The following is a 72089-nucleotide window of genomic DNA, read 5'->3' on the forward strand; positions in this document are numbered from 1 at the left end:
TGGCACCATGGGTGTAAAAGCACCTTTGATCGTATTTTTATTCCAGTGAAGGCAGTAAAAGCTATTGGAGTAAGATTACCAGGCATGGCGAGATCTGGATAGCAACCAGAGTTGCCAGTCTTCCAAATCTGACAAAGCCCAGAACAGGTTAACTATGCCTCTGTGTGTCCCCTGCCCTAAGATGATGTGAGCAGGAAGTTTCTTGGCTGAGACAGTAGATACCTCTGCATTAGGGACACCTTCTTCCTGCTTCACCATACAGGGCATATGGCAAGATCTTCCAGCAAAAAGACAATAATGTAGACACACCTAATATCATTGGTGTCTCAATCCTCAAGAGGAGGCATTTTTGGAAGAATGGAGGCAATTAGGCACTTTTTTAAAAAAATTGAAGTATAGTTGATTTACAATATTTTATTAGTCTCAGATGTAGAGCAGAGTGATTCATATATATATATATATATTCTTTTTCAGATTCTTTTCCATTATAGGTTATTACAAGATATTGAATGTAGTTCCCTGTGCTCTACAGTTGGTCCTTGTTGTTTGTCTATTTTATATATAGTAGTGTGTATCTGTTATTCCCACACTCTTAAGTTATCTCTCCCTCCACCCCAGGTTTCCCTTCTGGCAACCATAAGTTTGTTTTCTATGTCTGTGAGTCTATTTCTGTTTTGTAAATAAGTTCATTTGCATGCTTTTTTATATTCCACATGTAAGTGATATCATATATTTGTCTTTCTCTGTCTGACTTACTTCACTTAGTATGATAATCTCCAGGTCCACTCATGTTGCTACCAATGGCATTATTCCATTGTTTTTATAGTTGAGTAATATTCTATTTTATCTATCTATCTATCTATCTATCTATCTATCTATCTATCTATCTATCTATCTATCTATCTATATCTCTATCTATCTATCTATCTATCTATCTATCTATCTATCTATATATATACCACAACTTCTTTATCCATTCATCTGCTGATGGACATTTAGATTTCTTCCATATCCTGGCTATTGTAAATAGTGCTGCAGTGAATACTGGGGTGCATGTATCGTTTTGAAGTATGGTTTTTTCCAGATATATGCCCTGGAGTGGGATTGCTGGATCATATGGTAGCTCTAGTTTTAGTTTTCAGAGGAACCTCCATGCTGTTTTCCACAGTGGCTGCACCAATTTACATGTCCCACCAACAGTGCAAGAGGGTTCCCTTTTCTCCACACCCTCTCCAACATTTGTTGTTTGTAGATTTTCTGACGATGCCCATTCTAACTGGTGTGAGGTGATACCTCATTGTAGTTTTGATTTGCATTTCTCTAATAATTAGTGATGTTGAGCATCTTTTCATGTGCCTCTTGGCCATCTGTATATCTTCTTTGGAGAAATGTCTATTTAGGTCTTCTGCCCAAGGCACCTTTTCTCATAACTAGTGGTTAAGGAGATGGGAAGACCAAAGGCCCATCGTGTGCATGCCATGCTGCCATGCCCAGTGCCTCTGAGCAGTTACCTTCATAGTCAAAGCAGATTGAGTGTGGACTTAGGCCGGACATGCCAGGATCAAAGTTAGCACCATGGGATTTTTATTCACTCACTCACTAATTAATTAATTGATTCATGCATTCAAAATATTTATGTCACCAGGTTATAGGCCAGGTACCATTCAAGCACTGGGTATGAAATATTAAAGAAACCAGCAAGATCTCATCTCCTGTGGAACTTAGATTAGGGCAAATAGGCAACAAAGCAAGCCGACAACTGGATAAAAAAGTATATTTCATATATGGATAAGTGCTGTGCTGAAAATAAAACAGAAAAATGTCATAATCTCAGTTTCACTATCCATCAAAGGGAACTCACGATATCAAATCTGCAGGAGTCTTGGCAGGAATGTACCAAGCACGATGACTGGTGCACAATGGGTGCTTAATCAATATCTGTTCCTTTAAACATTCTTTTTGATATGAATTCTCTTTTTTCCCTCATTTTTATAATATGAATGAAAGCAATATATAATAAAATTTGAAAGAGAAAAGATCTCAGAAGACTGGTATATAGTCTGAAAGACACCAAACAAAGGAAAAAGAGTGGTCGTATACATTTGACTTGCTGTTTGGAAGGAGGGAGGTGATATAGGTGGTCACCTGTTCATGAGTGTTAAGAACAAGCTTAAGTGTAAGCCGGCAAAATTACCTTCCTTTTCCTCATTGGGAGTTTCCCTGAGTCCTCCTTACTTTCCAGTAATGAAAGTCAAACCCCCAGTTTTATCTCACAACTCTCCCCAAATCAAGTCCCATTGCTACGTATCTAAAAATCACCTTTATCAATTGTGATGAGGACGGTGGTGCCACCATTTACTGAGCACTTATTATGTGCTAGGTCTTGTGTTTTACACAAACCATTTCATTAACTCTCAAAATAGCACTAAGAGAGGTATATATTCACCCCTTTTTTTATAGATGAAGAACTTGAGATAGAAAGAGTTTAGGATACTTGACCTATCAAGGGAATAGCAAAGGCACTATGTGAAATTGTCTAAGAAATACCACGATAATCTTATTTCAAGTTATCACCTTGTTCTAGACTGATGCAGCTACAGACCCCAATGCTTGCTCTCAAGCTTGGTTTCCACCCTTAACTCCTAGCAGCTCCTGTCTCTGCCAAGTTTGTATCTCAGTTTTGTCTCAGTATCCACTTTCCTCCTACCTCCCTCATGTGGGCAAGTTTAAACAAGGTTAAATTCACTCTATCCTTCATGCAAATTCCAATGTATACAGTGACTAGAGGATAAAATTAGGCCAATGTATAATTAGGGAGTGGTGGGGACTGTGGCATGGGAAGTACCTACCCCATCTAAATGGGGCAGCTGTTACTCAGCTCCAATTTTTTGTTCCTGTATGAGTAAGCAAGTGTTATCAGTGAAGCTGGAACTTGGGTTTGCATTTGAAATATCTTTATTTTTAAGACACAGTGAAGTCTGAATGACCACAGTTATACAGTCATAGGCTGCCAGGCTTTGAGCTCTGAATTTGATAATTCACATTTCAAAATATTAGGAGCTCAGGTATATAGTTTAAACCCTTGATATGGCAAGTATGTCTTTATGCTTATAACATAATATGAAGAGGGAACTGACTTATTTATGGTCCCATAGCTGGTCAGCTGCACAGTTGAGACTTCACTCTAACCTCCCAGCTTTCAGACCAGTGGTCTCCCTGCAACACTGCCACTCACAGGCACCATTTTGGCAGGTACCTAAGACTAACCAGAAATAACCTTCCACACTTTTGAATGGATTTGGAGTTAAAGAAGGAAAGGTAAGAAAAGTATTGGATTTAGAGGGATTACATGATTGATTCAACTTAGTATTTCTTAAGCTACTGTGTAATTGAAATTATCTTTATAATATGCTCACTCCTTCACAGGCACTAAACCTTTGAGGGCCATCACCATTCCTACACAAATCAAAAAAAAACTTTTTTGTATTACATAGGGTTTAAAAATTTAGCTGTGAGATTCAATAATGCTAAAAATCTCAGTAGTGTACAATGTACTTTCTTATTGACACTAACTCCAATGCAGAGATTCATGGTTAGGTGGCTCTCCAGGCAGGAATTTCTCCAAATAGCTTAGGAACCCAGATTCCTTCCACCCTGGGACACTATGTCATCCTCACATGTGACCAGTAAAGAGGGAGAGTCACATCTGGGAGACTTTTTTGGGGATTCAGGTTGGGAAAGGAGTACATCACTTTTCCCACATTCCACTGGCCAGACCCGGTCATATGACCCACACTTAGATGCAAGAAGGGTGGGGATTATACTTTTCCTATGTTCCCAAGAATAGAAAGAAATGGATTGGGAATAATATGATACTAGTTTTAGGAAGGAAAAAGTAAAAAAAAAGAAAAAAGAAGGAAAAGCCAGCATTATTCTGCACACATGATTTTTCCCACTGGAGACTTGGTTCTCTATGACTGAATTATGAGAATTAAGTTCTTTTGCTGGGAACAGAATTATTACTACACATGCACAGCAGCAGGTGAAATGCAAGAGACTGAGGATGAGGATGTTAAAAGCTTCTGTCAACTGCCTCCAGAAGGACTTTCACAAGTGTGGTGGACCCAAGATTGCTATGCAGTTCCCTGGAGGTTGACTATCAGTGGGAATGTTCCAGAAATGGGGGACCAACAAATCAGAGGCCCTTCATGGCTTTGTCTCAGCCTCTTGTAGGGAGTGCACTGTGAGAAAAGGCTATTTTCAGGGAATGAATCAATGTCTCCCTGCCTGACAGTTTTGCCTTCTAAACACATTGTACTCTGCCATAACTTGGGAGGCTTGGGGGTTTGTTTTACAATTACAAATATTTTTCTCCACCAGTTTTTGAAGACAAATACTGCTGTTTCTTCTGAGGCTGATAGAGAAAAATTAGTTAAGAAGTGAGGGAAATAAAATGCCCTACGTGCAAATACAATGACGATAATCGAGGGAAAACATCAAACAAACATACAATGGTCTTTAATTAAGAATAAAACGATGAAGCAGACTTGGACAAGAATATCATCTTTGCAATTAATATTCAGATTAAGTCTCAAGCCTCCAGACACCCTCGAAATTGAATCACTTCCTACCAAATAATGTATCTATAATTCAGTTTATCCTCAGGAATAGTAAGCTGAATTTACTCTGATCTACCCTTATGTCAGGACATTTGGCTCACTATGAACATTTGTCCTCACATCTTTTTTTCTGGATGCTCAGGCAGAAGCTCTCTGAACAATAGTCACCATCCAAATGCTGAGAATTCTAAAATTCAGAGTCAAGTATATCAGAGCTTATATTAATCTACTTGGGCTTCCATAACAAGCACCACAGATTGTGTGGCTTAAACAACAGAAATTAATTTTCACAGGTTTGAAGCCCAAGATCAAGGTGTCAGCAGTGTTGATCTGAGGCATATTTCCTTGACTTGTAGATGGCCATCTTCGGCCATCTTCTCCCTGTGTCCTCATAGAATTTTCTTTCTGTATCTATCTGTGTTTGAATTTCCTTTTCTCATAGGGACACCAGTAAAATTGGATTAGGGTTCATCCTAAAGACCTCATTTTCATTTAACTACCTACTTAAAGAAACTATTACCAAATACGGTTCACGTTCTGAGGTACTGGGGGTTAGGGCTTCAACATTTGAATTTTGAGGGGATTTAATTCAGCCTATAACAGAGCCCCATTTTTCAAACTCTGGAAAGTGTTCTATGAGTATTCTGGAGTGGGGGCAGTTAAGATGTCAAACAGAAACTATGCAGATGCTACCTTCTTGGAGCTTCATGCCACATACAATGCCTGAAGATATTCCCCTAGATTCTTTACTTCCTTGAGCTAATGTATTATCTTCTGAGTTAAGTGAGCTTGAATCTGGTTTACTTTTGCTTGATACTTGAAGAAATCTGACCTGTTTACACACCATATTCATAGGGATTCCTTCAGGACCTCCTCAGTTTGGCCAAATTAAAGTTAAGTTATTGAAGGGCAAGCTGTTGTTTTTAAGAATCCAAATGGTTAGCTGGCTCTCATTTTCAGCAAGCTTAAGATTAATAAATGACAAATTTGCAAGGCATATTTTACATGTCCCATTAAACTGGAGGGATTAAGTGTGCACAAAAAATGTGCACACTTTTGATGTGCATAAAGCACAAAAAGCCCAGGTAGAGAAAGCATGCCCAATTTATGGTTCTGTAGGAGACTTTCTCTGTAATTATCATCTTAACATTAAAGAGCATAATATACAGTAATGCTAAAAGGTACACAGCACTAAAGTCATTGTGTCTTTTGACTCTTCTAGGAGGGCAATCCTTTCTCCCTCCTGTCCCGGCCATGCAGCTTCTCCGTAGTCTGAGAGCATTCACAGCAAATGAAGTCAGTCACTCCTGGTGGGTTGTTTGCTTACTAATGTCTCTCAGGAGTGGACGCAGGAGGCACCCAGGAAGGATTTCTTGCCATCCTATTTCCAACAAGCCATCCAGGCTTTCTTCTGAGCAGATGTGGCTAATCATATCCACATATGCCAATGCTTCCAATTACCTGGAAATCATAGTGGTCAACAGAGTCTTTTAAATGACCAAAAGCTTGCATTTTCTCCCCAAGTTCTTAATAATTTGAATTGGCCTTGAAAAATCCTAAGGGATTAATGCAAAAGGATGAATAATAGCCCAAAGAAATTCTTTAAAAAAGAATAATCCCTGGAACATTTCGTTTTTATTTACTTATTTATTTTTGGCTGCATCAGGTCTTGGTTGTTGTGTGTGGGTTTTCTCTAGTTGCAGTGAGCCGGGGCTGCTCTTTGTTGCGGTGTGCAGGCTTCTCATTGTGGTGGCTTCTCTTGTTGTGGAGCACGGGCTCTAGGTGCGTGGGCTTCAGTGGTTGCAGCACACTAGCTCAACAGTTGCAGCACGAGGGCCACAGAGTGCACGGCCTTCAGCAGTTGCAGTGCATGGGTTCAGTAGTTGTGGCTTGTGGGCTCTAGAGCGCAGGCTCAGTAGTTGTGGTGCACAGGCTTAGTTGCTCTGTGGCATGTGGGATCTTCCTGGACAGGGATCGAACCCATGTTCCCTGCATTTGCAGGTGGATTATTAACCACTGCACCACCAGGGAAGTCCCTGGAACATTTTAAAGTGCAGTAAAAACTCTATGGAAGGAATTTCTTTGAGAAAGAGGGATCAAAAGGATAAGATGAGTCACTGAGTTTTTACCAGAGTATTGTTTGGGTTTCAATCATTTTTACTGAAAATGTCTACGTCCTTCATAAAGATACAGGTGAAGTTATTCACACTTATGCCATTAGGTAGCCCTTTTTCAAGGATTTGAATAATAAATTCCTGCTTTAATTTTTCCTGTCCTTTCCCCAACACTTTCAAAATGTTTGCTTACCTATATATTTTTTTGACATTATAATCAAAAGATTAAAGACTGATTTACAGCCCAAGAGTTTCAATATACTCAGTTCTGAAGCTTAAAAGACCCAATTCTGTCAAATGGACTCCATTCTATCTCATTCTTTTTAAAAGAGTTCTCTTGAAATTTTATTAAACAATAATTTTCAGGACAAATAAGAGAAAACACTGCTACATATGTGCCAGAAAAAATACATGGGGCATGTAACATGATTAGTAATAATTTAGAAATATAAACATTCTTAAATGTCTTATCTTGCACTGTGCTCTTGTATACGCACTGTCACAAGTCCTTTAAGAAGTGGACAGAGTACAAATCTTAAATTCAATTTGTTGCTAAGCATCTACTCAGCAGCAGAAAGCATGGAAATAATAAGGATTGAAATCAGCTTGAAATGTCACCTAATCTAGCCCCATCAGAACCTTGAATTCCCTTGATGCATTGTTGCCAAGAAGCTCCTCTCTCATGTCTGAACAGCAAGAGCAACCACATTTATTCTGCTGTGCTTCACTTTGTCTTTTTTGGTCTGTCTTGTAAGCTCCTTGATGGTGGGGTGATCCACCATCAGTAACACAACAGTCTCTCATCTGTTTGGACATATCAAACCTTAATCATTGTTTCTTGACTTGAGTCAAGTGCCAAGTCTCTTGTCCCAGCCAAATAATAATATCTGAATGATTCCTCATTGATAATTGCGATAGGCAGAAGGCTGGCCCCCAATGACGTGTACACCCTCATCCTCAGAAATTTACATGGCAAAAGGGACTGCACTGATGTGATTACGTTAAGGATCTTGAGATTGGGAGATTATCTGGATGGTTCAATCTAATCACAAAGGTCCTAATAAGAATACAGGAGGGTCAGAGTCAGAGAGAAGAAGATATGACAATGGAAGCAGAGGTCAGAGAGGAGAGATTGGAAGGTGCTTTGCTGCTGGGTTTGAAGATGAAAGGGGGCCATTACCTAAGAAGGTCGACAGTCTCTAGATGCGGAAAAGGCAAGGAAATGGATTTCTCTCTGGCACTTCCAGAAGGAACATGATAGTGTACATAAATCCATGCCACTCTCTCACTTCATCCCAGCTTAACCTTGCTCCTCCCCGTGTCCTCAAGTCCATTCTCTACGTCTGCGTCTTTATTCCTGTCCTGTCCCAAGGTTCTTCAGAATTTTTTTTTTTTTTTAGATTCCATATATATGTGTTAACATATGGTATTTGTTTTTCTCTTTCTGACTTACTTCACTCTATATGACAGTCTCTAGGTCCATCCACCTCACTACAAATAACTCAGTTTTTTTTTTTTTTTTTTTTTCTCGCCAAGTCACTTAATTTATTTGAACTTCTGTTTCCTCATCATTAATGTTCCTTTGATGTCTGAAATTTGGTGAAAATTAGATTCCAAGTATACAGAAATATCAGTTGGCTAAGGTTGGTCTGGAAAGACTTTTTTTTTTTTTTTTTTTTTTATGGTGGGGGTAATCTTGTGTGTGGTTTTTTTTTTTTTTTTTTTTTTTTTTTTCACACACACACACTGTATTTTATTTTTACAAGAGATAAATAGACTGACACCAAGCATTGTACATGGATGACCACAACAAAAGCAACAATGATTGCAATTACCAAACATGAAACACACTCATACTATGTCATAATATTGACATTCAGTCCAGTAATCCTCCACTGTAACAGCTCCTTTACTTTGCAGTGAAAATTGATTTGTATATTCTTTGCCTCTGAGTCCTTGTGGGATTTTTTTTTTTTTAATTCAGAGAGAAAGTCACAAAAATTATACTCATCCTCATCAGTTCACTCAGTCCCATGTAATTAATTGTTTTTTTTCATCTTGATCTTTTGTTAGCACTTTTATGAATAACTCAGTTTTGTTTCTTTTTATGGCTGAGTAATATTCCATTGTATATATGTGCCACATCTTCTTTATCCATTCATCTATTGATGGACACTTAGATTACCTCCATGTCCTGGCTACTGTAAATAGAGCTGCAATGAACATTGTGGTACATGACTCTTTTTGAATTATGGTTTTCTCAGGGTATATGCCCAGTAGTGGGATTGCTGGTCATATGGTAGTTCTATTTTTAGTTTTTTAAGGAACCTCCATACTGTTCTCCATAGCGGCTGTATCAATTGAACTGGATTTTTTAAAAAAAGGATTAGGTAGTGCAAAGATAAGAAAAGGAAAAGATAAACTACAACTTTTTAATTTGTTAAGTTGTGTTATAGAAGTTATTTGCTATATGTACACTTTCAGATTAAATTTTTAAATATAATAATAATAACAATAACAACAATAATGATAATAACAATAAAACCATTGAGAAAGCCTGACATAGAAATTGGAACATAGTAAGAAACAAGTAAATCATTAGTGAAGTCCTTGGAAAACCTCTGTCCTCTACCCTGTCTTATTTGCCAACTCTGGTGTCATCCAATATTCATTACTTCTGGCTCCTACTTTTAATATCCACAGAAAGGCTATAAACTGAGGTAGAATGCCTGCTTCGCCAACTCTATTGTTGCTAGAAGACCTCAGTTTTAGGCCCGACCCTCTAAGTTTGGACCTAAGATCAAGTCGCTCTTTTCCACAGGCACCCCTTACACAGAGCGGGTCTTTGCTTTTTAACGTACCTTAACATGGTCTACAAGCCCGAAATTGAGCCAGACCTGACCGACCCAGCCTTGGAAAGGGCCCAGGGAGAGCATTCATCTCCCAAAACGTGCCATCTTGACAGACAAAACAATTCTAATTGTATGTGACTTTCTTCCTTGTCACCCTTCCCTACTACCCTCAATCCACAAATGCCCTAAACCACATAGAGTCAGGATGCTTGGTGTTAGATGTCAGAAAAATCGAATTCACAGCTGGCTAAAAGGAGATACCCTTAAACAAATCAGGTATGGCTGGATCCAGGTACTCAAACTCTCTCCAGTAATCTCTTTCTTAAATTAACTCTGTTTTCCTCTAGGCTGGATTTATTCTTCACTAAGCTCCCACACATAATACCAAGAGTGGCCACCAGCAACTCTAAGCATAGGCTCCATCAGCATAACCGTCCAGGGAAAGACTAGAATCTAATCACTCCAGCAAAAAATCTTGAGACTACTCTCACTGGCCTGGACTGAGATTGTTGCTCACATCCGAGCTGTGTGTCTGGCAGGCTGCGAACATACCTCCAACACCAGCTTGACAATGCCAGAGTGCGGGATCAATCCTCCTGAACCCATGTGGGCTGACACTAGGAACACTGGTTTCCTGAGTACCAAGCAGAGTGCTGCCACCCAGAGGGAGAGGAAGGGAATCTTAGGAGACAAAAACAAGTGTTCAACCACACCTTCTCCAAAGTCACTTCATCTTTATCTTTGTTAGGCCTTGTTTAGTCCTTCTCTGATTCTCTCTCTGCCTGCCTCTTGGTTCCTAATTTTCTGCCACCTATACCTCTCCTCCACTCTCTCGCTCTCCCAAACAATGTGGAAATCTTTCTGTCTGTAGTCCTCAGCTTCTTAATATACTATCCAACCCCACGGCACTCTATACTTTACCTTTTTGGTTCTCATTTTGCTGGTCTTTACTATTTTGGGTTCTTATTTGCTAAACTGGAAGCTCCGTGAATGTGAAGGGACCGTATATTGGTCACTCACCCCTGAATCCCCAGGACCTTGCAGAACATCTGGCACATGGCAGTGGCCCAAATACTCTTTGTTGAATAAGCAAACGACTCCAGTGAAAAAAGTTTGTATATATTTGGCAACATGCATTTTACTTTTCAAGATATAGTCTCCCAATGAGCACCAGGAGAAGAGAGAAGAGGAAAATGAATAATTGAGGTCAAGACCAGTGAATTCTTACAACCATCCTAAGGAAGTCATGATTTCAGGAGAAGTAAAAAATCAATAGGCATCTTATGGGAGTATAAATATCTACAGAAATATGCAGATTGACCAGCTCAGTGTAATTGACTGCTAAAGATCTGATACAAAAACACAACTCTTTAGAGTGCCCCCATAAAAGTGCACATGTTATTCAGTAGGACTTGTAAAATCAAAGTTATGTTTCTATTTATTAATTAACAGTTGCCAGCAACTGGATGTCAAGTAGTTTGATATAAAAACAGAGAGAGACGAGGCAAAAGCAACTCACAGAATCCTGTACTTTTATCAACACTCCCATGCAGGTATTTGTAAAGACAATCATTTCAAATGAATTCAGTTCCTAAGTCCATTTTCGTTTTATAAGACTTGAGAATTTTCTGGTAAGTCATCATATAATTACAGGTATCTGGACCTTAAAACCTTAAATATTACCTCTCTAGTCCCTCTACTGGATGGAACTAAGTACAAAAAACCTGTGGTTCACTTAAACAAATTAACTCAGCTTCTACAACATGCTGGACAAAATAAGCCTTGGGTTATCGCAATCATCCATCAGAAAGCTTACTTTAATCTTCCAAGGAGAGCTAAAGAGATGCAGCGACCCCTGTAGCATATGCATATACACCCATCCAGGTTAGGATCACTTTTAAATATCTGGGCAAGGGGAGGAGCTAATTAGAACAGGCTCTCTGGCTCTGTGGTGTTTCTGCAGTCTCACTTTTAAGTTCTTAGTGTTCTACATCATGGTCATAATCGTGAAGTCACACACAGTGCATAATATACTTGTAGTTGGATTGGGGTAGAGTATTCAGAGACTGAGTTTTGAAAAAATGAGAGACAAAAGTAATCTCTTTGAAGAGACATATTATCGAGATGAAGAAATATATATACATAGCACATACATACAACAAACAGATATGAGAATACATATAACATATGTATATATTTGACAGATGTGTGTGTCTTAAGAGCAAAAACTAACATTTACCGTGATTTAAAAGGAAAACTGAACACAGGGAACTATACGCAATATTTTGTAATAACCTCTAAGGGAAAAGAATCTGAAAAAGAACACACACACACACAAACACACACTCATGTATATATATATATATATTTAGGCACTGAATCACTCTGCTGTACACCTGAAACTAACATGATATTGTAAATCAACTATAGTTCAAAGAAAAAACTGAAACTCCTTGGAAAGGAAAAACAAAAAAAATGCCTGTTAGGCACAAATTTCAAATTCATTCTGGTTAGGCTAAAAACAAAACTGGCTTAAAAAAAAATTAAAGGGAATTTGGAGACCAAATCCAGTTCTAAGCTTCTGCTAAGCTACTAACTTTGTGATTTTGGACAAGTATCAATTTTTCTGGGCCTCAATTTCTTTATCTGCAGAAATGGGTGTGGAGAATCTCATGAGAAATCAAGAAAACAGTTATTAAACTTAATGTTCTACCTAAATATTAGTAATTAATACCAATAGAACATTGGATTCAGGGAACAAAAAACACACTACTCTTGAAATGTAAATTTATTATAAAGAAGCACACAGGGCAAAGTTAAATTCAAATGTTTTAAGACTTTTTCTGAATAATAAAGGCATATGTATACCTTTATCTATATATCTACTTGGAGAAAGATATCTTTCATCCAAAATTCATAACTAGAATTCACTACCTGTATAAACTTGCCAACTAACAAAATTTAACAAATTATTAAAAAAATATAATGCTGGGCATGTCTATTATAACACATCACAAACCTGATAATAAATCCAAGTGAGCCTCAAGGAAATGAAGTAATTGTATTGATAAGATCACTTAGTCTGGTGGAAAAAGCACTGAAGTTCAAATCTAAAATAAAAATTTGAGTTTAAATGCTGTCCTGCTACTTACTACCAGTAAGACTTCAAGCCAGTAATGTAACCTCTGAATTTGTTTCTTCATCTGTGAAATCTATTTCTTTTATTTTGAGGCAAAAGTTACTTGGAGGAGAGAATGAAGAGGTGAGTACAGTAAAACCAAAAGTATTACAGTTATGGATTATGGCAGAGAATGAAAATTCAATCAAAGAAGAAATAGGAACAAATGAAATGGAAACATAAATAATAATTCTATTCAAAGAAGACTTAGAAGAGTTGAAAAAGATATGAGTTACTAATGAAATATGTTAACAATTTTAAAAGCAGAGTTAATGTAAAGGGTCCTTATCTACTCACATGATGATGAGTGCTTTAAATGCTGGATAAAGGAAAGTAAATTATATATATTAATTCATATACCACGTATAAGAGATATGTATATAATATGGGAAGTATTGATCATAAATGAAACCTATTATACTGAATGGCAGAAATGAATTAACTTTAAGCAACAAGTTTGTAAGTTTTTAATTAGAGGATTTATAAAGGTAATATTATGCCATTAGATGAAGTGAAGGTCAAAGCAAGAAAATAAAATGATGGCCAGAACAAAAAGCATCTCCTCATATTACTGTGGAAGACAAGTGCCTTGAGTCTTCTGAACACCTAAAAGCCATTTTTAAATCAAGATAAAACAAACTTTATGGAGCGCTCTACTTAATGTCTAACATGTCATTATGTACTTTACATGTATAAACTACATCATAAAAGGAAATGGATATCCTGTCCAAAATGAAAGAATAAACAAAAATATAAGGAATGCTAAATATTCTTACATATGCTGTCTCATTTACTTGTCAGTATAATTTGTTGAGGTTTGGCTGGGTATGGGAAAGCATGAGTGTATTATATATATATATTTTAAAAAAATATTTATTTATTTGTTTATTTATTTGGCTCTGGGGGGTCTTAGCTGCAGGCTGCGTGCGGGATCTTCGTTGCGGCATGCAGGATCTTTAGCTGCGGCATGCAGGCTCTTAGTTGCATGTGGGATCTAGTTCCCTGACCAGGGATTGAGCCCAGGCCCCCTGCATTGGGAGTGCAGAGTCTTAGCCGCTGGACCACCAGGGAAGTCCTGAGTGTACTATATTTTAACATGCTTACTTCCATTCTTTGGGGTTATAAAGAATAGGAATATAGATACAAGAAGAGCAAGTGAAATACAAGTATTAGTTTTATTGTTGGGCTGAGCCATCCCTGAAGAGCCAGGTCTCTGCTATAGCTAGATGGGAGGTCATGGTGGGGAAATGAGGCCAAAGTGATGGTGTCTCCTTGTTCTTCTTTACCCTAATGTTGGGGGTCCACCTGCAGTGCTAGGTCTACAGAGTAGACTCTGATTTTCCCACCCAGCTGCAAGTAGAGCAAGCATGCCTTCCAAACTCTCAGGGAAGTGCAGAGCAAAAACAGCGACATTCTTCACTCAATAACCTTGTCCAGGTGTGCTTGTGGCTTGGCAGTAGGAAGTGGAGGTAGAGCACTCACCTCGCCTGAGTGACCCTGGTCCGAAAGAAGATGACATGAGTGAACAGTAACTTTGAACATCGTAACTCTACGCAAGGGGGAAACGTGACCTAATGAAGGTGAAGTTTTCATCTGTAGAGTCAGAGCCTCTCTTGGTGATGACAGCAGGTAGATGGAGAGTTATGCAGCAGACACTTCCAGATCACGTTGGCAGAGGGAAAATAAAGGCTTAATTTCATTCTCTGGAGACTAAGGTAGGAATGTGACACAAAAAAGAGAGGGATGTCTTCTTTTGGAACCCGTCAAAGTAAATGATGTTACTCCCACTTTTCACAGAAGGAAACGATGCTGAGAACAATTATGTGACTTGCCCAAAGTCATATATCTAATAAACTATGACATACACATGAGACAACTGCAATTAAAACCTAAACTGCTTGAAAGTGACTAGAGTAAGAAGTTCAGAGAAGACAAATTAGTGGGACGCATTGAGCAAGGAAGGAAAAGCTAAGCTGGCACAGAAGCCTAGGGAAAAAAGAAGGTGGTATACACAGTGCAATTTCAGCACCAATGGATGGCATGGTTATTGTGTCATCAATACAAACAACATTTAGAATCTTTCCAGGTAAACAAGCACCCGAAACCCTTTGGAGCTATCAACACTCCAGGAAATTAAAGAGCTAGAAACCTCAGTGGTCATAACAAATACACACATGGTGACTTGTTTCCTCTACAGCTCAGGGAAAGCAGGTTAAGGAGGAAGGATGGAGATAAAGGGGGCCTGGCCATACTCTGATACATTTCACATTGAAGGAGTCACTACTTTTTAAAATTTCTTTTATTCTCTATGTAAGACAAAATCAAGGTTTCTTTCACTTAGATAGATCTGAGCTTTTCAGAAGCTTTTCATAGCATTAGCTAATCAGACCCATCTAAATGTGGAAATGATCCTTGTATAATTGGGAGTCTCAAAGACATCAGGACAAATGAGAAACAACAGAAAAAGAAAAGTGCAGCAAATCTTCTATTGAACTTCCTTCTCTTACTTATAATTTAAAATAAAGAAATCCACTTAAAATTTAACATGCAAATGATAGTACCCTTTTCAATAAAAAAGCAGTCCTCAATATTGTCATGGGAGAAAGATAATATTTCTATAATGGTCACTTATTTCATTTTTAATACATACAAGTGGTACATTTGTTACAGAAACATCACAGCAAAATATGTTATAATGAGAAAACATAGACACATGACACCCACAATCCATTTCATTATTATGATTGCTTTGCAACTAATCCATATTTGGAGGAAACATCTCTCATCCTAATGTGTAACCCTTATGCTTTAGCACAAGGCAGTCCACGGATGGCAGCAAAACAGAATTGTAAAACTAGAAAAATAAAGTGTGGCTGTTAAACTTTGGTTATGTATGTGATATCAAATTCTGAAAACAGCAACACAGCCTTCCAGGGTCTTTTAGGGGCCGACGAGAGTCAGCACTCACAACTTACTTCTTGTGCCCAGCAGAGAAAGGTGAACATAATCATTGAGGAATTAAAGTGTGATATGAGCCTGGTATCACATCAGTGACCAACACTGACCTTCAAGAGTTCTGCAAACTATAGGTGGTGGTTGCATGTCAGTGTCTGTTATTCACCATTTGATTCCCCATACTAAATTCAGTCTCGGGTACATAATAAAAACCCCTTTCAAAAGTCTTTGTTGAATGAAGGTTGAGAGGCTGACTTGAAAATGAAGTTCACAGAGAACTGCAGGGAACTAGTGGACAGAGACCTGTGCTTAGGGCTAAATGTAGAGTTAATGCCACATCAGAATGAGGTTAGAAGTATGTGTATGGAGTAGGGCTGCTCAGGCATGGCAGAAGCTACTCTACTTAAGCCAATGGAACTTATGTCAACAAGAGGTCAAAGTCAGAAAGGAATGAGAAGTACAGTGGGTAACAAAGACCCAGGCAGACGCCTCCAGAGTCTGTTAAATCCAATAAAAATGGACAGCATCCTATTCAATTTAACACAGAAACCTTTATTTTGCATATTTACTATTTATAAAGTACAACTACTGTACACAAAGACAAATGTAGTGTGGGTTTTCCTCTCCCCAAGGAGTTATCAGTCAATTAGGATAGACAGGCATTTAATTATTGACCTTACCATAAGGCAAATTGAAATATGTTCTCTTTAGAGGTTCACCCAAACCATGATGGAAGTTGAGAGTAAAGATTGATTTGATTTTGACCTGGGAAATCTAGAATGGAGGTGACATCAGGTAGGTCTTAAAGAATAAGAATAAATAATATCACCTAAGGATGCTGAAAGGAAAATAACCATCTGAGGCTGAGGGAATAGCATAATAATTTTTAACTTTTGGGGAGTTATAGACCCCTTTAAGAAGCTGACAAAATGCACATGTAAACTTGCATGTATAATTTACATGAAGTTACCAAGAACTCATGGTTTCCATGAAACTAATCCTTGGATGCCTAGATCTATGGACCCCAGGTCAAGAACACTTGGAAGAGTAGGAGCAAACAGGCAGACACAAAGGTCTGAAAAGTGACTTGAGTATAACATCTAATGAAAAGTGACTTGAGTATAACGTCTAATGAAGCTGGAGGGGATGTTTGGGGCCTGGTGAAGAAAAGTGTTGAATATCACATTAATGGTACAAGAAAGGAAATTAAATTTATATTTACCACCACTACTAATAGCATTGCAAAGCTATCATTAAATGGGCAGTCCTAGAAGAAGAATTTTGGTGCTAACAGTTAGATCTGTTTGACCTGATCAAATCACCATCCTAGGTGGAATAAAATGAATGGGATAGTAAGTATAGAAAATTATATGAAGAGAGCTTTCTATGATGCCTTTTTGCGTTTTACCCAGGCCCTGCTCCAGCTATTCTGCCAAAGTCCTTACAGATGGGTGCATGTGGTGCACAGAATCATGAAGGAACTTCTTCTGACAGAGGAATTATGTCTGTCCTTTCCTGACACTCTTACCCTACCAATTATCACCGTCAACCTGCCACTTTTACTCAGAAGTGGCTCTCAGCAAGCGCCAAATAAATGTTTGCTAACTAATATTGGGATATTGCTGGTCAATTATTTGCTGACCTTGTTTTTGCAGGTGTACTTTTCCTGACCTTAGGGTTGTCTATTCACGCTCTCAGCTTCTGTTACATTTCTCTTTCTTTAGGTCAGCTGCCTACCTCTTGGACCACGTTACCCTGCTCCCTGACTTCTAGGATGATGGACGTCCAAGTTCGTGGGAGCTCGCCTATTCTTGGATTCTTTCTTGATTGTGCTGCTCTGTAAGTCTATCCTTGTATTTGTTACCTGGCCTCTGATAACCCCCCTTAACCTTTACTCTTGACCTCTTCACTGTCTTCTCAACTTCGGTACTTCTTTTTCCTCTCTCAGTAACTCAATCCTGCTTTAACTCACCCTCTGCTATAATGAGCAATACCATACCAGCACCATGGGTGTTTGTGCCAAGGCTCACCACAACGAAGAGACGTGTTTAATGCCAGGCAAAGTGGGTACACCTCTCATAATCAGATCCTGATGCAATAAAGCAGGACCTGGATTCCCCTGAGGGTGTACATGTGGTCTTCAAATGATTGTCTCCTTCCCTCACCATCTAATCTACAACCCCTTCATGCCTCTTGTTCCCCACCTCCCACTCTTCTTCATGTTCCATGTTTTATTTTCTTCATAACACTATCACTCACTAAAAATTTTATTATTTAACCTTTGTTCACCTGTTCATTGTCATTTCCTCTATAATGTAAGTTCCATGCACACAGAAACCTTGTCTGTGTTATTTATCTCTAGAAGAGTCTAGAAGAGTGCCTGTCACATAGTCTGCCAAAAAATTGTTGGACGAATAAAATAAATGAGTAGACAAATAAATGAATGGTGCTTGTTTGGAAAGAAGCTGACAATTCCTTTGATCCCATTCTCATCCCAACATGTTGTGACTGTGACATTTTCTATGGATATCCTCAAAGATGGGGATATCCTACACATAAATGTCCATCGTCACTGATTTTCCTCTTTTCTTTCTCTTCCTTCTGCATGTTATCATGCAAGCATTTACTTATTTCACTTGTTCACTTACACATTTTGCAGAAAATATAGATGCTTTTGTAACAACTGTGTGAAGACATCTTGATGAAACTATAAAATTAAACAATATTTCACAGCACTTTTGCTCAGAGGCCACAGAGACCATCAGCTTGGCACCTCAGCTCTTTAAAAAACATAAAATTTGGGGAAGGTCAGCTGCTAGCCAGTTAATCACATTTTTTACAGTTGTGGAATGTTGCCTTTAAAAGGTCCTCAGAGGTTATCTAATACAGAATCCCTCATTTAGCAGGTGAGCAAACTACAGTCCAGAAAGGTCAGGGATTGCCACCAACCACGTGTCTATTAGTGACAGGGACAAGTCCAGAACACTGGCCTCCTGACTCTGAGGCCACGGTTACATTTGTCCTGTGCCAACAAATGAGGAAATATTATTGTTCTTTTATTACCTATGGAGATCAGGTTAAGGAAGAGCTGATGCCAACTGAAGACCTCGAGCAACAGTGATTTAAAATCAGGCTGAACCCTGATGGATGTTTATAAATATTCAAACTTTATGGGCAATGACTATTCAACAAACATCCATTTATGTAGCCATTCTTTTCACATGTGCTATAAAGAGCACATGTGAAAAGTGCTCATGTGAAAAGTCTATTTCTAGGACTTAGATAACAAAGGATAATACAGAATTTCACTTATGTAATTTGCAATGGATTTGCTTTCATCAGCAGGTGAGGGAAAAAAAAAACCAGATTTCTCATGAAATACCAATCAACATTTAGAAGCTCAGTGCTGTCGTAAGTGAAAATAACCATTGTTCATGCTCTGTTTCAAAGAAAAGTTGATTTTTAAAAAGGGCTTTTCATGAGCAGAAAATTGCTAAAACTTAGACCATTTTATGGGTAGGAAACCATAAAAATTAGCCCACTTTAAAACCTGGCTTTGTGTAAATTTCTATAATTGTGTCTTACATACATTATTTATTATTGACAGTTGAGCTGACAGCAAAAATGGTACAGACTAAGAAAAATCTACTCTATGTAAAATTAAAATGACAATTTATATTCTTTTTTCAAAAAGTGGAGGAGTGGTACACTTTTTTTTTGTAACATCTTTATTGGAGTATTATTGCTTTACAATGGTGTGTTAGTTTCTGCTTTATAACGAAGTGAATCAGCTATATATATACATATATCCCCATATCTCCTCCCTCTTGTGTCTCCCTCCCTCCCTCCCTATCCCACCCCTCTAGGTGGTCACAAAGCATCGAGAGGATCTCCCTGTGCTATGCGGCTGCTTCCCACTAGCTAACTATTTTACATTTGGTAGTGTATGTATGTCCGTGCCACTCTTTCACTTCATCCCAGCTTACCCTTCCCCCTCCCCATGTCCTCAAGTCCATTCTCTGCGTCTGGGTCTTTATTCCTGTCCTGCCCCTAGGTTCTTCATAGCCTTTTTTTTTTTTTTTTTCAGGCTCCATATATATGTGTTAGCATACGGTATTTGTTTTTCTCCTTCTGACTTACTTCACTCTGTATGACAGACTCTAGGTCCATCCACCTCATTACAAACAACTCAGTTTCATTTCTTTTTATGGCTGAGTAATATTCCATTGTATATATGTGCCATATCTTCTTTATCCATTCATCTGTTGATGGACATTTAGGTTGCTTCCATGTCCTGGCTATTGTAAATAGAGCTGCAATGAACATTGTGGTACATAACTCTTTTTGAATTATGGTTTTCTCAGGGTATATGTCCAGTAGTGGGATTGCTGGGTCGCATGGTAGTTCTATTTTTAGTTTTTTTAAGGAACCTCCATACTGTTCTCCATAGTGGCTATATCAATTTACATTCCCACCAATAGTGCAAGAGGGTTGCCTTTTCTCCACACCCTCTCCAGCATTTATTGTTTGTAGATTTTTTGATGATGGCCATTCTGACTGGTGTGAGGTGATACCTCATTGTAGTTTTGATTTGCATTTCGCTAATGATTAGTGATGTTGAGCATCCTTTCATGTGTTTGTTGGCAATCTGTATATCTTCTCTGGGGAAATGTCTGTTTAGGTCTTCTGCCCATTTTTGGATTGGGTTGTTTTTTTGATATTGAGCTGCATGAGCTGCTTGTAAATTTTGGAGATTAATCCCTTGTCAGTTACTTCATTTGCAAATATTTTCACCCATTCTGAAGGTTGTCTTTTCATCTTGTTTATGATTTACTTTACTGTGCAAAAGCTTTTAAGTTTCATAAGGTCCTATTTGTTTATTTTCGTTTTTATTTCCATTTCTCTAGGAGGTGGGTAAAAAAGGATCTTGCTGTGATTTATGCCACAGAGTATTCTGCCTATGTTTTCCTCTAAGAGTTTTATAGTGCCTGGTCTTACATTTAGATATTTAATCCACTATGAGTTTATTTTTGTGTATGGTGTTAGGGAGTGTTCTAATTTCATTCTTTTACATGTAGCTGTCCATTTTTCCCAGCACCACTTATTGAAGAGCCTGTCTTTTCTCCATTGTATATTCTTGCCTCCTTTACCAAAATAAGGTGACCATATGTGTGTGGGTTTATCTCTGGGCTTTCTATCGTGTTCCTTTGATCTATATTTCTGTTTTTGTGCCAGTACCATACTGTCTTGATTACTGTAGCTTTGTAGTATAGTCTGAAGACAGGGAGCCTGATTCCTCCCTCTCGGTTTTTCTTTCTCAGGATTGCTTTGACTATTCGGGGTCCTTTGTGTTTCCCTACAAATTGTGAAATATTTTGTTCTAGTACTGTGCAAAATGCCATTGGCAGTTTCATAGAGATTGCATTGAATCTGTAGATTGCTTTGGGTAGTATACTCATTTACACAATGTTGATTCTTCCAATCCAAGAACATGGTATACCTCTCCATCTGTTTGCATCATCTTTAATTTCTTTCACCGGTGTCTTATAGTTTTCTGCATACAGGTATTTTGTCTACTTAGATAGGTTTATTCCTAGGTATTTTATTCTTTATGTTGCGATGGTAAATGGGAGTGTTTCCTTAATTTCTCTTTCAGATTTTTCAACATGAATGTATAGGAAAGCAAGAGATTTCTGTGCATTAATTTTATATCCTGCAACTTTACCAAATTCGTTGATTAGCTCTAGTAGTTTTTTGTGGCATCTTTAGGATTATCTATGTATAGTATCATGTCATCTGCAAACAGCGACAGCTTTACTTCTTCTTTTCTAAATTGGATTCCTTTTATTTCTTGTTCTTCTCTGATTGCTGTGACTAAAACTTCCAAAACTATGTTGAATAATAGTGGTGAGAGTGGGCAACCTTGTCTTGTTCCTGATCTCAGTGGAAATGGTTTCACTTTTTCACCATTGAGAATGATGTTGGCTGTGGGTTTGTCATATATGGCCTTTATTATGTTGAGGTAAGTTCCGTCCATGCCTACTTTCTGGAGGGTTTTTATCATAAATGGGTGTTGAATTTTGTCAAAAGTTTTTCTGCATCTATTGAGAGGATCATATGGTTTTTCTTCTTCAATTTGTTAATATGGTGTATCACATTCATTGACTTGCATATATTGAAGAATCCTTGCATTCCTGGGATAAACCCCACTTGATCATGGTGTATGATCCTTTTAATGTGCTGTTGGATTCTGTTCACTAGTATTTTGTTGAGGATTTTACATCTATTTTCATCAGTAATATTGGCTTGTAGTTTTCTTTCTTTGTGACATCTTTGTCTGGTTTTGGTATCAGGATGATGGTGGCCTCATAGAATGAGTTTGGAAGTCTTCCTCCCTCTGACATATTTTGGGAGAGTTTGAGAAGGACAGGTGTTTGCTCTTCTCTAAAAGTTTGATAGAATTCGCCTGTGAAGCCATCTGTCCTGGGCTTTGATTTGGTGGAAGATTTTTAATCACAGTCTCAATTTCAGTGCTTGTGATTGGTCTTTTTATATTTTCTATTTCTTCTTGGTTCAGTCTCGGAAGGTTGTGATTTTCTAAGAGTTTGTCCATTTATTCCAGGTTGTCCATTTTATTGGCATATAGTTGCTTGTAGTAATCTCTCATGATGCTTTGTATTTCTGCAGTGTCAGTTGTTACTTCTCCTTTTGCATTTCTTATTCTATTGATTTGAGTTTTCTCCCTTGTTTTTCTTGATGAGTCTGGCTAATGGTTTATCAATTTTGTTTATCTTCTCAAAGAACCAGCTTTTAGTTTTCTTGGTCTTTGCTATTGTTTCCTTCATTTCTTTTTCATTTATTTCTGATCTGATCATCTTGATTTCTTTCCTTCTGCTAACTTTGGGGTTCTCTTTTTCTTCTTTATCTAATTTCTCTAGATGTAAATTTAGGTTGTTTATTTGAGATGTTTCTTGTTCCTAGAGGTAGGATTGTATTGCTGTAAACTTCCCTCTTGGAACTGCTTTTGCTGCATCCTGTGGGTTTTGGGTTGTCGTGTTTTCATTGCCATTTGTTTCTAGGTATGTTTTGATTTCATCTTTGATTTCTTCACTGATCTCTGGGTTATTACATAGTGTATTGTTTAGCCTCCATTTGTTTGTATTTTTTACAGATTTTTTCTTGTAATTGATATCTAGTCTCATAGTATTGTGATAGAAAAGATACTTGATACAATCTCAATTTTGTTAAATTTACCAAGGTTTGATATGTGACCCAAGATATGATCTATCTTGGAGAATGGTCTATGTGCACTTGAGAAGAAAATGTTTTCTGTTTATTTTTGGATGGAATGTCCTATAAATATCAACTAAGTCCATCTTGTTTAATGTATATTTTAAAGCTTGTGTTTCCTTATTTATTTTCATTTTGGATGATCTGTCCATTGGTGAAAGTGGGGTGTTAAAGTCCCCTACTAAGATTGTGTTACTGTCGATTTCCCCTTTTATTGCTGTTAGCATTTGCCTTATGTATTGAGGTGCTCCGATGTTGGGTGCATAAATATTTACAATTGTTATATCTTCTTCCTGGATTGATCCCTTGATCATTATGTAGTGTCCTCCTTGTCTCTTGGAATAGTCTTTATTTTAAAGTCTATTTTATCTGATATGAGTATTACTACTCCATCTTTCTTTTGATTTCTGTTGCATGGAATAACTTTTTCTATTCCCACACTTTCAGTCTGTATGTGTCCCTATTTCTGAAATAGGTCTCTTGTAGACTGCATATATATGGGTCTTGTTTTTGTATCCATTCAACGTCTATGTTTTTTGATTGGAGCATTTAATCCATTTACATTTAAGATAATTATTGATATGTATGTTCCTATTATCATTTTCTTAATTGTTTGGGTTTGTTATTGTAAGTCTTTTCCTTCTCTTGTGTTTCCTGCCTAGAGAAGTTCCTTTAGCATTTGTTGTAAAGCTGGTTTGTTGGTGCTGAATTCTGTTAGCTTTCGCTTGTCTGTAAAGGTTTTAATTTCTCTGTCGAATCTGAAAGAGATCCTTGCTGGGTAGAGTAATCTTGGTTGTAGGTTTTTCCCTTTCATCACTTTAAATATGTCCTGCCACTCCCTTCTGGCTTGCAGAGTTTCTGCTGAAAGATCAGCTGTTAACGTTATGAGGATTCCCTTGTATGTTAATTGTTGCTTTTGCCTTGCTGCTTTTAATATTTTTTCTTTGTATTTAATTTTTGATAGTTTGATTAATATGTGTCTTGGAATGTTTCTCCTTGGATTTATCCTGTATGGGAGTCTCTGTGCTTCCTGTACTTGACTAACTATTTCCTTTCCCATATTAAGGAAGTTTTCAACTATAATCTCTTCAAATATTTTCTCAGTACCTTTTTTTTTCTCTTCTTCTTCTGGGACCCCTATAGTTCGAATATTGCTGCTTTTAATGTTGTCCCAGATATCGCTGAGCCTGTCCTCAATTCTTTTCATTCTTTTTTCTGTATTCTCCTCTGTGGTAATTATCTCCACTGTTTTATCTTCCAGGTCACTTATTCATTCTTCTCCCTCAGTTATTCTGCTATTGATTCCTTCTAGTGTATTTTTAATTTCATTTGTTGTGTTGTTCATCTTTGTTTGTTTGCCGTTTAGTTCTTCTGGGTCCTTGTTAAACGTTTCTTGTATTTTCTCTATTCTATTTCCAAGATTCTGGATCACCTTTAATATCATTACTCTGAATTCTTTTTCAGGTAGACTGCCTATTTCCTCTTCATTTGTTTGTTCTGGTGGGTTTTTACCTTGCTTCTTCATCTGCTGTGTGTTTCTCTGTCTTCTCATTTTGCTTAACTTACTGTGTTTGGGGTCTCCTTTTCTCAGGCAGCAGGTTCGTCATTCCCATTGTTTTTAGTGTCTGTTCCCAGTGGCTAAGGTTGGTTCAGTGGGTTATGTAGGTTTCCTGGTGGAGGGGACTAGTGCCTGTGTTCTGGTGGATGAGGCTGGATCTTGTCTTTCTGGTGGGCAGGACGGTGTCCGGTGGTATGTTTTGGGGTGTCTGTGACTTTATTATGATTTTAGGCAGCCTCTCTTCTAATGGATGGGGTTGTGTTCCTGTCTTGCTTGTTGTTTGGCATAAGGTGTCCTACAGTATAGCTTGCTGGTCATTGAATGGAGCTGGGTCTTAGCGTTGAGATGGAGATCTCTGGGAGAGCTTTCACTGTTTGATATTATGTGGTGCCGGGAGGTCTGTGGTGGACCAATGTCCTGAACTCAGCTCTCCTACTTTAGAGGCACAGGCCTGACAGCTGGCAGGAGCACCAAGACCCTGTCAGCCACAGAAAAAGAGAAAAAGGAAAAAAAAAATATTGTTGCTCCCAAAATCCACCGCCTCAATTTTGGTATGATTCATTGTCTATTCAGGTATTCCACAGATGCAGGCACATCAAGTTGTTTGTGGAGCTTTAATCCGCTGCTCCTGAGGCTGCTGGGATAGATTTCCCTTTCTCTTCTTTGTTCGCACAGCTCCCGGGGTTCAGCTCTGGATTTGGACCCGCCTCTGCGTGTAGGTCGCCTGAGGGCGTCTGTTCCCGCCCAGACAGGACGGGGTTAAAGGCGCAGCTGCTTCGGGGGCTCTGGCTCACTCAGGCCGGGGGGAGGGAGGGGTATGGAGGAGGCGGGGCGAGCCTGCGCGGCAGAGGCGTCGTGACGTTGCACCAGCCTGAGGCGGGCAGTGCGTTCTCCTGGGGAAGTTGTCCCCGGATCACGGGACCCTGGCAGTGGTGGGCTGCACCGGCTCCCGGGAGGCGCGGTGTGGAGAGTGACCTGTGCTCACACACAGGCTTCTTGGTGGCGGCAGCAGCAGCCTTAGCATCTCATGCCCGTCTCTGGGGTCCGCGCTGTTAGCCGCAGCTCGCGCCCGTCTCTGGAGCTCGTTTAGGCGGCGCTCTGAATCCTCTCTCCACGCGCACCGCAAAACAAAGAGGTAAGAAAAAGTCTCTTGCCTCTTCGGCAGCTGCAGACCTTTTCCCGGACTCCCTCCCGGCCAGCTGTGGTGCACTAACCCCTTCAGGCTGTGTTCACGCCGCCAACCCCAGTCCTCTCCCTGCGATCCGACCGAAGTCGGAGCCTCAGCTCCCAGCCCTGCCCGCCCCGGCGGGTGAGCAGACAAGCCTCTCGGGCTGGTGAGCGCTGCTCGGCGCCGAGCCTCTGTGCGGGAATCTCTCTGCTCTGCCCTCTGCACCCCTGTGGCTGCGCTCTCCTCCTTGGCTCTGAAGCTTCCCCCCTCCGTCACCCGCAGTCTCCACCCGCGAAGGGGCTCCTAGTGTGTGGACACCTTTCCTCCTTCACAGCTCCCTCCCACTGGTGCAGGTCCCGTCCCTATTCTTTTGTCTCTGTTATTTCTTTTTTCTTTTGCCCTACCCAGGTACGTGGGGAGTTTCTTGCCTTTTGGGAGGTCGGACGTTTTCTGCCAGCGTTCATTAGGTGTTCTGTAGGAGCAGTTCCACGTGTAGATGTATTTCTGATGTATCTGTGGGGAGGAAGGTGATCTCCGCGTCTTACTCTTCCGCCATCTTGAAGGTCTCCGAGTGGTGCACTTAAGTTGAAATATTTTGTGTACTAAAGTTGTGGTTGGTGGGAATTAGAATAGCTGAGTTATCACCTTACCTTACAGGGTGGATAATAAAATGTCAACAAGCCTTCTAGAAGCAGAGTGCTCCCCAGGTGATGTCCCACATTTCCAAGAGGTGGGTCTTATCAATCTATTTAACTGTGCTTTTATATTTACTTATGGGTTCCCTCAGCCTCCTGAATATTTTACACAATGTGTGAAGACACATCTTTTTAAAAAAATTTATTTATTTAATTTTTTCAGTTTTGGCTGTGTTGGGTCTTCGTTGCTGTGTGCGGGCTTTCTCTAGTTGTGGCGAGCGGGGGCTACTCTTGTTTGTGGTGCATGGGCTTCTCATTAGGGTGGCTTCTCTTGTTGCAGAGCACAGGCTCTAGGCACTTGGGCTTCAGTAGCTGTGGCACATGGGCTCAGTAATTGTGGCTTGTGGGCTCTAGAGCACAGACTCAGTAGTGTCGTGCACAGCCTTAGTTGCTCTGCGGCATGTGGGATCTTCCCGGACCAGAGCTCAAACCCGTGTCCCCTGCATTGGCAGGCAGATTCTCAACCACTGCACCACTAGGGAAGTCCTTACTGAATACTTTTTATACAGATAATTCAGGTTAAGTTTCTGGCCCACTTTCTCCCCCATGGCACTAAAATACTGTAATAAGTGTTAGAATTTATTGAATGTTTCCTATATACTCTGCTATGTTCTAAGTGCTTTATTTGTATTGACAAATTTAATCCTCACAACAACCCTTTGAGATGTGTACTATTATTGTCAATTCTATGTTGGAGATAAGGAAACTAAGGCACAGAGAAGTTAAGTGGATTGCCCAAGGTCACACAGCTAAGAAGTTAGGCTGAGTTAAGACAATGCACACAAGTATAAGTCCAAAGTACAGTGTTGATGTCCCCCGGCAACAGAAGCAGTTGGAAGGTGAGGGATTGGAGTTCCAGGAAAATCATGAAGAAATAATAAACTCAGCAAAAATGTTAAGATAAATTGGAAGTAGCTAAAGGGAAAATAAATGACACTGAAAAAATAAAACAAATGAAAATTTAAAAATAAATAAAATATATAACATGTATTTTATCTTCTCAGGACAATTAATAAAAGTGTTAAAAATGATATTTAATCCTCTTGGGAATGATTTGGGTTCTTCATTAGCAAAATCATGCACTGTCCTGTTGAAATACCGTAGGTGATCTTTGGTGGTCATCAGTATTTTAAGCTGATTCTCTTCCCTAAATTTCTCAAGGATGTTACACCTTTGCTAACTCCTTTGATTTAGGTTTTCTTCTCATCCTATTGTCTTACTGTTCATTGTGATTTTCTTGTTTTCTATGTATCTGCTTCTTGTCTACCCCTCTCTACACATTTTCTAATTTACTATTTTTTAAAATACTTTATAAGTTAAAAACACCCTATATAGCCAAATGTAACCACTGTGTAATAAATACAAGCTAATGATGATTTAGCAATGACCTCAGTCCCTAGCTTTTTATTTAAATTGCATGGAAGTTGGTATGTGGTATTTGTGACATCAAAGAGCTTTTTGGAGGCCCCTTTTGCTTGAGATGAGGTCCTAAATTGCTGAACTGTCAAGAAAACTGACCTCCTGGAAAAGAAAGTACTGTTTTATTATGATTACATTTATGGAAAAAAAATGTTTCAGTGTGTTATTCTAGTCATAGTTTTCCATTGCTGTTGTTTTGTTTATTTGTATCTTTTCTTTCTTTCTTTCTTTCTTTCTTTCTTTCTTTCTTTCTTTCTTTCTTTCTTTCTTTCTTTCTTTCTTTTTTCTTTCTTTCATAAGGAGTAAATCTTTATTCTCTGAAATCACTAGATCAATGTGAATGAAATATATAGAGTGAATTTTTAGGACACTATGCTGTAATTAACTACTTGGAATGGGGCTGGATAAAATAAAATACATCTTGGAATAGGGTTGGATAATATTGCGGATGTGTCTGCAAGTATGAGACCCATGCTGTCTGGAATCAAGTTCTGATTCTCCTAATTATTAGCTAGAAGACTAGGGGTGAGTAATTAAATATCTCTAAGTTTCAGTTTCCCCCTCTGTATAAGAAGAAAATAAAAATGTCTACCTCAGAGGATTGATTGTGGCCACTCACCGTGCTGATGTAGGTTTGGCGTTCAGTAGAACTTGCTATGTAGTCACAGAAAGAATGCAATAAATGCCAGTGGAAATTATTCAAAACCTTACAGTCTAAATAAAAATCATAATACTAATGGGAGATAATATTTAAGAAATAATACTCTGTTATGAAGGATCATAAATAGGTTAAAAGTTTGTGCTCAGAAGAGTTAAATGTTACAAAGTTAGAATTGTAAAGTTATATTAGGGAAAGGCTGGGTAAAATGTTTAGCTCTGTTATTGGGTCCTGAAATATGATTATTGTCCATTAAGCCCAAAATCTACAGGAAGAGTGAGTTCAAAACTGTGAGCTTTCCTATTTGTTCTCAGAGCAGGCTTTTTATCGGTTTTCCTCTTGACTGATAGAAGAGATGAAAGAAATGGAAATAAAATGATTCCCAATAATATCTTGGAAGAGAATGTAGCTTAATAACAACTTGCTTAATAACAAGCAAGTCTAATGTAGAAGTGAGAGTAAGGGGAAGGGAGAAAAGCCTTCAGGACACTAGCTTTGTGTCTGACAAGATGAGGAAAGAGGAGGAAACTTATATAACGTGTTTTTCATCAGTCTTGCAGCGGACCGCTGAGCCGTGCTATCGTTGCTTCGGAGAAGGAAAGAAAGCTGATCTTGACTCTGTGTGTGTGGAGGGACACCAGAGCATCCACTTATAGAGCTCACTTTTATTAAAGCACCTGAAGAGAGAGCAGAGACTTTGAAGCATGGAATCTGTTTGAATGCATTCTCAGGAAGTAAGGCAGGATGCCAGCCCTCTGGGGAAGAAATCAAAGGCTCTTCTTCAGAAGCTAATGCTTACAGGCATTTATTTATTTCACACTTTAAAAAACTTGAGAAGAGGAAGGCAATGAGACCTGGGGGAGAAGGCTCTGAACTGAGAAACCTGTGCTTCTGAGGTCAGTAAGTGTATAATCTTCCCTTCTGCCCGCAGGCCTCAGCTTCCTCACCTATACAACAAAAGGGTTGAAGGGTTTGGCCTGTAGGATCCCTGAGTCCCTATTCAGCCCCAAAATTCTATGATATATTGTAATGTCCAAAGAATCAATCTGTAATCCCACAGTTTGTTCATTTTCCCCCCACTGTTGTTTTATTGTTTTAGTTGCCATTTTATCTCTCACTGTTTTCCTGAGCCTCTTAGTTACAGGCAAACCCAGTGCACTTTTACCTCTCTGCCTTTGCTTAATCTGTGACCTTTCTTTACCTTTAGTGCTTCTGCTTTAACAACTAGGTCTGTTTTAACAACACAGGTCTTTGGGACTCAACACAAATGTCTGTTGAAATAAACATCTAGGCCCAAGATGGAGTTACTCTTGTCTGGAATGCCACGTCAGCAGATGGAACTTTCATGTTCTTATAAATACTCCACTTGACCAGAAATGCAGTCACTCCAGGCAGCCCTATCCCCAAATGCCTAGCCACTCTGTACTCTACACTTATTTTTTTGTTCCTTGATGTTTCTAAATAAGGTCATATTGATACCGACCAGGGTTCTCGGCTTTCCGCAATCAATAGAAATTGATAAGAGGCCAGACAAGAAATTCAGGCAAGGCTTTATTGGGGCCCCTGCTGCAGCAGTGGGGAGCGAGAACAAACAACAGGTTCCCTTGCTTGCTCGCTCACTCCCCGAGGGGGGCAGTAAGCTGGTTCCTTATATGGGGTGAAGGTAGGCGTGTGTCCAGGGGTCAGGTGGAGGCGTGGCTTAGGTGGTTTGTCCATCTCTTTAGTGGTGTTGAGTGCAGCGGTCATGCTCAGTACCCTGCTTTTGCTCCCGGCACCCTGTTTCTGCTCCCAGATCTTCAGAAGTGGCAGTTGGGTTGTTTTTTGGTCTTTTTGTATCCCTTTGTCCATAATTTGCCCCAACTGCACATGCACACAGTTAATTTTAGTCCCTTATAGTTTCTTTGTATTAAGTTGCTTGAGGAGACGAGGAGACGTGTGTCCAGGGGCAAGCCCTGCAGCAAAGGGTCCCAGGTCCCAGGTCCCAGCCTGTCTCAATATATGCAACCCCAGCCAATCATGCTATCTCTGTGATGCCGCCTCTAACACTCTATAAAACTCGTTTTTGCCCAGGATCCCTCAGGAAGAGTGCTCCACTACTTGTTAGGCACTGTACACCTCTAATCCACAGATTGTTCCCCTTGAATAAAGAACATCAAGCTAAAAAAAAAAAAAAAAAAAGAACATCAAGCTACATTGTTTTATTTTTGTCATTTGACATGTCCTTACTCTCTCCCCCCAAAAGGAATGATATTTACCTCCCTGAATTTCAATAAAACTTCCCTCATGCCCTCTTGAGGAACTCATTATATTCCTCATGATATTGTCATCATTCATTTGTATATTGTCTTTCAGATTAGCAAGAGCAATAAACTCTCCAGTTCTTGGGACCACTGTGGATAGGGACATAGCCGTTATCACAGTATTGAAATTTGACTATAACTTTGGTAAAGAGTCATTCACCCCTTCCCTCAGGACACCCCATGTCCCCTCATTCAAATAACTAAAAGGTTGACACCTGGCCCAGCAGGGTCTGCAGGATCCTGGCCCAGGCTATGGCTTTGTCCTTTCAAATAGGTTAGATGTTGTACAAGTTGTTAATTATTTGGAATGTCGTTCCTGCTCTGTATCTCCAAGCCCACAGTCTCCTGTACAGTAGCTTGCACGTAGTACATGATGAATACATGTTTGTTAAATAAAAGAACCCAAGCTTGTTTCAACATTGTAAAAATTATAGGAAAAGAGTTAAGGGTGGGAGAGAGACAGAGAATGAGATATGATTGTTCTGTGAGTCAGTGTTTAAGCCTTGTCCCTTGCCTTCAAAAGGCATCTAAGAATTTTGAAGGGAGGGCAGTGAGTAGAGGAAGTAAAATTTGAAGATATTAAACAAAATTGGAGTGAAGTAAATGTATAATTGAGTAATGCACTGTGTAGCAGGTTCTGGGCTTTTCAAGAGTTTGATGAAAGATGACCTGAGTTAGAGGAGTATTAAATAATACTGCCTCTGACCATGCCTCCTTTCATCTCCGTTCCTTTTCTGTATCTCTCCGGGCTGCTCTGCTCTGTTTGTCTTGACTCCAAGTAAGAACCCTTCCTAACTTTAGTCCCTTTGCCCTCTCCTTTCTATATTCTCTTGCTGTAATGAATAAGTAAGTTTAGCAAGGATGAAGGACACAGTCAATATACAGAAATTAGTTGCAATTCTATATACTAATAGTGAACAACTGGAAGTCAAAAGTAAAAAAAAATAATAGTACCATTTAAAATACCACCAAGGAAAATGAAATACTTTGTCATAAATTGAATAAAATCTGTGCAAGATCTTCAAGCTGAAAACTACAAAAGTCTGATGAAAGTCATCAATGAAGACATAAGTAAATGGAGAGTTATATTATGTTCATGGATGTGATGAAGCAAGATATTTAAGATGTCAATTTTCACTAATTGATCTACAGATTCAATGTAATTAAAATCCTGTTAGAATTTTTTGTAGCTATCAAAAGCTGGTTTTTAAATTTGTTTGAAAAAGGAAAGAGATTTGTATAGCCAGAACAACTTTGAAGAAGAAGAATAAAAATACATTACCTGATTTTAAGACTTGGTATAAAGGTATAATAATTCCAACAGTTTAGTATTGGAGAAAGGATCTACAGATAGATAAATGGAAAGAACAGAAGCTAGAAACAGACATGTGGAAACACAGCCAATTATTTTTGATAATAGTGCCAAGAAAATTCAATGGAGAAAGGATTTTTTTTTTTTTACAACAAACAATTGGACATTCATATATTAAAAAAAGAGAATCTCAGCCTATCACTTATATCTTATGTGAAAATTAATTCAAAATGGATTGTAGACCTAAATATAAAATATAAAACTATACCATTTTTTAATAAAACATAAGAAAAATTTTTATGACTTTAGATTAGACGTTTCTATCAGGATCAAGACCAGGAAAACTGCTCTCTGCTGTTAGATGTTGGGATAGGGTGAGTTTCCTTTGGGGTAAGTGGGTAGTGACTGAAGGAGGCATGAGCGGTCTTCCTGGGAGCTGGCTATGACCTGGGTTCCAGTCACATGGGCATACTTATTTTGAGAGATTCACCAAGCTGAAAACTAATTACTTGCATATTTTTTCTGAAATATACATGTATACTTCAATAAAAAGTTTACATTTAAAAAAATGCAAAAATACTTTTATCCTTTGAAAATGTATTTAATTTACATCCAACTTTACAGGAATACAGGAGCTGCATAAAAGTAGAACATGTCTTCCTTGCATGTCATCCTTTTCTTTTTATTAAGGGTCATTTCACTGAAGTTCAAGTCTTTCCTTAGTTGCAGAGTTGTCTCTAATGCATAAGTTTATCACTGCTCAGGGAAAGAGTTGATTTGCTACCCTCCATCAGTCTGGTCGCCCTCACCCAGGATCCATAACCACCAGTCAGTTCCACAGACCAAGCCAGACGCAGATGAAATGAGGGGCTTTTCTAGAATGTACCTGCTGTGTGGTAAGGCTGCTGCCTTCACTTACCGCAGGCTTTTCCTCCTATCAGACTCCTAAGGACAGAGTTGCTTATGTATCCAGCCACTATTTCTCCCTTAGTCTCTGCAAATACTTCACTGTATCTGGAAGTATTTTACAAGATATTGCAACATAAGCTAGGCAAGAAGTCCATCCCAAGAAGAGTTCTGCATCAAATCCTGGGAATGGAAACAGTTCTTAACTTCCCTCCTTCTGTCTCCTGTCAATCCACACTTAGTCCACCTCAGAGAGGCATAAAGGAGCCCTCCTCTATGATTTCTCTCCCTTTTCTCATGGCCTCTTGGTCTTCTAATCTAACTTCCTCACATTGTCTTATTTCTTCTTCCTCTCACCCTCTAACCTGACTAAAGTTAGATGGTTACACACAGTTTTTTTTTTGTTTTTTGTTTTTTGTTTTTTTTAGTAAATGTAGTTTTGTTGAGAGGGAGGATGGATGAAATCAGATTTTGCCCCTGGTCTGAGGGGTTGAAGAAAATTTTCCTTTCAGACTCAGCTTTATGGTTAAATGTTAAAAAGTTAAACTGGTGAGGTTGACCAGCACTTGACATAACTACAGTGTGTTATGCTCCCAGAATCCAAGTCACTTTCCTCATTTTGCTTTGTTTTTCTGACCGTCCCTATTTCTAGATTGATAGCGGCAGGGATCCAGTCAGAGAGGTGGTATTCACCACAACCAGAAAAGGTAAGGTGGGTACAAAAATTTTCATGCTATGTTACTATGATTCAGAAATAGTAGCACTTCGTTTAACTTCATAGAGATGCAGAGTTTTTGAAATATTTCATTTCTAAAATAACAAAGACATCAACGTTTCTTTCAGCCACTTTTGATGTAAATATAATTCCAGGGAATGCCGTACTCAAACAGAATGTTCAAAATATGTCAGGGTTTATTACCAAATCCAGTGATTAAACTGTGCCATAATGGTTCAGGAGTTATTACTAAACTTAACTCCTACACTGACTGTCCGCAATTACTATGAGCTTACTCTGATGGCATCTTCATTTATTCTTTCTGTCTTCTCCTGAAGTGTGAGATGATCAACTGTCAGTGAAATTGATTTAATATATATGGAAGCCCTAGTGCATGTTGGTGATTCATCAATATTAGTTTACTTCATTCACGGTATTTGTGTTTTCTCTTATTCCCTTTTCTATCATCTTATTTTCTGCTTCTAATTTTCTCTGGACTGGTAAAATAGATAATTCCCAATCAATTGACAGTTTGTTCAGAACCTGCCTTCTTTCAAACAAGACCCCCCAAAGCAAAAATCCAAGTGAAAAGATCAATAAATTTGACTGCATTGAAATTTAAAATCTCTGCATTGCAATAATCTCCATATACAAAGTTAAAAATCAAGTGTGTCTCTGTGAAAAAATATTTGTAACATATGAAACAAGAGGTTATTAAGCAAAATAGTTGAAGTACTACACATCAATAAGAAAAAGAGAAACAAAAAAAGTAGAAATGGCAAAAGATGTAAACAGACAATTCACAGAAGAGGAAATATGAATAACCAATAAATGTATGAAAAATTGCTCAAACTCTAGAAATTAGGAATATGCAAATTACAATAAAAATGACATACTGCTTACCCTCCATAAGATTAAAAAAGTGTTAGAACATGATATAAAAATGCTGGTGAGTGCATGAGGTACTAACTGTAATATATTTTTGATGATGTATAAATTGCTATACTTCTCTGGGAGGAGATTTTGCAACATCTCTTCAAATTAAAAACATACATCTCTTATACAGTCCAGCTATGTAATTGCTCAGTTTCTATCCTGGAGAAACACTTGCACGCATGCCTGTGGACGCATGTGATAATAGGTATCATTTATTGATAAATTGCTTCCACTGGTTTAAGTGCTTTCCATACTTAAATGCCTTTAATCCTCATTAGTTCCCATTGGTATCCCCATTTTACAAACTTAGAACCTAGAATTTGAAGTCGGGTAGTCTGGCTCCAGAAACTGTGTTCTTCCCATTATGCCATATTATCTCGCAAGAGAATTGTTCTCTTGTAAAAGGATTTCCATTGCAACATTGTAACAGGAAAACACTGCTAAATGATTTGGAATGTAATGCGGTATGAAAAAGGAATCAGGTACATTTGTATCATTGGTTCTTAAGCAGGAGCGATTTTGCTCCCCAGGAAATATCTGGTGGTGTATGGAGGTAGTTTTGATTGTCACAAATGCAAGGGGATAGAAGGAAGTGCTACTGTTTTCTGGTAGGGGTCAGGGATGCTGTTAAACATCCTACAATGCACAAGGAAGCCTCTCACTACAAAGAACTATCTGGCCTCAAATCACAATAGTGACCCTGATCTACACTTGTATGAATTGTTCGCTAAGAAATATTGTTCATTTCACAAGGCAACTTGTAGATTATATCACTTGTTTAAAAAAGACACACACACATATAGGGCAGTATATATCCTTAGTGTGTGTAAACGTATCTGTTTGCAGATGTAATTTTGGGAAAAGGTCTAAAATAATGCATACAAATTCTTAAATGTGATTACTCCTGAAGGGTGGTGGAAGGGGCAAGGACTGTGGGGAAAGGATGGACAAAGAGAACTTTAAAGATAGAAGCAATGTTTTAAAAGTGTTAAGAAAAATGTATTTGTGTATATTTATAGAATTCAAATTAATTTAAAAGTACTACTGAGTACTAATTACCACTTACCAACCTGACAAAGATAAACAGAAGACAATGGGCAGTCATGGCAGGGTAGAATGAAAGGCTGCTCCAACACTTACACCAAGCAATGTATATTTTTTAAGAAATATTTCCTATGAAACGTGATTTCAGGAGGCCTATGGTTTGCTCCCATTCATATAAAAAACCCTAGAACCATTCACTATGTACATCTATGTATCAAAGTAGAAAGGTACTGAAGGAAACACCCCAATTGAGAGGACTCTAGGGAGAGAAGTGGAATTCAGAACCGAAAGGAGTTTCTCTTTACTTGTTTTAGATAAAGATGGTTCAAAAATAACATTCTGTGTCACTTTAGTAACTAGAAAAAAAATCAGTTAAAAATGTGCACAGATACAAATACACAGGGTGTTATTGGCTGCGGCATTACTTAAATTCCTAAAACAAACAAAAATAAAGCAATGTAAATACCCAAGAACAAGAGATAGAACAAATAAATCAGTCTGTACTCATTTAAACAAGTGTCTTATTAAGCAAAACATTTTGGAAGTATGTTCATTAGTATGGGTAGATGATTAAATTATATGACTAAATGAAAAAAGGCAATCACAAAGCGTATACATGGAAGGGGAGTAACCAAGATATTAAGAATTATCTCTGAGAGTTGGAAGTAGAAGCGTTTTTGTGTTTCCTTAATTATGATTTGCTCTATGTTCATATTTTTCTTACTTGAATTATTTCTTTAATAAAGAAGTTTAAAGAATAAGAAAACCAAGTGTTTTAGATAGCATAAAGAATCCATGCATTATAGCAATAAAGATATATTTAAAGTAACTAAGAAAAATTATAGAAAAGGGAACTAAGAGTAAGAAAGTAAAATGAAATCAGAAGTAAAAGGCAGAATAAATCACAGTAAATTGGGGTCCGAGTTTGGCTCTGCTGTTTAAGCGCTGACTGGCTGGGTGAGTTACTGAAACTATTTGAACTTCAGTTTCCCATCTATAAATGCAATAACTGTAGCTACTTCTTAAGCCTGTTTGAGGGTTAAACAAATTATATTAACATACACTGAAGTATTGTTTAGCGCTTTAGAGAAATCCTCAAAAGCTCAACTGAGATAAATACTATTTACTGAGGATTTTCCAAAGTCTACATAATTTATTCATTTCTCTAGATCCTCAAAAGTGGTTGAGTAGCCATGTGTTAGAGATTGCTCTCTGATAAGGACCCTGAATGTAGTCTTTAACCTTGTTACTCAGCGTGGTCAAAGAATCAGCAGTATTTCTAAGAGATTGTTAGAAATACCAAATCTTGACTCACCCCAGACCTATGAAATCAGAATATGCATGGGAATCCCCCTAAGACAGAGGTCCCCAACATTTTTGGCACCAGGGATCGGTTTCGTGTAAGTCAGTTTTTCCACGGACGGGGTAGGGGGGTGTTCAGGCGGTAATGCGAGCGATGGGGAGTGATGGGGAGTGACAGATGAAGCTTCGCTTGCTCGCCCGCCGCTCACCTCCTCCTATGCAGCCCCGTTCCTAACAGGCCTTGGACCAGTACCGGTTGGTGGCCTAGGGGATTCATATGACATTGAACTATTTAATACCAGTTAAGAATAAAATCATGTGCTTTAATAGTCAGCTGGGCTAGGTTTGGACTGTCAATGGCTTATGAAAATTGAGGCATCTAATAAGGGCATGTGACTAGTGAGACAGGCATCTCATCTCTAGTCAGAAGGGCCAGTATTACCCATTTTGGTCTCAAGGTTAACTGCAAGGTAAGTGATGAGACATTGTTCAGTATAACCACACAGTACACATGGCCATTGCACCTGCACATTGAGTAAATGTCACTAAATCTGTGAAATATTTCAGAAGCTAAGTCAGACCAAGGTGCGTTCCCATGTGCTGCGGTGGAGTGAAATTTGATCAATAATTCATTCCTTCTACACAAATAAAGGTGCATAAGAAATGTCCAAAGACAACAGAGAGGCTCACTTCAGCTGATCAATAACTAGTCAAAAGCTGTGGTCTGTGGTAACTCTTGAGTCAGAGTTTCTATCCTCTTGGCTTCTACCTGGTTGGGAGGGGGGCATTGTATTTAGTGTTCCTGTTGCAGTTTGCTAAGGTCCTAGCTCATCCTATTCTTCAGAAATTGTCCTTGTGCCTTTGTAGGGCTGTGACCAAACTAGTAGAGGTGTTCTTTTAGTTAATTGAGAACAGCAGAGAGCTCTGCAAAAAATGCACAAATCATGGTTTGATACCAGGGTGCCCTGACTATTGACACGGCAAAGCCATCTAGACTCTAGAGGAGGCTGGAAACCCATCAGACATTTTTAGAAGATTTTGTTGGGTTTTTCACTTTTTTGGTTTGTTCTTACAGGAATATGCATTTTCGAGGTTTGTCTTGGGGTGTCTGTCAAGGAACGCATGTTTTGAAGGGGTGAGGAAGGGAATGCAGTTAGTATGTCATAATCGGGTGACTGAGAAGATGGAGAAAAATGTCAGGATACTGAGTCTCTCCTGCAGGAAAGAGGTAAAGGAAGAGATGGGAAAAGTTGGTGGTAGTAACTCCACCTCTCTGCCTGGGTGCACACCTCTGTCACTTCTCTTTGTTCAAAAGCAGTGTTCTAGGGCTTCCCTGGTGGCGCAGTGGTTGAGAATCTGCCTGCCAATGCAGGGGACACGGGTTTGAGCCCTGGTCTGGGAAGATCCCACATGCCACGGAGCAACTGGGCCCGTGGGCCACAATTGCTGAGCCTGCGCGTCTGGAGCCTGTGCTCCGCAGCAAGAGAGGCCGCGATGGTGAGAGGCCCGCGCACCGCGATGAAGAGTGGTCCCCACTTGCCGCAACTAGAGAAAGCCCTCGCACAGAAACGAAGACTCAACACAGTCATAAATAAATAAACAGAAGAACGTGAATTTCTTAAAAAAAAAAAAAAAAAAAAAAGCAGTGTTCTATTGAGCAAGGAGCACAGGCTTTAAAGTCAGAAAAATACTAAATTCATCTCTGTGTTTTGACCCTTTCTTGTTGGGTATCTTGCAGCTCATTACCTCTCTCAGCTTTCTTAGCTGTACATTGAGACTCATAATATCTAATGTATGGGGTTGTTATATTCACTTAATTAAATTAAATTGCCTAGCTTAAAACCTGGCACATCCTGAGTACTCCATAAATAGTAGCTATTTGTTGATTACTTTTCTCTTAATGAGCAGTTGGTGACTCTCTTCAGATCTTCCTGGGCAGCTCTTACCAACAAGCCCAAGTAGAATGGGTCACTGTCTCCTCATAACCTTTCCGGCGGTTTTAAAACTTGCCCTGACTATTGCTCATTATTTTATAATGATGTATTTAATGTCTGTCTCCTGTCCTTCCTATGAACTCTTTAAGTTTAGTGACTGTCTTATTTATCTTTGCAACCCCAGTATTTCCTACAGAGCTTGGCAAAAAGATTCACCAATAAAGCTAGTGGACTTAATGTATCAATGGGTTTTAAAGATGGTGACAGGGCTACAGGACGACTCTCCAGTACAACTGAAGGACACCAGGATGAAGCCAATTCCAAATCAATGAAGCACCCGGGATATCTCTGGCAAGAACTCTAGATCACGGGTCCCCAACCCCCGGGCCACAGACCAGTACCAGTCTGTGGCCTATTAGGAACCGGGCCGCACAGCAGGAGGTGAGCGGCAGGTGAAGGAGAGAAGCTTCCTCTGTATTTACCGCCGCTCCCCATCGCTCACATTACCACCTGAGCTCCACCTCCTGTCAGATCAGCGGCAGCATTAGATTCTCATAGGAGCGCGAACCCTACTGTGAACTGCGCATGTGAGGGATCTAGGCTGCACACTCCTTATGAGAATCTAATGCCTGATGATATGAGGTGGAGCTGAGGCGGTGATGCTAGTGCTGGGGGGCGGCTGCAGATACAGATTATCATTAGAGAGAGGTTTGACTGCACAGAGACCATAATAAATCAGTTGCTTGCAGACTCATATCAACACCCCCTATCAGTGAGTGGCAGGTGAAAGCAAGCTCAGGGCTCCCACTGATTCTGCATTATGGTGAGTTGTATAATTATTTCATTATATATTACAATTAATAATAATAGAAATAAAGTGCACAGTAAATGTAATGCCCTTGAATCATCCTGAAACCGTTCCCCCACCCCCAACCCCAGTCCGTGGAAAAATTGTCTTCCACGAAACTGGTCCCTGGTGCCAAAAAGTTTGTAGACCACTGCTCTAGATGGCTGTGAGTGCTATGGAACAGATATAAGCTAGTTCCTGAAAGGTGAGGATTAAAAAGTCCACAATCATAAAATATTGCTTGGCCATATAAAAGAATGCAATAATGCCATTTGCAGCAACATGGATGGACCCAGAGATGATCATACTAAGTGAAGTAAGTCAGACACAGAAAGACAAATAACATATGATAACACTTATTTGTGGAATCTAAAATATGATGCAAGTGAACTTATTTACAAAACAGAAATAGACTCACAGACATAGAAAACAAACTTATGGTTACCAAAGGGGATAGCAGGGAGTGGGAAGAAGAGAGGTAAATTAGGAGCTTGAAATTAACCTATACACAATACTATATATAAAATAGATAAACAACAAGAGCCTACTGTATAGCACAGGTAACTATATTCAATATCTTGTAATAATCTATAATGGAAAAGAATCTGAAAAAGAATATATAACTGAATCACTTTGCTGTACCCCTGAAACTAACACAACATTGTGAATCAACTCTACTTCAATTTAAAAAAAAAAAAGGCCACAAACAGTGAAGCAAAGTTCCTTGCCATATATGATCAAAGAGACCAAATTTAACATTCTCTCCAGATGGTGTTGGAACAAATTCAAATAAGGTTGAGGACAAAACTCCTTCTTTTTTTATTCTTCCCACAAAGTATTTCGTAGGTTTTTCAACTTGACACAAAACAGCCACCCCATAAGAACCAAACCCAAAAATTCAAGGTAAAGCTTGTTTTCCTTTCTGGAGCCTTCTGAGGCCTTATCCTTCACTGGAATGTCATCTGAGTGCCTTTATTTAACAAAACCCCAGAATCATTAAGTCTGAGCAGTCCCACAGCTCCAGGATGCCTCATCCTCAGGTAACAAAAGCAGCTGTTGCACACCCACCAGCCTAACATGGATCAAAAATCTGGCAGGGTTCCCTCACGCCCCATCTAAGCTAAACGAAAGCCCTTAGCATCCCCAAACTTTCCACCACCCCACTACCCATGTTGAGTTGGCCGCAGGCCACAGCTATGGCTCTTCCAGCCAATCAGAGGAAACGTTGCCCCGTCTACTGACAGGTCGGATGATTCTCATCACCAATATGCTTACCTGACTCCCTTTCAAATTCAGAGAGCTTGCTCTTTCCCCACCGGACTTGGGCTTTTGTGTACTTTTTCTTTATTAGAACTGGCAACATGAAGCTACTTAAACACAGCTCCATCTGTCAGTTTTGGGTCCTGCAGGTAGAGTGTCGTGTTTGATTTCAGATTATCATTTGTTGTGTTGTCAAGAAGGGCTTGGGGGAGGGAGAAAAAAATAACCTGCGTGCAAACTGTTCTTTGGTTAAAATGCACAAAGAAATTATTTGCAACTTTGACTGTGACTCTGATCCGTGCTCCTCACGTTTCTCTACAATCACAGCAACAGCTTCTGTGACATTCATAAGGTGTTCCCCAAAGACTTGCCCACAGCATAAAGCAGACCTTAACCTTGAGCTTGGAGCCCACTTTGGGTCATTCCTCATTCGCAAAGCAACCAAAAAGAGTAAGACTTGTCTTTAATGGGCAATGCATGAGCATAAACAGAACCAATGGACCCTTGTTTAACCCCCTGATACGTGGAGAACTTACAGATGGGATGGACTATTCTTAGAAATTCTGCCTCTGGGTATCTGTGCCAAGGAGATGAACTAAATACAGAATATACCCTAAGTACCATTCTTTGCAACATATTTATAATCGCAAGGTATGGAAAACAAGATAAACATTCAACATTAGTAACAGACCAGCAGAATGTTGATCATTTTTGAAGCTGAAAGATGACAGGTGGTGCATGTGCTGTTTTCTGTTAAAAAATCATAATTATAAAGATAATGTTCATCCAAAAACCACATGCAATTTGCAGATATGGTGTGATTTATGTGTATTAAAAATACAAACAAAAAAGATGGAAGTCACCAATGGCACATGACCTAATGTTTAGTGCCACGTCTTGGCCACACTGTGGAGAATGCAAGTGTGCCTAATAAAAAAGCAGGCACTGCAGGCGAACATTGTATTTGATTTGTTTTCTTGAGAATTTACTCAAAATGACAGTCTTGAAGAACAGACTGTAGGAGCTGAGTGGATAGGAGAGTGCACAGGTAAAGTTGGACATAGTGTAAAAAGTGGAGGGGGGGTAGTGCCACAGCATCTGCAGAGGGAAAGTAGAGATAGCTGGGCAGAAATGTGAAGGCACCGGGATGCCACAAATGTAGGTAGAATGTGAAACTGATCTTCATCTGATCCAGAGTGGGAAAATGGTCCCCTTTCTCAGACCCAGATTGGAGGAAGCGGCTTTGTCTTTAGAAACAAGGTTTCTCTTTCCCATCCCAGCAGCCCCTGGGACCCAGCGACCACAATCCAGACACCAAATAAAAATGGATCTGAGCTCTCTCTCTGGTGACAGCAGAGTAAATAGTCCTGATCTATTTCTCTTCCACGCTCCGTTTTGGTTTTTGACTGTGATTCTCAATCTCTCATCTTCAGACCATGTAACCTTCCAGACAAGATTTGGTATGCTGTCTCCCACTGTGGTTCTCTTCCTTCCCAATTTAGGTTCTCCTTGTGTTGTGCTACCTCACAATACCTTGGGGCAAAACACCTTCCTACTTGCCCTCATGTCTCAGGGCAACCTCATGGCTCCTCAAATAACTCCAATATGACAAACAAAAATCATTCAGGCAGAGAGAGGGGTAGAGTGATCTGCATTTATTCAGGGCACTAGACAATCCTACTAGCCCTGTTCTTAATCCCATGATGAGAGAGTTTGGGGACAATGCTTCAGAGAAACCCCAGATGTCTCTCTATTTCTTTTCTTTATTTCCATCAGGACATTTGATGGAATCATTAACACTGTCAAACAGAGCAACTAAGTTCAAGGAAAAAATATAGAATCCACCAAGAAAAGATGAGTGCTTTTTTTGTCAGTGAAATTGAATTTTGATTGACAAAGTTCCAGAATTGTGGCAAGTTAGTGTACCTGCCACATCAGGAAAATGAGTGGTGTCACAAGAAAATGATCTCAAATACCAGTCTGTAGGGAATTCACTCCGGAGAAGATGTATGCCATTCTTTAAATTAAAAAAAAAAATTGGCCACTAATTTTTAAAATTACTATTGCTATATATGTTCAACTAACTGAGTTATTCATACTCACTGAAGGGAACAAAATACTAGATATCCAGATAATAATGAGTAATTCAAAACCGTATTTCAGTAGCTTTTCACAGAGCTGTGTCGATCTACCCACCACCCAACTACAGTGTTAAGATTGTCACTGCAGGTTGGTATACATTTTTGTGCTTGGATTATTTGATGTGGGATTTGGCCAAAACCACATAACAAAGAATTTCATTTCCACAGGTTTCAGCTGTCATTTAAATTTTACCCTGAAAACTACTCAGGATTGCAAATACGATTATACCTCTCCTGGCCTCTGCTGTATACAACTTTGGTTCTTCCCTTGAAAGTCCTTTTGTTTAGCCTGGGATACAAGTGTGATAGGGAAGCAAAGCAGGCAACATGGTTTGTCAAAAATGTCTAGAATTAAGTAGGAGGGAGAAAACGCAAATTCTCATCATTGCTTGCGTTTTCTCCCTCCTACTTAATGTGTGTATGATGTTCATATGCCTCTTCCCATGTCTACTAAATGAGAAAATCACTAGCTACCTTAAACTGAATGCTTACAATGTACCATGAACTATTCCAAGGTCTCAATATTATTAACTTGTTTATTCCTTACCAAAAAACCCCATGTGGTAAGTACTATTATTGTCTCTATTTTACAGACAAGGAAACTGAGACAAGTCATCTGAAAATCAGATAGCTGGTAAAATGAGCTGGGGTTTAAATGGTGACCTCAGGACGCTCCTGCCTCATGGCCATTTCGTGCAGGGGTGTGTGGCCGAAATGACTGACTCTCATGGGGGCCCCGTCCACTCCTAGAGAACACACTCATGTTTTAGCTGGGCATGGGGCTACCACAGCATTTTCCAGCCTCTTTTGCAGGTTAGGTGTGGTTAAGTGACTACGATAAGAATGTGAGTGGAAAGGATATAGGCAGCTCAGATAATCTTGAGAGTGAGTGCCCTGATTTCCCTCCTTCTTCTGCTTTCTGCTGTCTGCCAAGGCTGTTGCTAGAACTCTGTTTGAAGCTATGCATTTGAGGATGGCAGACTGATCTTCCAGCCTGGATTACAGGATAACTTGGAGAAGCAGAGACCGCTACCCCATCCCAGACCGTTACGTGAGAGAGAAATAAACTCCTCTTATTCGGCCACCGGACTGTAGTTCTCTTTGCAATAGCAGCTTGTGGCACAGTATTCTAACAAATACAGTTTCTTAAGTAGTACTGTACTGGACCAAGCTTGTACTAATTCTTGAGAGACAGCTGTTCAATATTCAGGAGTTTTTTGAGCTGGTTGCTAAACTGTTCATGGTAGTTCACAAAAATTGGCAAACATTACCAATCGGGGCTATTTTCAAAGTGAATTTAATTTAATTTTAAAGAGCTGGTTTACTAGCATAACATTGGGTATGAGGCTTTAATGAAATAATTCATATAAATACGTGGCAGAGTGACCAGTATCTAGTAAATGCTCAATAAATAATTATATTATTATGGATAATAGATAAATTAAATTAGACATTAATTCATTAATTCTTCATACTCAAAGAAAAACCATTAATACCTTATTTCCTTTCCTCAAATCACACAGATCTCCTTTGTGTAAAACAAACCTTAAGGATGCCATATTCTCTCCCACCCATCCTGGGTATAATGAGCTCGTAGCAAGTTTTTCCTTTTTTTTGTAATTTTCAGAACTGATTTACAATTTATTAAACACAGTCATTTTTCTTTTCCCATAAGTAAGATTTTAAAAATGTAAACCAGAAGGAATTTTATTTCAAAACATGATCTTTAAATATTACTAGATACAGAGGAAAATTTTCTTTCCAAGATTTTAACTTTTCTCTCTTAAGTATTTTCAATTTTTGAAGCGCCTTCTTCAACAATGAAGTTTGCAGCACAACTGCTTTATCAAGTTGTTAGAAGCCTCAGAATTCCTAGAGTCAATTTAATTCTAAAATTGTTAAGCCACTAATAATAATAAAAAAAAAACCTTGAAATCTGTGATCACTAATAAGATCTTGCACTTCGAACGTGTCCAAGCATGTGATCTACCCGCTTCCTGCTGAAACAGGTTAATGGGATTGCACATCACTAATCAATAGTGGCACTCTTCCTCCTCAACTTGGAGAGTTCCTCAGCATCTTCTTCAGCAAAGCATTCCAGGCAGCCACTATTAATCAGAGGCGAAAATTCTTTCACAATTCTTTATAGTCTAACCTCCCATCACTACAGGAATCCAAGGACTAAAGTCTTGACCAAGTATCCAGTTTCCACAGCAGGATTCCTGATACCAGCTGAGTCTTTCTGATCCCAAACACTCCCCGAGCTGCTGATTGGCCCTGACATTTTGATTTCCATTGTTCTTTATAAAGTCCAAATTCTTTAACATGGTCTAAGCAGCAGACTACCTTCCATCTTTATCCTGTACCACTCTTTCCCTTGTGCTGGTTATTCTTTACTTGCCTCTCTGGAGATATTCTCCATCTGTCTCAACCCTGTCCTGTGCTCTGAGATGCTGGCCTCTGCAGACTATTTCACTTGGATTCTCTTAGGGTTTGAGTGGCTGTGTTCCCCTACTCGTGACAAAAGCCTCATCAGGCAAGACGTCTCCCACATCTGTGTCTCCCTGGCTTACAGGGACAACCTCTATCTTGGCTCTGCAGGTTACCACTGCTGCTGATAGCTGTGTGCTTGCCCAGCCCTCATTGTTCAGCTTCCCACACCTCTGTAATACTCTCCTCAGCAAACTCTCTTCAATTCCCCTTTTTGAATATCCTGTATCTTTCCTTCCAAGACTTTGTAGGATACACCCCCTTGACTATACACACACACACACACACGCGCGCGTGCACGCCTTGTCAACCCTCTCACTCTTGAGATCTTAGCTCAGGTATCATATATACAGGGAAATTGTCTCTGATCTCTTATAGCCTAAATCATTTAAACATATCTCTTTTTCATAGTCTTCATCTTCATTTATAAGTATACATTTATTTTATAATTATTTCATTAATGTTTGTCTCCTTCTACTAGCCTATATCATCCTTGAAAACAGGTGAATGTTACTAACCAGGATATCTGCAGTGTTAAAGAAAAGACAGAGCCGGACAGTAGTTAAAGCAGTAAAAAGAGATTTTACTCATGAACTATTGCAATAGGAAAAAGAGACCTCAGTATGTGTAGAGCTGGGTTCAATTTGGAATACGGTCTGGAAAAAAGGGGTTTGTAGCGGAGGAGCAAGGTGGAGGTCAGGAGATGGAAAATTACTGAGAGAAAACATTAGGAGTCAGGGAGAATTTTGGCTAAACTGACTTGAGAGGATTCTTGCTGAAGACAGGCCAAGGTGATCAGTTATGGCCTGGGGCATGGTGGGGATGAGAAATTTGATGAGATATCAGGGGTAATCAAATATCTAGGGTGGGGACTGTTGCTAAACTGACTTAGCAGAATTTTTGCTAAAATTGTGTGGTACAAAGATAGACACAGAAGTCCAAAGATTGAGTCCTAATTGAGAAGAAAGTTTAGAGGAACCTGACAAAGTTTGGTCAATGAGAGAGTTTTGGTCACAAGCACCTGTTATGATGTCTGGCATACAGCATAACTAGACCTGGGAAATAATGTCTGATCAAACGCCTCCTAATGCCAGGACCTTGGTCCTCACCCCAGTAGCTTATATGTTCCCTTAGGCCTGTCTGGTCTCTGGTGCCAGTTAACTATAATTAATCTGATCATACCGTCAACCAAGTTTCTGATCCAACAATCCTTTCGTGGATCCTTCCAGCAATGGAAAACTCACCCTCTCTCATAAGTCATATAATGGTAGCGTAGCTCCATTGAAAAAAAATGTTTTCCTCCTATTAAAATGGAATATGTTTTCTATTAGAAACATTGTCTTGTTCTCTAAAGCACCACAGAAAACTTAAAACCATCTTCTGTGAGACGATTCTTAAATATCTAAAGACAGACATCAAGCTCATGTTTTCTTTGATTCTTCTTTGATTTAAGGAAGGTCACCTTGCTCCACAACCATTCTTCCCCGTTTCCCAATACTACAATCCTCTGTTTAGACCTTAAATTTAGCATTTACCCTGCTGGGCTGCTAATTCTCCATTCCAACTCTCAGGTGCATTTGCTAGCCTCTCTGCCCTGCTCCTTGCCCCAGGAGGCTGAACTTTATAAACGTCATCACCTAAGCTCCATTATCTGGCACAGAAATGACAAGGCCTTGTAACATGACTGTGCTCACTCATGGTTGGGGAGCTGCCCAGACAATATTTGGCCTCAGTTTGAAAGCCTAAAGGCTAGGATAGTGGGAGGCTCTCAGCTAGCTCTGCTCCTCCTGGCAGGTTCCTTTTTGAATCAGGGTCTGAGTAGTTCACCATGCTGGCTGCCCCAGGATGATAATCATTGAAGTGTAAACAGGACACCAGCAATTTTGGTTGAATGACAAGTATACCTACAGATCAGGGTATCAACATCATTTGCTAGAAATACAAATTTTCAGGCCCCACAGAAACTACTGAGTCAGAATCAGTACAACAAGACCTCCCGGGTGATTCATAGATGTATTATAGCTAGTGAAGCACTGATGTACAGGATATTTTGCTACATTTCTGAAGACATGAAGACTTTTTTCCTGGAGAACTATACCCATCCACCCACTCTATATAGCCCCTCTCATCCTCTTATGACTGTCTTGTCAATACTTTGTGAACCCCTCTGTAGCCACAGTTGTTTGGCCTGGGGGTGGATGCTGGATCAGAGATGGGACAATCAAATTCTCTGATTTCAGTATTTAGAAACCCTAACCCTGACCCTAACACTAACCCTAACCCTAAGTTTTTTTGAAATGTGGATGAGAGATTTCAGTTTATCATATACTGAGTTTGAATTGAGGTGACACAACCTTGGGCATTAGGGGGCTGCCATATTCTACCATGTGTGCCTAGAAGTAGAGAAAGCCATTTCATAAAAAGAAGATCATATACACCTCACTTTTTTTTACTTGTTTTATTTGTTTGCTTTAATTATTTGCCCAACTCAGTTTTTATTATTTGTAACCAAAAGAGTCTAAGACAGATGGTAAATAGCTTTGGGATAATAGGAATAAGGTTGGGGTGTCATGGTGAAATATTAGAAAAAACTGGCAGGTATTTTATGCTAAGCTTATGCAGCATTTTTACCCTGCTGAGTTGTCTAGTTTCAGGGTCCGCCAGAATATTGTATACAAAATAAAACTTGTTTTTTTAGTTCTTTGGGTTATGACAGGTCAAAGAACTGATCCAAATTCCAAATTGATCAAAATCACAAGACACTGACTGACCAATCAGAACACTATACATTTCTATAGAAAATACAATTGACAAGCAGACTGTCATTAAGCCAGGAAAATCATGGCAAAGAGTATTTTATATTAGAACATATCTGACATTTGCACAGTATTCCCACAGCCATTGTCATATTTTGTACCTAAGATGCTCCGTTGTTTGGCCTGTTAGAAGAGTCTCACCTGGGGAGTGCTGGTGAATTTGTACTGCTTGATTCCCTTTCTTCTAGAATCCATGATGAGCTCCACATTACTCCTTGTTTGCATGTGCTTGCTTCCAATTCAAGTTTATTTTTTCTTTTTTTAAAAAAAATATTTTATTGCAGTATAGTTGACTTACAATGCTGTGTTAATTTCTGCTATACAGCAAAGTGATTCAATTATATATATATATATAGTGATTCAGTTATATATATATACATATATATATTCTTTTTCACATTCTTTTCCATTATGGTTTATTACAGGATATTGAATATGGGTCCCTGTGCTATATACAATTTAAGAGCTTTTTTTTGGCGTGTGCGCATACTTTATTTTCATTTTTTAATTGCTGAAGGATTTCAGAAATATACAAAGTAGGGAAACCAGCCCCATCACTCAGCTTCCATCCTCTTCAGCCATCTGCCTACACCCTCTCGCAGAAGGCAGATCCCAGACCCCACATCACCTCATCTGCAAACACTTGAGCATCCTCTGCGCCCTCTTATGTGCAGGGTTTTATTCTGACGTCCAGTCTCCCACGGGGGTTTTGGTTTCCTTCCGGGAGTTGGCCGGCTTGTGTCCGGTGCTCGGCGCCTGCGGGCCTCAGCGGGCACCTGAGCGGCCGCGCCTCTCCTCCAGCGACCTGGTGGACGGCCTCGTGGCACTCGTGAACAGCAAGGTCAGTAGCCCCCAGTCAACCTGGTGAGTCCCTCCCCCCGCCCACTCCCTCCCCAGCAGGCCGGTTCCTGCTTTGCTTCATTTGCGATCAGCACGCTCAGGGCACGTGCCTGTTTGTTGCTTGCCCAGTACTACAGGAAAATACGCGGAATAGAGCAAAACAGGAGTCCACAAAGGAGTAAGACATCTGGGACACGTGGCTGAGCCACGTGATAAACACGAACCCCACTCCGTCCGCCGGAAGGGCCACCTCTAGAAATTCGTGAAGGCTTTGGTGGTTGTAGGTGACATTCTTTGTGCCCTTTGTCCATCACTGAATGTGCAGTTGGTCTCGATAAGGCTTGCTTTCTGGGGCTGTAGAAGATAGAGTGGCTAGGACAGTTTCCCTCACTGTCACGTCTGTGAGCGCCAATTCCTTTTATCCTGGTAGATTTTATGGAAAACTGTACTTGTTTAATGGTCATTTCATAGGATTAGTTACCATGGGGAAATTTCCCACCTTACTGAATGTAAATTATTGTAATTGTCATTATTATTACTCAAATTAGAAAGATAATTACCAAGCTAGTCTTCAATTCTGGGAACATGCTCTGAGTCTTTCAGTGCCTCCTTTGAAAATACATTCTTAAATTTTTGTGTGAAGTTCATGCTATTTGGCTACACTCCGTGAAGTATTAACAAAAATAAGACACACAGTTTGGGGTGACTCTTTATCTGTTGTTCTCTGCAGAAACCTTCCCACTGATGTGGCTCCCTCCAGCGGATTAGTGGCACACCATTTTCCTGCATTCCGCATTCCTTTTAACCTTAGATTTTATTTTCTCCTTCAGCTGCAATAATGAGAATGATGCTTTCCACACTGTTAAAGGGGAGTGCCTTCCAGATGAAAAGAACTCTTCTTCACCACCCTGAAACTATATTGTCCTCATGGATGCCCATTGTATTTTCTTTTTTTCTTTGACAGAAGGGTAGATGCCATTAGGGAAGTGAGCAGTTCAGTTTTCGTCTGTGCTGCATGTCAGCATTATACCAAAGGCTCCACAGCACTTATTTCTGATTTCTCTGATCTTTTTCAACTAAGAATGTGACATTTGGTTGTGTTTAACCTTATATGCTCAATTTGAGATTACCCTCTTGGACACTGTATTTATAGATCAAGCCACTGTCTCCTATTGATCTTTAGTTACATGATCTTATTTCCTCCTTCTGTACACATTGCCTTTTAACCTCAGTGCCCATTGGAGAGTTACCTGGACACACACATTAATTTTTGATCACCTACTTGGAATCATTCCTCATTTAAACTAAGTTAGAGATCAATTGAAATATGAACTCCCTGGGATATTGCTTATTCTTCTCAAAGAGAATAGAGTATAAGTATTTAGATAGAGAGGCACAGCCCATATCATTCCATTTATATAAGACTGTCTCACCCAAATAACCAGTCCGTTATTATATATGTCTTTAGCATCACCCCCTTACCCCAGAATTATCTTTTCTTTTCTTTCTTCTTAACCACTGAGGAATTTGAGATGAGGCCCAGAAGTCCACACAGGTTAACCTGGCAGAGCCAGGTCTAGAATCAATTCTTTGATGTTCACTTTATTCCACAGCCCTTCCACTCAGAGGGGGTTCAATAAACACTCTCAGGTCTCAAACAATTTATCTCATTTTTCCAATCAAGAAAGCTCTCCATCAGATGGCTCCCTAGGCCAGTCAAATGAGTTTTCAGATCTCTCTTGAGAGAATCTGGAGACTAAATTGACAAAATATCTCCCTATTGATTCAGAGCCAGACCAAGGTCCACACCTTGATCTTCAAAGTCACATTCCTCTGACAACATCTCTGTTTTCCTACCCACATGCTGCTCCCCTCCCAAGAGCCTTTATTTTTCAAAAATTCTATCCATTCTGCCGTTTTCCCCCAGCCATCCAGGTTTGTATTATTGACTTCCCAAGTCAACATGCTGTCCCCTTGCAGAGTGGCTCCTAAAATCACTGTGTAAAGGAGGTTTCCCAGGACTAAGTAGGAATTCCTCTTACCAATTCCTTGTCTACATGTCTCCTCTACATTTCCTTTCCAGTATAGGGAAGCAAAATTTGCCACCCCAAAATGTCTCCTGCATGCAGATTACTTTGAGCTGAAAACAATCAAGGCCCAAGACTCAGGCAGAAACTTTGACCTTTCCCCTAACTGCCTAAAAGAATTTAGATAGAAAGCCTGTTCTTAGAATTGAGCTATCACCAGAGATATCTGTAAAAAACATGGGCTACAGAGATAAACCCACACACATATGGTCACCTTATCTTTGATAAAGGAGGCAAGAATATACAATGGAGAAAAGACAGCCTCTTCAATAAGTGGTGCTGGGAAAACTGGACAGCTACATGTAAAAGAATGAAATTAGAACACTCCCTAACACCCTACAAAAAATAAACTCAAAATGGATTAGAGACCTAAGTGTAAGGCCAGACACTATCAAACTCTTGGAGGAAAACATAGGCAGAACTCTATGACATAAATCACAGCCAGATCCTTTTTGACCCACCTCCTAGAGAAATGGAAATAAAAACAAAAATAAACAAATGGGACCTAATGAAAATTAAAAGCTTTCGCACAGCAAAGGAAACCATAACAAGACAAAAAGACAACCCTTAGAATGGGAGAAAATGTTTGCAAACAAAGCAACTGACAAAGGATTAACCTCCAAACTTTACAAGCAGCTCATGCAGCTCAATATCAAGAAAACAAACAACCCAATCCAAAAAATGGGCAGAAGACCTAAATAAACATTTCTCCAAAGAAGATATACAGATTGCCAACAAACACATGAAAGGATGCTCAAAGTCACTAATCATTAGAGAAATGCAAATCAAAACTACAATGAGATATCATCTCACACCAGTCAGAATGGCCATCATCAAAAAATCTACAAACAATAAATGCTGGAGAGGGTGTGGAGAAAAGGGAACACTCTTGCACTGTTAGTAGGAATGTAAATTGATGCAGCCACTATGGAGAACAGTATGGAGGTTCTGTAAAAAACTAAAAATAGAACTACCATACAAACCAGCAATCCCACTACTGGGCATATGCCCTGAGAAAACTATAATTCAAAAAGAGTCATGTACCACAATGTTCATTGCAGCTTTATTTACAATAGCCAGGACATGGAAGCAACCTCAGTGTCCATCGACAGATGAATGGATAAAGAAGATGTGGCACATATATACAATGGAATATTACTCAGCCATAAAAGGAAACGAAATTGAGTTGTTTGTGTTGAGGTGGATGGACCTAGAGTCTGTCATACACAGTGAAATATGTCAGAAAGAGAAAAACAAACACCGTATGCTAACACACATATATGGAATCTAAAAAAAAAAAGTTCTGAAGAACTTTGGGGCAGGACAGGAATAAAGATGCAGACGTAGAGAATGGACTTGAGGACATGGGAAGGGGGAAGTGTAAGCTGGGACGAAGTGAAAGAGTGGCATATACTTATATATACTACCAAATGTAAAACAGATAGCTAGTAGGAAGAAGCCACATAGCACAGGGAGATCAGCTTGGTGCTTTGTGACCACCTAGAGGGGTGGGATAGGGAGGGTGGGAGGGAGACGCAAGAGGGAGGGGATATGGGAATATATGTTTACATATAGCTGATTCACTTAGTTATACAACAGAAACTAACACACCATTGTAAAGCAATTATACTCCAATAAAGATGTTAAAAAAATATGTGGGCTAGGTGTGTTGGGAGAAACTCTTAGATATCCGAATCCACTCTGTGTCTCATTGTCTCTGCAGGCCCAGCAAACATTTATTTACTAAACATTTGCTTTTCAATCTTCATGTCAATTGCCTTCCCCTTTGAAGTCTCCACCCCATACTCCCCAACATCCTTTTTTGTCTTTAGCTGGAAATGGTATTTAAGGTGAAATTTTTGGCCATTTTGGTGAGTTATTCAGTTTTCCTGGGTCTCTCCCATGTGTACATGTTACTAAACTTTTGTTTGATTTTCTTCTGTTCATCTGTCTCATCTCAATTTATTTCTTATAACAGCCAGAAGATCCTAGAAGGGTAGAGGAAAATTTCTTCCTCCCCAACACCAGCCACTTACCTAAAACACTTACCTAAAACTGAGGAGTGATAGGAAGGAAGGCTGTGGATTTTATTTAATTAATGGGGGTTTAGCAATGCATTTCTATGACAACTGCATTTGATTTAAAAGCCTTCCTAGATAATCAAGGTCAATTGACGTGTAACCAATTAGTGATCCATTCTACTTTCTGGACTTTGTGTCCTGCTCTAAAAAATGAGTTTATGTATACATATATCCTCTCTTTTCTAGATTTCCTTCCCGTTTAGGTCACCACAGAGCATTCAATAGAGTTCCCGTGTGCTATACAGTAGGTTCTCATTAGTTGTCTATTTTATACATAGTAGTGTATAAATGTCAATCTAACTGATTCACTTTGCTGTACAGCAGAAACTAACACAACATTGTAAAGCAACTATACACCAATAAAATTAGTTAAAAAATGGTTTTATTGGACAAGATGTACTAATATTCAGATGATTATATGATTCTCTAGTTTTCTGTCTCCTTTGATGATAAATCAAACATTGCCTTATAATGTCTTAAATATTACTATAATAAACTATTTTTATTGAAGTATGTTTTAGATACAATAAAATTTATTCTCTTGAAGTGTGGAATTTGGTGAAATTTGACAGATGTGTATAGTTATGTAACCAACATCACAATCAGCATATAGAACATTTTCATTATGCCCAGAATATGCCTCATGTCCCTTTACAGTCAATCCCTTCCCCATTACTGCAGCCCATTGAGCTATTGGCATGCAACCACTGATGTATATTCTGCCTCTATAGATTTTCCTTTTCTAGAACGTTATACAATGAAATCATATAGTATGTGATATTCTGTGTCTAGCTTCTTTTATTTAGCACAGTGTTTTGGAGATTTATCCATGTCGTTGAACATATTGGTAGTTTGTTTCTTTCTATTGCTGAACATTAATCCATTATATGAATATACCACAATTCTTGATCTATTCATAAGTTGATGGACATTTGGGTAGTTTCCAGGTTTTGGTGATTAGAAATAAAGCAACAATAAACATTCATGTGCAGGTCTTTGTGTAGAAACATATTTCTTGGGAAATACCTAGGAGGGCAATACTGGGTTATATGGTAAGGGTATGTTTAGCTTTGTAAGAAACTGCCAAAATGTTTTCCAAAGTGGCTGCGCCATTTTACCTTCCCACTAGCAGTGTATGAATGTTAGAGCTGCTCCACATTCTTGCCAACACTTCGTTTTTTCAATCTTTTGAATTTTAAAAATTCTAGTGGGTGGGTAGTGGCATCTCATTGTGGCTTTAATATGTATTTCCCTAATGACTAAGCATGTTGGCTATCTTTACATGTGCTTATTTGCCATCCATATGTCTTCTTTGGTGAAGTATATGTTCAAATATTTTACCTGTTATTTTCAAATCAAATTATTGTTGTCCCTTGCCAGTGCCACACTGTCTTGATTAATGTGGTATCATAGTAAGTGTTTCAATCAAGTAGTGTGTGTTTTCCAACTTTGTTCTTCCTTTTTGAAATTGTTTTCTTTTGTTTCCCACTATTTTAATGAAAGCAACTAATGTTATACTGAGTGCCAGACATTCTTTTAAGTACATTGCATGCATTTGTTCATTTAGTCCTCAAAACAACACTATAAAATACATATAAAATACTATAAAATGATTATCATTCCCATTTTCCAAATGAATAATTTGAGGCTTAGTGAGATTAATAAATTGAGCAAGGTCACATTTAATGAGTAAGTAGCTGATCCAGGATTGTGAATGCAAGCCCATATCTGTCCAGAGGCTGAACATTCACCTACAAAGGTGCATTTATTCTACCTCTTATTTATCTGATCACATTTCTTTTTCTTTTTTTTTTTTTTTTGTCCACCATTAGACTGCCAACTCAGGGCAATAGCTTGTTGAATATATGGTAGAAGCTAAATAAATACTATGATTGTTTAATTCTCCCACAGTGTTTGGAACAAGGTCCTGTGCCCAGTTACAAAATCTTTGGATTGAATTAATTGAGGTGTGGTCCCTACTGTGATGTTTTAAGGTAGGATAAGGCATATTTTCAATATTCTCATCCTTTTGAAATCCCTGGGTTTCAATGGGAGGCTCTGAAGCAGAGCTGAAAGGGCAGTAATGAAACTCTAATGCTAATAAAGTCCTGGGCCAGGGGCATTTTCCCTAGCAGAGTATGATCTATATTTTCAGTAGCCTCTGAAGCCCTTTTCAGCATTCTCTTTACAGCTCAATCGTGGGTAGTAAGTCTTGACCAGTATTGGTCTTTGACTTAGGCAGTAAAATGCAATAAAAAAAGCACCTGATAGAGTATAAGAGTCAGTATCAGCAGATGATTTCTGATGTAATATCTTTCTCATCTTGGATCACCAAGTACAGGATCCAAGGGGCAGGTATTTTGCTCACCAGGCTGAATTATTAGTTAGACAAAATTACATACTATTTCTTGGATATGAAAATTTACAGATAACTTTTCATGAAGGTTTTGAAAGTAGCTATGCTTGAAATAAATAAAATTACCTATTAACAGTTCACAACATCAATTTATGGTTGCCTTTGAATATAATCGAAAGAAGTTGGCCTAAATGGTAAAGGTCTGGGGCAAAATAATTTAAGTACACTTAAAGGTACTCAGGGTTTTAGGCTAAAGAGGATAAGACCAAAGTGGGATCATAATATCTCTTCAAATATTTGAAATGGTCTTCTTAGTGGTTGAATAATGTCCCCCCAATATTCATGTGTACCTGAAACCTCAGGATGTGACTCTATTTAGAAATAGAGTCTTTCCAGATGCAATTAAATTAAGATGAGATCATACTGGTTAAGATGGGCTCTAAATCCAATGACCAGTGTCCTTATAAGAAGAGAAGAGGATACATGAAGACACAAGGGAAGAAGGTGTTATAAGGACAGAAGCAGAGATGGAGTAATTTAACTATAAGCTGAGGAATGCCAAGGATTGCCAGGAACCACCCGATGCTAGAAGCCAACAGAAGCAAGAAAGGATTCTTTGCTAGAGAGAACATAGTTCCCTTTGGAGGGAATCTCTTTGGAGAAAACATAGTCCTACCAATACCTTGATTTTAGGCTCTACTCTCCAGAACTATGAGATAATAAATTTCTGTTATTTTAAGATATTCAGTTTGTGGCAATTTACTATGACAGCCTTAGTAATGAATACTGTTTTGAAATAAAATTGGCAAAACATTTTCTAGGTTTTAAGAATTAAGGGCAAGGGGAGGAAGACTGTGATTTTGCCAACGGGGCTCATGGAACAATGGAATGAGCTGCCTTCTGAAAATGTGACCATCCCACCACTGGAAGTATAGTACGGACTGATTGTTCATCAATAAAGAAGGTAGGAAAATAATTCTTAGACTTGGTTGGATTTTGGAATAAACAGTTTCATAGAATACTTCCAGGAATAACATTCCATGGCATAAACAGATATATTATCTCTAAATTTATCTTTAAAAATATAAACCACAACTTTCCAAAAGTATTTGCAAATAACTAGAGTCCCTTGATTGATCTTTTTATGAGTCTGAAGTCCTCTGACATAAACTATGGAGTAATTTTCCTTTCTTGTAGGAAGAACACAAAATTAAGCAGCTATTACCATCACTGTCTCTTGTAAAAAGTGAAGAATGATATCATGCATTCTTACAAACAAATCTTATTGTCTAGAAATTATTTTTTTTGTTTTTATATATATTTTCGTATAATAGAATATATAAAAATTGTCCCGCTTGCTTTAAGTGGGAAATGAGTGCTTTGTTAGATATTATGAATGCACCAGCTTATGGTAGATTTGATTATTAGCCTCAATTCTTCACCCTTCTTTGTATCTACGCATTTTGCTATGTGTCTTTGGAGTTTCTACTTAAGGAAGCAGAGTGAGTTTGGGCTTAGTTATGTGACTTGTTTTAGTCAATAGGACTTTAGCAGATATAATACTGGTAGAGGCTTGAAATAATGCTTACATGGATGGGTGTGCCCTTTTGTGCTTTTGGCTCTTTGCTGGGAAGAACAGATGTCATCTAGTCCACTGATACCAGGAGAATGACAAGCATGTTGAACTGACATTGTCCTTACGGCCTGGAGCCAAGACTGGCTGAGCCCAACTAAGATCATCCAAGTCCCAAACAATCCACAGATATAAGAAGAAAACAAATGATGGTTGCTTAGTGCCATGGAGTTGTGTTATACACTATTGCTCTGGCAACAGGTGAATTAATCAAAATATTAAGAGAATCAACTAGATGTCATCATGATTCCATATTTTTTCCACCAGAGTATGTAGTGAAGGGGATCAGAAGATCTCTTCCTATCACACTTCACTTGAAGTCAAATGCTCCCACAGGACTTGGCTGTAGTTCACAAGACAAACTCTCTCTATCCACCATACCAAGTGTGTTATGCCAGCTTGGGGTTCAGAACCTGTGGCAAACACTGCTATCTGTCTAACAAATATCCACTCTCCCTTCTTTCTTACAAAGAGAACCCCAACATTGTTTGGAAGTGAAAATGTCCCAAGTTAAAAATACTTCCCTACATCCCTTATGACACAGTTCTATAAAACATCCAAATTTTGATCACAGGGATGAGCGTCACTTGCTGAAGAGGGTTGAGCAGAACAACAGAAGAAACTTGATTCCTGATGGCATCACGAATGTGCTATATCGCTCTCTTGTCTCATGAGAGACATTTTGAGTAAAACATTGTCGTTAATGTTCTGTCATAGGCAGCTATATGCAATTTTGACTGATAGAGAATTTGATTAGATAGGGGTCCATCAGTTGTAGAATGTAGAACAATGTACAATTGGCTGAGTGATGGAGGTAGGCTATGATTGGTGAGCATCCAGATATTGCAAGCTGGTGATCCTTGTTATGTAGCAGAAAAACCTTTGGTCAAGTTGTCAGCTGTAGTAAATGGGATATAGACCACATGTTGACCAGAGATATAGCCTTGAAGGATATTGAAGGAAAAAATCAGATAATTGGCCTATGCTGGTTACTTCTTTCTTATTTTAGCAAAACTCTTCAAGAGTGGAATAAATTAGGGTAGAGCTAGCCATTCTGCAAGTGGATATGAAGAAAATATAGCTTTGCTAATGGACATGCTTTCTGCTTGTGCCTTGCAGTATAAATTGACCAAAGTCCTATAATATGAAGTCTTGCAATGTTGGAAATATTTACACCTGTGCATCAAACATGAACCATCATAAGCACTGCTATGAGGTGGTGAGCCTTAGCAGATTACATTGTGGCCTCTAGCCTTTCTCAGGCATCTTGCATTAAGTCTTTTCTGCTAAGAGGTGAGCTGACAGGCAAAGGGGTTGTTTCTGAATGAAGCTTATTTTGGATTGCCTCAAGGTAACTACTTGCTGCTAAGTCAAGGGCTAGGGAGATAAACAGAGTCCCCAAGTTAGTTGATAAAAGATATCTTTTCGGGTTAAAAGAGAGAAAGTTTAGAATGCTATGCCGCAGGTAGCATGAAATTTACTAAGTTTTAGATAGAACCAAAGCAAATCCAGACTGTGTTAGACACTGCTACTTTCTTACCCAACACTGGAACCTGTATTTATTAACAAAAATTCCCTGATATTGTTGGAGATGGCAATGTCTCCAGTTTAAAACCAAAAACTTACCTCTTCAGACTCCCTTGCAGCTAGGCACAGCCCTGTGCCCCAGTTTTAGCATCTAAGACTTAGATGACTTAGTGGACATTTCAGGAGATCTATTATTATCCTGAGGGGAAAAAAAGGATGATTTGGCTATCACACACATTTCACCTTTTGTGCTTACTTCTTTCCTGGAACACATATGCAGGCTGCCATCACGTCACTGTAAGTTGAGGGGCATACTGAAATGAAGGTTGTGGAAAAGAAAGATAGAAGAACACGAATTCCTGGTAACATGGTAAAGCCACTGCACCTGTGCAAATCGCTTACTTCTTGATTAATTGTCATGTCAGAAATAGAAACCCCTATTTGTTTAAGCCAGTGTTGTAAGGTTTCTCTTACATAGAGGTACATATAATCCTAACTGATAGAAGGACTTTTTGGTTACTCAAACAAATGCCTCTTCCAGACACAATGAAAATTTATATACTGTTTAGCAATGTAATTTACAGAAAATAATGGGACAGTGAAAAACAAAACAAGAAACAATACACAATACCTTTCAGCTAATATTTCTCTCATGATGTTCTGAAATATCCACTGGTTGCCATTAAAAGAGCTTGAGTATGATTTCCTTGAAGAAGGAATGAGTTCGAGTATGGTTTTCCTTCTCATTTTAACAGGTCTTAAGATGTCAACATAACCACTCTTGTATTTGTTAGGTCCCATCAAGTCGCTGTGTCTTTTAAGTGCAGGAAACGAAAATGGCCTTGAGGCAACAATTTAGAGCAATTCCAAATTGACTGACTTTCCTTCATTAGCCAGTACACAGGGTGTGTCTGCTTTGGGTCCACAGACCAGAGAGCTGCTCGCTTTCCAGAGGCATATAAACCAGATATCCATATAAACTAGATAACATTATCAGCACAATATGAAAAAGAACATTCTTTTCTGAAGTCCAGATCTGTAATATGCAGCATCCTCTATTTCCAGATCTCTTTCTAATCTACTCAGGCTTTCTCTGGGGGCACACGGATGATACCAATGTAGTGACTGATGCTCTGGCACGATCTAAACTTTTGCTGTACTACTTTTATTAGAAAATCCCAAAGGGCTTTACAATGGGGTCATCTACAAACTGCTGCTTATTGCAAAGCTATAAAAATTAGCTTCGAACATCCATGACAAATGATAGAATTAGAGTTCTCAGAATGGAGACTCTCTCTCTCTCTCTCATGGAGTGTGGCTATAGAAACTGGAGAAGTTCTACACAAACTGTCAGCCAGAGACACTTGGCTGACATTGTTGCTGGGAATTTTTTCTTCTTCATAGGGTTTCCTAGAAAACAGGCACCAAGTGAAGAATCAGATAAAGGCAGATCAAATTTAACAGATGAAGATGGTGGCGGTTGGCCACAATGGCTCTTTAGCAAACAATTGCTCTATGACTTCACTTGATGGGATGAATATATGGAGTCAGACGCAATGTCACAACTCCTTATGTTTTTACATTTTCTTCCAGTAGCGTTTGGCTCCTGATTGCATTGTAAGTGAAAGAAGGGCTATACTCATACTTTTTTTCTCACCTTAATTCACTGCTTTAAAAAAAAGTGCATTGGATAATCTTCTGTGATAATTTTTATTCAAATAAACTTGGCCGTGTCTATAGAGAGAAAATAGTATAGTTAAAAGTATTATGCTGTACAGTTGGGATTGGTACGGAAACTTGGAGGTATGTTAAAGGATAAAAATCAATATTCTACACAGATTTACAGATGTTCTAGTGCCTGGTAGATTTTAACAACACAAAGCTCCTTTTGACATCCAGGACACATGGAGATCAATTAATCTAGATTTGTCTGCAAATCTGTCCCATCTGTTAAACAATGAGAGCTAAAGGAAATGTACTCATTTGTTAAGTGAAATTTATATAAATTATATACATGAAACAAAACTTCTCTGGTTTAAAGAGAGAACCTGGAAAGTAAGAGGAGAGGTCTTGGATCCCTACCGACTTGGCCACGCTTGACCTCTGAAGCAGGTGTAAGGCACTTCAAGAAACACTAATGTTCCAAGGATCACAATTTATAAACGACTGACTTGATCAAAGCATCCCATTTTACTGAGGCAGCTCCTGAGACATCAGATGTCCAACACTTGCATTGTGCTTCTAACCTTTTCACGTGCCTATGTGCTTCAGGACCAACACTAGAATTTGCCGGGCACTTATCATAACCATCCCTTTTTACCATCATTTCTTACCATCCCCCTTCTACATCCCCTTTTTACTCCACTAGTTTAAGAGATGGAGACTTAAATGATGAGGAAGAAAAGAGAATCAGGTTTTAGAGTGGCTCAGTATGGGATGGATAGAGAGCATTTCCTGGGGCTGGGGTTTTAGGGTTTCTGAGCAGAAATGGGGTGACTGCATGTTGCACATGTGTGACAGAGAAGCATGGACCTCTGGGTGGCCTGGTCTGAAGTCAGCAGAAGGATCACTGAGGCCATCTCTGAGCCGGACGAGAACATCAGGACCCAACACGTGGTGCAAGATGCTGGGAGCAGGATCCCCGAGTGGCAGAAGGAGAAATGATGATGCCAAGAGCCAAGGATTAGGAACTAGTCTCCTCCCATCCCACCTAAGCCCCCTGGGTATTTATATGAGCCAAGAGGTGAGGACACAGAATATGATAGAAATGCATTTTCTCTTACCTTGACTAGGGAGCTCTCAGTGTTGAACTGATTTGAAAAATGTTGTCATCAGTCTGATGTGAGCCTTGCCCTTAGGGACTTGAAATTTTGTATTTCAGCATGAGGCTCCTCAAGAATGTGCCTTTGATTCTGCTTGTCTAACTTGTTTCATCCAGTGGGTGTTTTCTGAGCTCTCTTGAGGATAATGCCAAGTTACATCCTGGTTTGTATCAGGGGGCCTTGCTTGGGCTGTCTTATACCCGAAGGGTAGAGACACTTTGTGTCTAAAAGAGGTCACACAGGGAAGACTGTGGAAAGATAACTTCATGTCTCCATGACAGATAACCACGAAGACAAAATGGATTTGTCTGCAGGATTTCTATTAAACGATGGGAGATAAAGGACTGTACTCCATATTCTCCAAATATTCGGAAATTTCTAGGGTTTAATGACACAGACAAGTTCTAGGGACAGGAGGAATGACAAAAATGCAAAACGAGAAAAGCAAAACACACGCTGTGGAAGTCGTTTATTTTCCAAGCAATGAAGTCATTTGTCTTCATCCAGCGATGTATCTATTGATCTCTTGTTTTCCTCTGGGGAAAAAAGAGAAGCAATGATCCACGGCCAGAGGTGAAAGGACCCCCGAGGCACTGCAGATCTCACTTGCTCTGGCAGCTGTGCTGGCCTGTGTGTTTCTCCAGTAGCCTTGGAATATGAGTTACTGGCAAAGGTGGGGAAACCTCTGTACTTTAAAAAAATTTTTTTATTGGAATATAGTTGATTTACAATGTTGTGTTAGTTTCAGGTGTACAGCAAAGTGAATCTGTTATACATATACATGCGTCCACTCTTTTTTTAGATTCTTTTCCCATATAGGTCATTACAGAGCATTGAGTAGAGTTCCCTGTGCTGTACAGTAGGTCCTTATTAGTTATCTATTTTATATATAGTAGTGTGTATATGTCAATCCCAATCTTCCGATTAATCCTTCCCCCCCCTTACCCCTGGTAACCATAAGTTTATTTTCTATATCTGTAACTCTGTTTCTGTTTTGTAGATAAGTTCATTTGTACACTTTTTTTTGGATTCCATGTATAAGTGATATCATATGATATTTCTCTTTCTCTGTCTGGCTTCACTCGGTATGACAATCTCTAGGTTCATCCATGTTGCTGCAAATGGCATGTTATGTCAGTTTCTAAAGCTGCAGATTGGTACTGCCTGGATAGAGCTAGAGGAAGACCCCTCCTTCTGACAGGAGCTTGCAATAGGCCCACCTGTGTAGAGAGGTTAATGCTATTTTAAATTTTAACACACATTTTCCCTTATTACACTACCTTATTTTCATTTTGGGGGGCGGGGGTGTAGTAAAAGCATCTTGGAAATATTACAAATATATGAGAAGTATAGAGATCAATACAATGAAGTCAGTTTTACCCCCAGCTTTATCAAAACTTACAGTTTTGTTCCATTTGCTTAGTTTTTTTTAAAGACCATTTTACAGAAACAGTTGACCCCTGTATACTCCTCCTTACTCCCATTCTTTTCCTCTTCCTTTCCTGTAGCCCGCCCTTACCTGATTTGTTGGTTGTCATATTCGTGAAGCGTTTACACTTTTATCTACTTATGTATATACTCCCAAATGGTACACATGTTTTCAAATAATAAAATATTATATATACCACTCTGTAAATTAGGGTTTTATTTAATATTGTGCTTTTGATATCTGGTTATTGTCAGTTATATATAATTGATTATATTTCAGTTATATATAATTGATTATATTTGATTGGGAGTGGTATACATGGATATAATTGGTTTGCATATCCAGGAATCTTGCTAACTGATATTAATGGCAATAGTTTATCTATAGGTTCTCTTGGATTTGTTATAGCAATAATCATAAATTTGAAAATACTGACATTTTTGTTCTTTTTAAATTCTTATGCCTTCCTTTTCCTTTCTGTTGACTCACAACATTAGCCAGGACAACTGGTGTGATACTGATTCTAAGTGGGAATAGAGGGCATGTTTAATTCTTTCCTAAATTTAGGACCTTTAGTCCTCAACATTTGTTCTCAAATTTCTTGTTCCTTTTGAGCAATGCAAGTTTTCTTGAAAATAGCCTCCCAAAATGCTACAGTCCCAGATGGCTTCACCGGTAATTGTACCAAAATTTCAAAGACTAGATAATTCTAATGCTAAATGGTACTTCCAGAGTATAGAAAATTATTTATACAAAGGAAGTGCAACATTGTTACTGGAACCTGATAAAGTAGCACAAAAAAGAAAACTACAAAACAACTCAATTTTAATTTTGAATTGCAGTAAAAAAATAAATAAAATATTAGTAAAATAATATTATATATAAAGTAAGAATCATTTACACCAGAATGACCCATGTACATCTTCTCTTATCCTTTGTGCTATTGTTGTCATATAGCTTATGTCTGCATATGTTGTAACTCCACAATACAGTGTTATTATTTTTGTTTTGAGTTAGTTCACCTTTGAAGAATTAAAAAAAAATAAAGAAAAAGAATTTTTTTATATTTACACATATATTTCCTGGTGTTCTTCCTTTCTTCCCCTAGATCCGATTTCCCATGTGGTGTCATTACCCTACTACCTGAATAGAGGCCTTTAATACTTTTTATGATGGTCTACTGGTAACAATTTCATTAGTTTCATTTACATGAAAATATCTTTATTTTGTCTTTTGTGGATACAAAATTCTAGGTTGATTTTTTTTTCTTTTAGTAAGTTAATAATGTCAAAACATGATCTTCTGGCTTCCATTGTTTGTGGTGAGAAATCATTTATCATTCTTATTGTCATTTCTTTGTAAATCATGTGTCATATTTTTTAAGCAGCTTTTAAGATATTTTTCTTTATCTTTAGGGTTATGCGTTGTTAGTGTGAGTCTGTTTTGGATTTTCCCTTAGTCCTAAAGCAAATCTGTTTAATTATTTTATTTATTTAATGTGTGGGCCTTGTGAGATTTCAGCAGAACACTTGGGGTATTTACCAAGCCCCTCTATCATGGCAGGACTCGAACTCTGAATTCTATGTCCACCTGCTGACATCTCTACTCAGCTCTCTCAGCTTTTTAGCTGTTCTTTTCTTCTTGGTCTCCCTGGCCTCTTCCAAAGATGTAAGTTCAGGGGTTGGCCAAGGATTTGACGAGAGTTTATATGTAGATTTGGGGATTCCTTAAGTTTTCCCTCTTTCTAGAATTTTTCCCTTCAATTTTGTGCAACTCTGAGAGTCCCATACTCCTCCTCTGATTCCTCAGACCAATGATACTGGCGCTGTCTTTTTGAATTCTAGCTGTGCAATGCCCTGTGCTTGGGGGATGCTCTCTGGGGAAAGGGTGGATAAACTTGGGTCTCACTCAGTATGATTCTTGACCTTCAAGGTTCAGATTCCTTCTAAATTCTGCCTTCAGGGATTTCAAACAGTTATTATTATATTTTCCCATTGTTTATATTTGTTATTTCTGGAAGGGTTAATACAAAACAAGTTACTTCCCCTTTACTAAAATCAGAACTTGAATTGTAAATATTGAATAAAGATAATTTTATGAGTCCTTATTAATAGTCAAGATATACATATATACATATGTATATATGTGTGTGTGTGTATGTGTGAGAGAAAGAGAGACAGAGGCAGAGAGAAAGAGGGAAAGATTTTTTTAAAAGCTTCTTTCTTTTAATAGAAGGAATAAATAATTTAGAAAATTGCTACTTTGCAATTCACCACTATGAAAATTGCTTCAGGCAAAGGTTGTCAAAGGTAAAATGCTGTTGGAGAACAGAATACATCCATAATGTTAAAGTCCACAAATTGCCTACTCATTACAATTTTTGAAAAAAGAAAAGAAAGAATATGAATTTAACCTGAATTTAATGATGACAAACCAATCATACAAATTTTGACTGTTCATAATTTTAGTAAGTGGAGGTTATAAAGAGGAAGTTATGTTAATCACAAAGGATTAAGAATCAGACCAATAACAGATTGAACACCAGGGCATAATATTTCAATATCTTTAAAATCTGATAGAAAAAAGTTGAGCCTAGAATTCTATTTCTAAGAAAGTTCTCAAATAAACTTAAGAGCAAAATATAAAAATCACTTTGGACATGTAAGAATGCAGAAAAATTTTCTCCTAGGCATCCTATATGAAAAAGTATACCTTAGGGCATTCTCTAGGAAAAAAAAGAAAAGGAAAAATTAATCCTAGGAAAAGAAAACATCAGATATCAGAAACAGTGGCAGTTAACTATATCTCAAAAGAGGTCAAAGAAATGGAAGAGAAAATACGATATTTTCTGAATAAAGGTACATAAAATTTTTTCTTCTACCAATAAACTGTTATTGGTATAGAATTACAAAGTCATAATAAAGGAAATGTTGATTGATTGAGTGATTGATTTTTATCTTTTGGCCACGTGGCATGTGGGATTTAGCTCCCCAACCAGGGGTGGAACCCATGCCCCCTGCAGTAGAAGCCCAGAGTCTTAACCACTGGACCACCAGGGAAGTCCCGACGTTGATTTTTTTAATGAGTTTTAGCAAGACCTTAAATATGAAGTATAGAAGACTAAATTATAGTCTCATTTTAAAATGTAATATGTTAAACTTTAAGAATGTTTATATTGAAAGTATAAACACAGTAACATTGGAATGAGGAGTTCATGGATCACGAGAAGGGTGACAAAGGAAGATTAACTAGATCAAGTTCCTCATTTTTGATGACAGGGCATCAGTAAATGCTCTCAAGTTGGTAAATTCCAAAAAGATAGCAAAGTGTTTTTTCTCAAGCCATGAAGGTTAACGGAAAACATAAAGTCTTGGCAGAGATCTGGAGAGTAGGAACAAGACTGAGGGAAAGGAAGATTGTTTCACTTTTATTTTATTCCTTCATTCAAATTATTTTTATTTAATAAGGTCTTGTACTTTTTCTATTATTAGAAAAAGACTAGTTTAAAAAAGTAAATATATGAATATGTTTATATAAACACTGAAATACTATGCAGCAAACAAAAAGAATGCAGTAGATCTAGATGTGCACCCTGGGAGGAACAGACAGCCTCTGTATATTGCATAGTGAAAGAAACAGAGTTGCAGAAGAGAACTGCCTATTCCCGGTGTGTGAAAACAATGCCTATGGGAATATGTGTGTATTAGCATATTTCATGTCAATAAAAATATGTTGGATAAGAAAAAAATTAAGCTCAAAAGTGAGACCTTTAACCCATGTGGCTCTTGGATACTCCAGCAATTTGCATTACATTATTAACAGCTCTGCTGTCAGGCTGGTTCTACCCAGAACCCAGCCTAGGTGCAGCTGCGATACCCACGGCATTTCCCAGGGGAATGTCTCATCCTTACCTCACTGCAAATGTTTCTGTTTCCACTGGTGCATACTGAGTTGCTCTGATGGGTGAGCTAGTAGCCTGCAACTCTGCCAGCTTCATATAAATGTGAAACTTATTTTGTCAACACTTTACTGAGTTAGATCAACCATTAAACATTTCTTTTAGCTTAAATTCTCCCTGTGCCCACTGGGAAAAGTTAAGGTATTGATTGAGGAGGTGCCTTTGGCTAAGTAAGCTCACCTCTGTCCGCCTTGATTTCCTTCTGACAAACCAGCTGTCTGGGCTGGAAGACTCCTCAGGTCTCTTCTGGCTCCTCTATTTTCTAACTCTAGGCTCTGTTTTGTGAAAATCTTAGAATGGCGTTGAGGTTTCTTTGTTTTTTGTTGTTGTTGTTTGTTTGTTTGTTTTGGCTGCACCGTGTGGCATGCGGGATTTTATTTTCCCGACCAGGGAAGTAACCCGCGCCCCCTGCAGTGGAAGTGCGGAGTCTTAACCACTGGACCGCCAGGGAAGGTCCGGTGTTGAGTTTTTTTTGAGGACACAGTTTAGAAACGATAGGAAGGTTGGCTGAGAGCAACTTTCAGGAATGCTAAGAAATTCCCCCAGGAGCTCTTCAAATGTCCTACAGGAAAAATAAAAAGACTAGCATAGACTTGGCTCCCCTGTGCTAGTTCAGCCACATTAATTTGACAGCATGCGTGAGCTACTGACTGCCTGCGAAGTTGCTACTGTCTGTGGCTCGTTGAGTGCACACCTGCTCTGATCGAGAGCAATTCTGTGCCAGGCAGTTGGGGAACAAATAAGCTACACACAGTCAGTGCAACCTGAAGCCTCATAAGCTGATCAGTGAGTGTCGGGGGAGAGAAATTAAACTGGAGGAAGGTGCATGTAGAAAGAGGAAGGAGATGAAGGAAGGAAATAAGCTGATATTAAAAGGCGGTGTAAGTCACAGGAAAATGTGTGCCTTCCCGTTAGAAACAAATGAAACACATTTGTATACAATTGAGGAGTCTAGGGCACAGATAGGAACATGATTTTAGTAAGGGAAGGCGATGAGAGGCTTCTAAAAGGTGAGAGAGAGTTAATGAAGTCATTGGAGAGCACTTAATGGATATACTGATCATAAAATACATGAGACACCAGAGGAAACAAATCTAGGCTGGATGGATTGTACATTTCACATCCATTTGCTGGTTGCTAGTTGAGACAAGAAGAAACAGCATGGGCTCGAAAGATACCGCTTTGGCTTATATTTGAAAGAGGCTGCGTCTTACAGCAAAAATCTTGGATAGGCTGTAGTGGGGTGATGTCACCAGATGTCAATATTTCAAACTGTAATCAGGCTTGTGTGGGGGTTCTGACTCCAAGAGTTATTCTCTCTGTGGAAGGCAATGCTCAGGAAAAAAATCACTCGTGAGCATCAATTTACTCTCTTTCTTAGGAAACATCCTTGCTCCTTCTGGGCCATCTGTAGGCTGTATACATCTGTCATCCCTTCTTCCTTCTTCCTCTCATGAAGTCCCCAAATAAGAAAATGACAGCAATAAAAGGTATATAAGGGATTGACTAGTTCATCTCTTCATTTTTCAAGTTAGGGAATTAAGCTCAAGAGAAATTTGCCCCAAAGCATTCAGCTACTTAGTGGTAGGGTTTGAGCTCATTTGGGTTTCCTTTCTCTCCATCTATTGGTCTTCCTGTCTATGCTGCCTCAGTTAAAAACTTGGAGATATATTTCAAGTATCCATTCCTCTTCCTTTAATAATCCTTCATAATTCTTTGAAATTCATGTTTTGGTTTATTCATTCATTTGGTCAACAAATGATTGAGTGACCGCTATATGTCCTCATGAAACTTACATCCTAGAGTGGGAAACAGACAATGAAAACAGACAAATGTAGACTATAAAGTCAGAGAGAGACAGGAACTACGGAGAAAATGAATGCAGGTTGTGGAGCCAGAGGGGCACGATTTTAGACAGGATATTAAGTTTCATGAGGGGTGGGGTGTTTGAGCACAAACTTGAAGGAGGAGAGGGAGATATGAATATCTCTCAAGTTTAGAACAGCTCTAAGTTTTCTTTCCTCGCCTGATTATTTTTTTTAAGAGTATGAGGGGTGTGAGGGCCGATGTACAGTGTACTGAACTATGGTAAGCAAATCCATGTTTTCTCTATTCAGAACCATTCCTTTTTCTTTCTAATTTCAAACCGTACTTCCTCTCACATTCAGCATTGATAGACCAAGAATGGAAATGACTGCAGTTTCCTGTGAATTTTGGTTTTAGGTCATATCCTCCTGCCTATTGGGTGAAATAATCTATCTGGGCATTTATTATGTGGCAGCACCAGCACTTCATCCATTATCTTATTAACTTACTACATTACCTCTTTCAATCTTCTCAACAACCTTACATGAGAGGCTTTACTATATTCGTAGTACAGGTGAGGAAACTAAGGCCTATAGAAGTTAAGTGACTCAAGGTATCACAGGTGGAAGAACTGGGACAAGATCCAGATCCGCTGGAAATCAAAACCCATGTTTGTCCTGTGGTGCAGAGGCCCTCAAGTCCTTGAGAAGAGCACTTTGAGTTCCCAAACCTGAGTCGTCTGTCCCTCCTCTGGATTTCCATAACTCTTTGTTTTCTTGCCCTTTTTTAATTGAAGAAGCAAAACTGGCCTAATTGGTGTGTTTCTCACCGTAGGAGTGAGGCAGAAGATGGATGGGCCCCAGGCTAGACATTTACAACCAGCCCCCTGTTTATACTTCGAGATAGAAATAACAGGAAAAATAGCTGGACTTTGTCCCCTGTGGACACTTTAAGATAACAGTAATGGAAGGGTCAGAGAGGGGCTAAGCCCTGCTTGGGTGAAAGGTAAAGAGGTCACGTATTTCTCATCCTTGGGGTCAGGGAGGCCTCGACCGCACATGCGCAAAAAGGCTCCTCCAGGTCAAAAAGGGAGGGGACTCCAGATGATAATAAGTTTTGCTAACTTCCTGGGGACCCTCGGACTGAAATCCATTTTGCCTAAAGGGTGTGCCTGCCTCCTGCGGAGGGCCCTGAGTGAACAAAGAACAAAGCAAGATGATTGGCCAGAGGAAAACAAAGACCTGGAAGAACTGCCCCCGTGTAAGTGATTTAATCCACCCCAAAAGCCCACGTCGCTCTCTCTCTCTCTTACTGAGCCTGCTTGTGTGTCTATCTGCGCGTATTCCTCTCTTAATAAACACTCTACCTACTCCACTATTTTCCGTCTCTTTGTTGAAATTCCTTTCCAAAGGGAAAAAAGACCCAGGGCAGCCCTGCGCCCTGGGTTCAATCCCTGGTCGGGGAACTGAGATCCCGCTTCAAGCCGCCGCAGCCACGGCCACCCCACACCCCCACCCGGAAAACAGGAGTGTGACTTTTTACTCATTCCAATGCCATTACCAGTTATCTATTATGCCATTATCATCACCAGAGCCATTATCAGTTTCAATTCCCATTGCCCCGTCCATTGTCTAAAATGCCTTCTTTCTGTATTTCATTTGGGCACCGTTCTAATGACTCTAGACGTAACTAGTCTTTAAAGCCAAACTAGGTTCTTCATGTTTGTTTTTATTTTTGTAAACAGGAGTTAAGAGACATACTATTTCCAAATGAGCATTGTTACTTTCCGAACTGAGATTTCCCTGCTGTGTGCTTATAACAAGTTGCTCACAGCATTTTGGGGAACTCTGATTTTGGAACTGCCCTCAGAGTTTCTTTTGAGTAGCCACGATGGTGGTGCATTTTTATTCTTTGTGATTTTAGCAGTAGTGTTAGGTGGATAAACAAATTTGGGTCCAAATAGTGTAGCTATAAAATAGTAAGATAATTTTCTTGTGGGGTTTAGAAATAGCTCTAAATACAATTCCAAAAGAAGCTTCTCATAATATTTGGTGGATTGAGAATATTGCTTATTCCCCTGCTGTGCATCTTGAATGTGGATGTGTAAATTCTAGTGTTTTTGGATTGAAGAAAAATCAATCATTATTTTATTCATTTACCTCATGTACATTTTTTTTAATATCTTTATTGGAGTATAATTGCTTTACAATGGTGTGTTAGTTTCTGCTGTATAACAAAGTGAATCAGTTATACATATACATATGTTCCCATATCTCTTCCCTCTTGCATCTCCCTCCCTCCCACCCTCCCTATCCCACCCCTCTAGGTGGTCACAAAACACAGAGCTGATCTCCCTGTGCTATGCAGTTGCTTCCCACTAGCTATCTATTTTACGTTTGGTAGTGTATATATGTCAATGCCACTCTCTCACTTTGTCCCAGCTTACCCTTCCCCCTCCCCTTATCCTCAAGTCCATTCTCTGGTAGGTCTGTGCCTTTATTCCCGTCTTGCCCCTAGGTTCTTCATGACTTTTTTTTTTTTCTTTCTTAGATTCCATATATATGAGTTAGCATACAGTATTTGTTTTTCTCTTTCTGACTTACTTCAATCTGTATGACAGACTCTAGGTCCATCCATCTCACTACAAATAACAAAATTTCATTTCTTTTTATGGCTGAGTAATATTCCATTGTATATATGTGCCACATCTTCTTTATCCATTCATCTGTTGATGGACACTTAGGTTGCTTCCATGTCCTGGCTATTGTAAATAGAGCTGCAATGAACATTTTGGTACATGACTCTCTTTGAATTATGGTTTACTCAGGGTATATGCCCAGTAGTGGAATTACTGGGTCATATGGTAGTTCTATTTTTAGTTTTTTAAGGAACCTCCATACTGTTCTCCATAGTGGCTGTATCAATCTACATTCCCACCAACAGTGCAAGAGTGTTCCCTTTTCTCCACACGCTCTCCAGCATTTATTGTTTCTACATTTTTTAATGTGGCCATTCTGACCGGTGTGAGATGATATCTCATT

This window comes from Balaenoptera physalus, assembly GCF_965194825.1.
Source record: "Balaenoptera physalus genome assembly, chromosome: 6".
In the NCBI taxonomy this organism is placed as follows: Eukaryota; Metazoa; Chordata; class Mammalia; order Artiodactyla; family Balaenopteridae; genus Balaenoptera; species Balaenoptera physalus.